General features: G+C 45.1%; 1 protein-coding gene across 1 annotated transcript; it reads right to left on the reverse strand.

Annotated features, from left to right (window-relative positions):
- Positions 1 to 22184: 22184 nt before the first annotated feature.
- On the reverse strand, positions 22185 to 38427 carry LOC131950159 (homeotic protein proboscipedia). The gene is made up of 3 exons (XM_059312207.1): positions 38170 to 38427; positions 32574 to 33718; positions 22185 to 24580 (listed from the first exon to the last, which is right to left on the reverse strand). Exons 2-3 carry the CDS (start codon positions 33034 to 33036, stop codon positions 22185 to 22187), a joined length of 2859 nt encoding a protein of 952 aa, XP_059168190.1. The 5' UTR covers positions 33037 to 33718; positions 38170 to 38427.
- Positions 38428 to 72089: the final 33662 nt, after the last annotated feature.

The raw sequence follows: 72089 nt of genomic DNA on the forward strand, positions 1-72089 counted from the left end.
GTTTTATGTTGATCGTTGGGGTGCATGGCCACTTGGTGGTAGCCACTAGCCAAATCCAAGGTAGAAAAAAATCTTGCTCCCCCCAACGCATCAAGACATTCATCAATACGAGGCAAGGGGAATGCATCCCTTCTTGTGATATTGTTCAATTTCCGGTAATCACAACACAGTCTTATCTCCCCTGACTTCTTTTTTACCACTACTATCGGTGCCGCATACGGGCTCGTGCTGGTTGTAATAATTCCCTTTTTTAGTAGATCGTTCAGGTGTGCTTTCACCTCCGAGTAGTGACTCGGTGGTAATCTTCGATAAGGTTGCGCCACCGGCTTGTCTTGTAGTAAGGGTATCTGGTGTTTGATTACTTCCGTGTAACCCAAATCACCCTCGTACGAGGCAAATATATCCCTGTACTTATTCAACAATTCATTTAGTTTTGGGTCCTCAGTTTCCGGGAATGTATATGATCGGCCATCCTCTTTCTTCACCTCGGCCGTCACATTGACCGACCTAATTGTTACTTCATTACTGCTGGTATTGCTCAGTTCGATGCACTGTGCCGACCTTGGTACCTCGACGTTCTGTGGTACTCCTACCAGAGTATTAGGCGGTATAAAAATTTCCTCATCCAAAACATTTGCCACTAATCCTTGAACTAGTCCATTTTCCGCTGATGTGTATGTCCGCAGTAACACGACGCCTGCCCTCAGTGCGGCGCCACATGGTTCTATCATCACATCACCATTCACGCTTCTATCACCAATTTGTAATGTGATTGCCTTGACCGTGTTTGCCGGGACTGATATCTTTCCTCTGGTCTTGGCAAACCTGGCCAACTTGGATCCCCGACCTGGTGTGGTCGATCCGACAATATTTGGAAGAAATTCTGGCAACTGGCCAAGAATATTCATGCCCAACAGGCAAGGTATATTTGACACATTTGTCTCTAGGTTGTGTTTCGTAACGAACACCCCAACCTGCTTCAACCTATGTCCTGCCACCACGACATCCGCCAGAAAATAACCACAGTATGGAATGGTTAGTCCATTAGCTGCCGTCAGGCGCATGCATGTGTCAGACCTCAACCTATGGTCTTTTCCTTTCATCCATTTGGTGTAAAAATTTTCCGTGATTGTCGTCACCTGGGAGCCTGTATCCACCATTGCCTTCACCGCGATGTCCCCAATCGTAATCACCATTTCTGGACAGACTCCCATCATTTTGCTTCTTGGGCCATACCCTCGCCCCTCTGTAGCCTGGCCCTGCCTTACAGAGGACGACCGTTTCCCTGGCAGTACCGTGCCATATGTCCGGGTTGTGAACAAGACAAACAAATTGGTCGACCGTCGGCCGTCCATTGGAGTGATGGCTTGGCAGGACGCGGCCGTCCAACCCGTCCCTGTTTTGTCCCGTTCTTTTCCTGATTCTCAGCTGTTGACCTGCTTTCTAACCTCTCCAAACGTTGGTCAACCTTATCTAGGTGGGCCAACAGTTGAGCCATCATGGTCTCCATCGTGTCGGCCCCTGTGGGTGGGGATTGTCTCTGCTCAGGCACCGAGACTTTGTCCACCGAACAGTTCGATTGGTCCTCATCCTCGGACCTGCGGATCGCTGAGTTCCTGACCTGAAGGAAGGTCAACTGCGGGTCTTTGTGGACCTCCTCTTTCAACTCTCTTCTTAGGATCGGGGTTGCCAGCCCCTCAATGAAATGGTCCCTCAGTAGGCGCACATGAATGTCAGGTGTTTTGACCTTTACCGAATCAAAGGCCCTGTTCATCCGGTGTGAGTACTCCATCACACTCTCCGCCAACCTCTGCCTTAAGCCTACGAACCCTGCCAGCAGTTGCGATCCCGACCGTCTCTCCCCAAAGGTCTCCATAATCAGATCCAGCACCTTATCCGGATCTGATTGGATGGTTTTATCGTGGCATTTGACCTCTGCCCTGACCGTCTCTCCTATACTGCCCATCAGCAGTCTTAATCTTTCCTCTGGTGGCATGCCTCTCGAGGCCCAGGCCGCTTTGACCTCTTCACTGAACCTGTTGGTTAAAGTTGGATCCCCGTCCCCGTAAAATTTGTTAATGTGGGACTCTCTGGGTAGGACCACTATATGGGTCTGCTTCTCGTCCAGAGTAGACATTTTATCCCGTAAGTAAAACAAAAGAGTTCTTTCTTACCGTGTGTGTATGAAAAAATTTTCCTCAATTTTCACAGTTCCTGAATGTCCGAATTCACATACACACAAAACACAGTTATGCACAAGGTTGACTATGGGTGCCTCAACCGGCAAGTCTAGTTGAATTCATCCTGATCGCAGCGCCAAATGTGACCTTCCCCGAGTCTATCCTGCCCGACAACGCCAATTGTAACGAGTTGAACCACTCATGCTACACAACATCGACTACAGTAGAAAGACTCGAAGATGCAGGTTCGCTATTGATCCTTTTATTACATGAATCAAGAAATGCTTCAATATAACACAATGAATCAACAGGAATGTTTCACAATAATAGTCTGAATCAACTGACCCCTAACAGTCCTCACTAGGCTTCATATAACTGAATCCACATGTCTATTGTCCTTCTTAACACAATATAACCAACTTGATATGTCACACAGACTGACTGATCTAAAGCGAGCGATGAAGAGGGAAGAGAACGAGTTCAGCCGTCCCCTCCTATTTATCCCTTGTATCCGTACTCGTCTTTGTACTTGTATTCCTCCGTAATCGATACTTGTACTCGATGTCTCCGACCACTAGTTGCGCAGTTCTAACGTACAGTCCGTGAAATAACATCTGCATCCTATCAATCAAAGTTGACAGGCTGTCTGAATCCCCTCGTACCGTTTCCCAAAATAGCACGCGTTGGCTTTGAGATTGTTATCAGTCCGATCCAATAAGCCACCTGCTATGTTGCATCAGACTGTAATACTGCGTCTCGGCTTATCGTTCGTTATCAGATTTGTAACTAGTGGCTAGGCCTACCCTAGTCACATATATATATATATATATATATATATATATATATATATATATATATATATATATATATATATACATATTGGGGGGTGGGCTAAAAACATAGGATAACTCTGTTCTGGCCTGATCAGGTTTTGAAAAAATGTCTGTTTTTTTCCAATTAAACCAAATTACAACAATATGTCATATATGTGTGTGCATTAGTCTGTGTTGAAAAATCCCTTTTTTTTTAATGCCGTAGTACTGCCCATACTATTATCGGTCAAAAGAATGTAAAACGTGATAGCTTTGTATGTGTAATGGTTTCTCCTGTTATGTTTATACTAGCTGCATCCCGTGCTCCGCCACGGTAAATCTTTTTAAAATGTACCAACTTTGGAACAGAAAAAACAAACAAAAACACAAACACAAACAAAACACAACCACAACCACAACACAACCACAACCACAACCACAACACAACCACAACCACAACACAACCACAACACAACCACAACCACAACTACAACACACGGTAAATCTTTTTTAAATGTACCAAGTTTTGAACAGAACAAAACTAAATACAACACAAACGAACCCCCCCCCCCCCCGCAAATTTTTTCCAACCCACATTGGCGCCCCCTAAGGTCGGCGCTCTGGGACATATGCCCCCCCCCCTTGCTACGCATCTGCTATAAAACCCCTAGCTTGTCCGCAAACTGAAAGATAGAATAATAATTAGTAAACAAAACGTTCAGTGTATAAAATAAATTAAAGGCAGTATTTAGAATATCCGTGTTTTACCTACCATATTGCACTTTATAAATTCATGCATTTTTTTCAGTACTTTTTAAAAATTACAATAAAGTTTCATGACTAAAACCATTGCGCACCTAATGAACGTGATGACTTAATATAATAATGGAGAATAGTTGATTAAAAATTATAATTAGTAAACAGTACATTCAGTGAATAAAATCAATAAAATATAGCCTTTTATCAATCAATGCTAAGTATAATATTCCAACAATAATGTACTCTTACACGTCTGCATAATTTGCATTCACATTTTGCTAATTATATTATTCCAACAATTATTCCGTCTTGCAGATTTTGCATTCACATTTTTAGCGTGAGTTCAATTTATTTTTAAAATACCTCCCTTGGCAAAAGTACTAAACAGTTTAATTAGATTTTTCTAACCTACTGTTATTATTTTATTAAAATGTATCCACTTTTTCTAGGAATATTAACGAAAACTATATTTGACATTGATCCTTTTAATATGTTTTAGCAATGTGCGTGTATTTAATATTCTCTTTACGTTATGCAAAATTGTACAAACAGTGGAAATTATAAAATAGCTCTATGCCGCTATATAAACAAACCCTACTCTATTACTTATAATAAGACACTGCGGTGCACTGAATAGCACAGCATGGTGCGTAGTTTACTTTTATAGTCCCAAAATCTATAGCGATGACGGACGGAAGGAAGGAAGGAAGGACAGACACAGCCCGCTTATATTATAGATTTATGTTTTTTTGTATTTATATTATTAATTTTAAATCTATTTTCTTTTTATACTTATGCCATTCTTTAGTATGTATTTAAAAAAAATAATCAAGTGAAGTAATTGCTTTTTAATTTGTTTAGTACAAATCTATTATGGGAGCTTATGAGCACCCGTATTTAACTATTTTAAAAAAAGGAAATAAGTCATGGAAGTGTTTTGAACGTTTGCTTATCTTTTACACTACAGCTCAAGCATATATCACTAATATAGATTGTTATTTATAAAAATGGGGAGGGGGGGGGTCTGGCTTTTTGTGACGATGTTGACGGAGGGGAGGGTGGGGGGAGGGGAAATCATCCAAAAAAGCGTGACGTCATTATTTTTTTATTTTTTAAACTATAAATAATTGATTATGATCGGCTGTGGGCCCCCCACCCCCCACATTGCGGGGTCTGGCTGCACTGTAGTTCCGCCCCTGGTTAGTGCTATGTTACTGCTATGTCGTTATTATGCAATTTTTTTTTAAAATGCTGTTATTAAATTGTTGTTTTATTTGTTTATTTTAAAACGGCCAATGTGAAAAAAGGCCTTCGTGCCTACTATAGTTACCGGAATTAAATAAATGAATAATACCATGTTAGAATTTTTTAAAACTTGATTTTATTTTTCCTATTAAAAATCCTAATTTATAAAAGGCCATGTGCGCTCTTCTCTCTCTCTCTCTCTTTCTCTGTCCGCAAAAAATTTTCGCCGGACATCACGTCAGAATCGGCAGCGGTATATGGAGAACTTTTTACGGACTTTTGTTGAAAATAATATGTTAGATGTTTTAAATGTATAACCACAATTTTACTTAAAGAAGAAAAATAAAAATTAAAGGCGTATTCGAATGTAGAGAAACAGTATTATTTATGCAACCGGAAAAGCATTAATATATGTGAAAAAGAACGCATAAAACTGTGACGTCACTATTGCTTATACATTAACTAATGACGTCATCTGCCGTGTTAAGAATGAAAAGAAATGAACTATTTCATTCAAATTTGATTTAGATCTACGTACACTATGAAATGTATACAATACAATTTTTCCGGCCTAAACTCATAAAATTTATTTTATGTATTTGGATTCTAGATCTAGAGATTCTAGATCTAGACTAAATCTAAATCTAAATCTACGCAATAACTAGATCTAGACGTAGACGCTAAGATCTAGATTTAGACTCTAACTTCTCTAAAATCAATTCCAAAAATAAATGTCTATATTAGGACTAAACTATTTCAAGACTTATTTATTTTATACAAAATCTTTGTTTGGAACTGGCTAATTTGGGATAAAAAATTAATTTGAAAGAATAGGCATATTCGCGTAAGTTAAGATTTTAAAATACGTGTTTCATTCTCCGTATTTTATAAGGTGCCTAAATAGCGGAGATGTTAGTGTACATTAAACCACGCAGGTGGTGCGGGTTCGAGACACAGCAAGTCAACTTGGTTAATGTATTCTTTTTTATTATGCTCGGGCTAAATTTAAAAAAAAAATTCTTTTAGGAATCTAGATCTAGATCTAGATTGTCGGGTGTCCGATAGGGCACTTCCCGGCGCCGCAGGCGCTTCAAATTTGGCATGATCTTGCCTTGGTGCGACAGAACACGGGGGCCGGTTGGCCGAAAAGTCTACGATGTGGGGGTCAAAACTGACCTCGACTGACCGGTACCTTATATGAGCTATAAATCGAAAAAAAATGTCCACGGAGGAACCTCTTCATAACTCTTGAGGTCGTAGACCGACCTTCGGGCGAATTAATTAAGCATTCAAATTCTCAATGTTTTCGAAAGCCTAAGCGAAGCTGGGCAGCATGCCTAGTGTTATATAAATGCGCACATGACGCTGGTATATATGTAACTGTATTTCTGCCCCTCTTTGTATGCTGTGCCAATATGTCTACCGTTTTATGTGTGTCGCGCATGTATGTTTGTATCTGTATGTGTGGTGTGCCTGTATGTATAGCTGGTCAAAATGTCTAAAAATGTCTTCTGCCAGGTAGGTAACTCGGTATCTTTAGAAAATAAATAAAAACTGAATTACCGGCCTTTGAACACCAAAAGTTATCTAACAGTACTGACACAAGTAGTGTAGTGTAGTGTAGTGTAGTGTAGTGCAGTGTAGTGTAGAGTAGTGTAGTGTAGTGTAGTGTAGTATAGTGTAGTGTAGTGTAGTGTAGTGTAGTGTAGTGTAGTGTAGTGTAGTGTAGTGTGGTGTGGTGTGGTGTGGTGTGGTGTGGTGTGGTGTGGTGTGGTGTGGTGTGGTGTGGTGCGGTGCGGTGTGGTGTGAAGTTAAATTAAACACGTAAAGTTATATTAAACATGTGAAGTTAAATTAAACACGTAAAGTTATATTAAATGGATTTCGAAGTTAAGATCAGCAAGGGATGTAATCTGATGAAACCAAGAGATATAACTCGAATAATTATTTCGTAGGCAAAATGGATCTTAAACATGGTCTCTGGGCCAATGGTTTATTTCTGGGCCAATGGTTTATTTCTGAGCCAATGGTTTATTTCTGAGCCAATGGTTTATTTCTGGGCCAATGGTTTATTTCAGGGCCAATGGTTTATTTCTGGGCCAATGGTTTATTTCTGGGCCAATGGTTTATTTCTGAGCCAATGGTTTATTTCTGGGCCATTCGAGAAATTAATGATGTTACAATAAAAAGTGCAAACAATTTTACTTTAGAACTGTCAAACAATTAAACTTTTAGAAATGTCAAACAATTAAACTTTAAAAATGTCAAACAATTAAACTTTTAGAAATGTCAAACAATTAAACTTTAAAAATGTCAAACAATTAAACTTTAGAAATGTCAAACAATTAAACTTTAGAACTGTCAAACAATTAAACTTTAGAAATGTCAAACAATTAAACTTTAGAAATGTCAAACAATTAAACTTTAGAAATGTCAAGCAATTAAACTTTAGAAATGTCAAACAATTAAACTTTAGAAATGTCAAACAATTAAACTTTAGAAATGTCAAACAATTAAACTTTAGAAATGTCAAACAATTAAACTTTAGAAATGTCAAACAATTAAACTTTAGAAATGTCAAACAATTAAACTTTAGAAATGTCAAACAATTAAACTTTAGAAATGTCAAACAATTAAACTTTAGAAACGTCAAACAATTAAACTTTAGAAATGTCAAACAATTAAACTTTAGAAATGTCAAACAATTAAACTTTAAAAATGTCAAACAATTAAACTTTAAACATGTCAAACAATTAAACTTTAGAAATGTCAAACAATTAAACTTTAGAAATGTCAAACAATTAAACTTTAGAAATGTCAAACAATTAAACTTTAGAAATGTCAAACAATTAAACTTTAGAAATGTCAAACAATTAAACTTTAAAAATGTCAAACAAATAAACTTTAAAAATGTCAAACAATTAAACTTTAGAAATGTCAAACAATTAAACTTTAGAAATGTCAAACAATTAAACTTTAGAAATGTCAAACAATTAAACTTTAAAAATGTCAAACAAATAAACTTTAAAAATGTCAAACAATTAAACTTTCGAAATGCCAAACAATTAAACTTTAGAAATGTCAAACAATTAAACTTTAGAAATGCCAAACAATTAAACTTTAAAAATGTCAAACAATTAAACTTTAGAAATGTCAAACAATTAAAATTTCCTATTTAAAATCCGGCAGACAATAACACGTAAAATAATTTACATTTTAAAAGGTAGGTAATCAGGGAAAAACAGTAGTTTAAAGATATTATTCAAGTTGTAGCCCTTGTCGTAGAACATTTGTCCCGCTTTAATAATGAGAAAGAATTTGAACCCATTCACTGATAGGGCCGGACCTCCTAGGGATTTTCCTCGATCTAATGTCAAATAAAATATTTGAAGAAAGTATGAAATGATGTAAGTCTTCATTGTAGCATTGGCTAATTGAAACAGTTTGGGTGTACACTTTCTGATATTCTTTAAAGGTCATCTTAAAATCTCGCTCCACATAATCCTAATATATAAAAGCCCATGTGGGCACTTTCTCTCTCTCTCCATCTCTCTCTCTCTCTCTCTCTCTCTCTCTCTCTCTCTCTCTCTCTCTCCGTAACATTTTTAAGGCTATGTGTTCAGTATGTTCAGCGATATATGGAGAACTTAAAGATACGGTGTTTTGTTGAAAATAATATGTTCAATGTTTTAAATGATAAACTGAAATCTATTAAAAAAATGAAAATAAAAATAAAGGCATATTCGAATGTAGAAAGACAATTAGAATGATGCAATCGGAAAAGTGTTTATAGTTGTGACAAGAACACAATAAACAATGACGTTACATGTCACATGTTTAAACTACGGAAAGTACACGAACAAATGGCGTCATCTTCCAATTTTAGAATATAAAGTGATGGGGTTAATGTGGTAGTGATGGGGTTAATACAGAAGTGATGGGGTTAATTTTGTGGTAGTGATGGCGTTAGTGTTGTGGTAGTGATGGGGTTAATCTGGTATTGATTAGGTTAATATTGTGGTAGTTATTGGGTTAATGTGGTAGTGATGGGGTCCATGTTGTATTAATGGGGTTAATATTGTAGTAATGATAGGGTTATTGTGGTAGTGATGGGGTTAATGTGGTAGTGATGGGGTAAATGTGGTAGTGATGGGGTAAATGTTTTGGTAGTTATGGGGTTAATGTAGTAGTGATAGGGTTAATGTGGAAGTGATGGGGTTAATCTTGTTGTAGTGATGGGGTTAATGTTTTGATAGTTAATAGAATAATATAATTTCTTTAGTAACACGTCTGTAGGTTTTAGAAGCATACTAAACTTTCCCATCATCCCTTGGATAACTGTGGGTTTCAGGGGTCATCCATAAATGACATCACGTCTGTCACTTATCATCACAAAATAACCAGACCCCACATTCAAAAAGACGTTTTTTATCTTTTAAAAACACCGATTTCGGCTGAGCATTGGTCTGACCACACTATCCCTTCATATACTCACATCACATGTGACCTACTCAACTCTACTTTACCTGCCCAGTGTCCCGCAAAGTCTCAGACAACATGTTTTTATCGTTTAAAAAAACGATTCCGGCCCAACATGTCTCTGACCACACTATCCATTCATATGCTTAGGACAAAGAAACAGATAAACTCTACTTCACCTGCCCTGTATCCCGCCAAGTTCAACTTTATCATTCACATATAAAAAAATAACTTTTTTTTTAAAACATTGTCGTGATGTGTCTAGAACCGTGCCGCCCGCATGAAAGCCTATTACACTAACAACTTAGCTCTCTAGACTCGTGACGTCTCTGATGTTTTTTTTGTGCTATATAATAATACTTTGAATCTCCTTATGCAACTTGATTTACGCGCATAGGCCCTATCTCTTGATCTAGATCTAAGTCTAGTAACTTTCAAATTACATTTTATCTTAAATTAGCCAATACCATACCTAAACAAATAAAGATTATATAAAATAATAAAGGTCTGAAATAGTTTAGTATATAGAAACTAATTATCGTCTGAATCTAGATAGAATTATCTATATTCTACGACTGGTTTACTTAAGTCTAGGTTTTGCGTAGCTCTTGCTAGATCTAGATTAGACCTATTCTAGATCTAGATAGATAAATCACACAGATTTATATCAAGTATTTAAAAGCTTTTATTTAACTCACTTCCTCTGTCTGTCGTCAGTCGACAGTCTGTCGTCAGTCTAGATCGAAACGTAGGAGTGAAAATTCGGACAGTTCTACTTGACCGATACGATTCACAATTGGCACGTGTGTCAAGACATGAAGACAATGCAATCTGAAACTAAATTTGACTTAATTGGATGCCTAATTAATTTTTTTATGAATTAATTAAAATTTGGACCGAATAAGTAGGCATGTTAATCCAACCACACCACACGCGTCATCACTTTCAATAGCTGCGCCATCAGGTTTAATAGCTGCGCCATCACGTTCAGCAGGCGCGCAATGGTTTTTAGTCATGTAACACTATTGTAAATAAAACATGTAAAGTAGGCTACTGAAAAAAAAAATCATAAAAAACGTTTTAATAACAAGCTTTTATGTAATGATGCACTAAAAAGTAGAAAATAAATTATACACTACTATTTAAATTACTATAAAGAAAAGCGTGGGTCACTTTAGTAGTTTAGTACCTATTGGATACCTTTACTAATATTTGAGAAGAGACCCACGCTTTTCTTTATAGTAATTTAAATAGTAGTGTATAATTTATTTTCTACTTTTTAGTGCATCATTACATAAAAGCTTGTTATTAAAACGTTTTTTATGAATTTTTTTAACTAATTAATCTTTGGTTTGACCTAGATTCTAGATCTAGATCTATAAATAACTTTCTTGGACAGATTGTAGAGCTAGAGAAATTTATTGTAAAACTAAATGAAAAAGACAGTTGGAAATTGATATTAGTGTTGGAACGTAATAAAAACAGAAAACGAATGTATTGTTAAAGTTATAGCCGACAGAAAATTAGCTTTATAACGCGTTAAAGATCTGAATAAGATACGAAATCTTGTATAGGAGCCGCCATTTATTGTACTAAAAAGTAAACAAATCATGTGACGTTACTATTCACTCAAAGTAAAGTCGTTTTTCTAAACTTTTAAAATTAATGTGGTTAATCTACCAATGAATAAATCAATAAATTAATTAACGCCTTTAAATACATTTGTGATTAACAGTCTGTCTGAAAACAAAAATTGTTCTCTACCTACATACTATTATGCAGCTTTATACATAGAGCAGATTCTCTCCATTAGCTAATCAGACAAACAAACAAAAAATAAATAAATATTCAAACATGTAAACAAACTTGAGTTTTAGTCGTATAAAGATGAGTAACACATTAATAGCACGTCAGTAGCCCCTCGATAGAAACCTCTTCTTCACAGACCCCCCCCCCCCCCCACCCCGCATGTCGGAGCTGACTATGCCAGCGGTCGTGTAGCCCCCCCCCCCCCCCCTCCTCCCCACCCCGTGTAGCCGAGTCGTACACCTGAATGTTTGTGTGACGGCTCTCACTCGTTCAATGGATCTGTCAGGACAGGGGAGGAAACTGGGGAATATTGAATGGGGCTCAAGAAAAAAGGTTTGGTCGGTGCTGTCCCCTGTCTATGGAGCCGGGCGGCCCGGCTTTAGACCGTGTGTATTGCTGCTTGCTGACACCTTGTCAACACCTCCACGTAGGGGGAAGGGGCGAAGGGGGAAGTCTAAACACTGCCCGAATGTCTAGTATCAAGTCTAACCACTGCCCGAATGTCTAGTATCAGCTGGTCCAATCTCTTACTGCCAATTGAACGAGGGTGTGTGTTATTTGAAACAAAATTATTTTGGATTGTTCGGCAAATTATACTGGACTGATGCCCGCTTAGAGGTCATCCATTTATGACGTCCACACAATTTGGAATTTTAGATCCCCCTCCCCCCCCCCCCCATTGTGGACGTCCACAAAAATTTAGTAGACGTCTCAAAACATATTAACTGATATTTGATAATGTAATATAGGGATTTGATGTTTTCTGTGCCTTCCATTGTTAGGCCTAAATAATATTTGGGAGTAAACTTTTCCAGGATGTCCGTAAGTCTACGCCGTGTAAACTTATCGCGTGAATGTGCTAAGACTATTTAAAATTGTACTTTATTGAAAGAGTTATCGCGCATGGACGCTGTATACCCTGCCTCTCGATTTTAAAGGCTTTCGTTACCCAATCTTTTTTTTTTATAAAGAGTCAGAGATTTGCTGGCTGTCATAATGTTTTTTTAAATTGTAGAATCTTTAGACCGAAGTTTTTACTGTCATTTGTGGCTGTCTAGCTAACAACGATTAGACGTGTTCGCAGAGGCGTAGCGACCCTTCCCGGCGCCCGGGAACAAACTTTTCGATTTGCACCCCCCACCTCAAGATTTTGATTTGCTGCCCCCCCCCCCCCTCAAACTTTCGATTTGCACCCCCCCCCCCCCCTTGAGATTCCCATTTGCACCCCCGACCCTCAAACTTTCGATGTACACCCCCCTCAACCTTTCAATTTATTTTTCCAACCCATTTTGGCGCCCCCTAAGGTCGGCGCCCGGGGACATTTGTCCCCCCCGCCCCCCCCCCCCCTCGCTACGCTACTGCGTGTTCGGTACATTCGGTTAATTAACGTGTCTTCATTATATTACTTTTACTATATTTTACTCTACATGTGTTTCCATAACAGCCTCTCATCCATTTTGAGGTCGCGCTGACCGTTCGACCTACACACCTGACCAAGCGAGCACATTATACACGCGCTGATATTTAAATATCTAATTGCAACGTGGTTGTTTTGAGATTTTTACTTGAAATAAATGACTAGATCTACATCATCTTTGGCTTTGACACAAAAACATGATGTAGGCCTACTATGATATGGTTGCAATTGTTTGAAATGTTTAAAAATAAACTTGAAATTCCATGAATTGTTTTAAAAATTGCCGCCGTCACTGCCCCATCCCCTCCCGCTTGTAAAAAAAAGTCGATTATTTTTTCAGGCGGGCGGTATACAGCTACATTTTTGATAAATTTACCACGAGAACTGCTGAATTATTGTATAATCAACATTTTATGTGAAATTTTAGATTTATTTTTTAAATTATCAAATGTAAGTATTGTGTGGTTTAATTCCGCATGTGGATGTCCACAGTGACCCGACCCCCCCCCCCCCTCCCCCAGTCCACACGCGTCCAGAAAAGCCGATTTTTCTTCAGAGCCCCCCCCCCCCCCCCCCCCTCATTGTGGACGTCATAAATGGATGACCCCTTTACATTGATAAAACAAATTCTATAACTAAAGGGTATTTTCACCTAATTATAATTGATCAGGCTTAACGCATAATCCTTAATCAGTCACGGGTCAAGATTTTGAGAATGCAATTTCACCCACTCGTAGACCAGGTGATAAGTGATTGTAGCATCATTAGAATGTCTAATTAGAATGTCTAATTAGAATGTCTAATTAGATGTCCCGTTGATTTTAGAAAATAAAGCAAATACAAAAGTTCTCGTGATAGAAATCTACGCATCAATCCTACGATGTTTCGTCCACCTCAATGGGTTAGGGTTTGGTTAGGGTTAGGGTTAGGGTTTGGGTTAGGGTTAGGGTTAGGGTTACGTATCGGATCTAACACTCCTACGATGTTTCGTCCACCTCAATGGGTTAGGGTTTGGGTTAGGGTTAGGGTTTCGTCCACCTCAATGGGTTAGGGTTTGGGTTAGGGTTAGGGTTTCGTCCACCTCAATGGGTTAGGGTTAGGGTTTCGTCCACCTCAATGGGTTAGGGTTTGGTTAGGGTTAGGGTTTGGGTTAGGGTTAGGGTTAGGGTTACGTATCGGATCTAACACTCCTACGATGTTTCGTCCACCTCAATGGGTTAGGGTTTGGGTTTCGTCCACCTCAATGGGTTAGGGTTTGGGTTAGGGTTAGGGTTTCGTCCACCTCAATGGGTTAGGGTTTGGTTAGGGTTAGGGTTTGGGTTAGGGTTAGGGTTACGTATCGGATCTAACACTCCTACGATGTTTCGTCCACCTCAATGGGTTAGGGTTTGGGTTTCGTCCACCTCAATGGGTTAGGGTTTGGGTTAGGGTTAGGGTTTCGTCCACCTCAATGGGTTAGGGTTTGGGTTAGGGTTAGGGTTTCGTCCACCTCAATGGGTTAGGGTTAGGGTTTCGTCCACCTCAATGGGTTAGGGTTTGGGTTAGGGTTTCGTCCACCTCAATGGGTTAGGGTTTGGGTTAGGGTTAGGGTTTCGTCCACCTCAATGGGTTAGGGTTTGGTTAGGGTTAGGGTTTGGGTTAGGGTTAGGGTTACGTATCGGATCTAACACTCCTACGATGTTTCGTCCACCTCAGTGCAAAGTGAACAGAAACCAGCCTAACCTACCTCGGCCTGACCGTCCATAGGGCAAGTGAAGTAGAGTTGATCTTTTTCTGTGACCTCTGGATGTAAAGGTCACGCCGCCTTTCCCTAGAGTGTGCCAGGTACAAATAAGAACTGAGTGGACTCAAAGATGTTAAACAGACTCCAACGCGGATTCGATATCAAAACTCTCGGGTTATCAGTCGTTTGCTATTCCACTGAACCACAAAGTCCCACTAATTATAAAACTTTTTATAAGAAATTCTTTCTATCTAGCTAAAAACTGCTACGGTATCATTATTTTAGAAACCGGAAATAGACTAAAATACCACTAACGTGTATCGAAAGTCACTTTAAAATTAAAACAATTATTCCATAGCACCTGCTCCCATCCTATATATTCTCCTCTACCTGCTCCCATCCTATATATTCCAAAGTTCCTGCTCCCATCCTATATATTCTCCTGTACCTGCTCCTATCCTATATATTCCAATGTTCCTGCTCAAATCCTATATATTATCCTGTTCCTGCTCCCATCCTATATATTCTCCTGTACCTGCTCCCATCCTATATATTTTAATGTTCCTGCTCAAATCCTATATATTATCCTGTTCCTGCTCCCATCCTATATATTTTAATGTTCCTGCTCAAATCCTATATATTATCCTGTTCCTGCTCCCATCCTATATATTCCAATGTTCCTGCTCAAATCCTATATATTATCCGGTTCCTGCTCCCATCCTACATATTCTCCTGTACCTGCTCCCATCCTATATATTCTCCTGTTCCTGCTCCCATCCTATATATTCCAATGTTCCTGCTCCCATCCTATATACTCTGTATTTGCTCCTATCCTATATATTCCAATGTTCCTGCTCCCATCCTATATATTCTCCTGTTCCTGCTCCCATCCTATATATTCTCCTGTTCCTGCTCCCATCCTATATATTCTCCTGTTCCTGCTCCCATCCTATATATTCCAATGTTCCTGCTCCCATCCTATATACTCTGTATTTGCTCCTATCCTATATATTCCAATGTTCCTGCTCCCATCCTATATATTCTCCTGTTCCTGCTCCCATCCTATATATTCCAATGTTCCTGCTCCCATCCTATATACTCTGTATTTGCTCCTATCCTATATATTCCAATGTTCCTGCTCCCATCTTATATATTCTCCTGTTCATGCTCCCATCCTATATATTCCAATGTTCCTGCTCCCATCCTATATATTCTCCGGTTCCTGCTCCCATCCTATATATTCCAAAGTTCCTGCTCCCATCCTATATATTCCAATGTTCCTGCTCCCATCCTATATATTCCAATGTTCCTGCTCCCATCCTATATATTCCAAAGTTCCTGCTCCCATCCTATATATTCCAATGTTCCTGCTCCCATCTTATATATTCTCCGGTTCCTGCTCCCATCCTATATATTCCAATGTTCCTGCTCCCATCTTATATATTCTCCTGTTCATGCTCCCATCCTATATATTCCAATGTTCCTGCTCCCATCCTATATATTCTCCTGTTCCTGCTCCCATCCTATATATTCCAATGTTCCTGCTCCCATCTTATATATTCTCCGGTTCCTGCTCCCATCCTATATATTCTCCTGTTCATGCTCCCATCCTATATATTCCAATGTTCCTGCTCCCATCCTATATATTCTCCTGTTCCTGCTCCCATCCTATATATTCCAATGTTCCTGCTCCCATCCTATATATTCTCCTGTACCTGCTCCCATTATATATATTCTCTTGTTCCTGCTCCCATCCTATATATTCTCCTGTTCCTGCTCCCATCCTATATATTCTTCTGTACCTGCTCCCATCCTATATATTCTCCTGTTCCTGCTCCCATCCTATATATTCTCCTGTTCCTGCTCCCTTCCTATATATTCTCCTGTTCCTGCTCCCATCCTATATATTCTCCTGTTCCTGCTCCCATCCTATATATTCTCCTGTTCCTGCTCCCATCCTATATATTCTCCTGTTCCTGCTCCCATCCTATATATTCTCCTGTTCCTGCTCCCATCCTATATATTCTCCTGTTCCTGCTCCCATCCTATATATTCTCCTGTTCCTGCTCCCATCCTATATATTCTCCTGTTCCTGCTCCCTTCCTATATATTCTCCTGTTCCTGCTCCCATCCTATATATTCTCCTGTTCCTGCTCCCATCCTATATATTCTCCTGTTCCTGCTCCCATCCTATATATTCCAAAGTTCCTGCTCCTATCCTATATATTCCAATGTTCCTGCTCCCATCCTATATACTCTGTATTTGCTCCTATCCTATATATTCCAATGTTCCTGCTCCCATCCTATATATTCTCCTGTTCCTGCTCCCTTCCTATATATTCTCCTGTTCCTGCTCCCATCCTATATATTCTCCTGTTCCTGCTCCCATCCTATATATTCTTCTGTAACTGCTCCTATCCTATATATTCTCCTGTTCCTGCCCCTATCCTATATTCTCCTGTTCCTGCTCCCATCCTATATATTCTCCTGTTCCTGCTCCCATCCTATATATTCCAATGTTCCTGCTCCCATCCTATATACTCTGTATTTGCTCCTATCCTATATATTCCAATGTTCCTGCTCCCATCCTATATATTCTCCTGTTCCTGCTCCCATCCTATATATTCTCCTGTTCCTGCTCCCATCCTATATATTCCAATGTTCCTGCTCCCATTCTATATATTCTCCTGTTCCTGCTCCCATCCTATATATTCTCCTGTTCCTGCTCCTATCCTATATATTCCAATGTTCCTGCTCCTATCCTATATATTCTCCTGTACCTGCTCCCATCCTATATATTCCAAAGTTCCTGCTCCCATCCTATATATTCTCCTGTTCCTGCTCCCATTAAATATATTCTCCTGTTCCTGCTCCCATTATATATATTCTCTTGTTCCTGCTCCCTTCCTATATATTCTCCTGTACCTGCTCCCATCCTATATATTCTCCTGTACCTGCTCCCATCCTATATATTCTCCTGTTCCTGCTCCCATCCTATATATTCTCCTGTTCCTGCTCCCATTCTATATATCTTATGTTCCTGCTCCCACCCTATATATTCTCCTGTACCTGCTCCCATCCTATATTCTCATGTACCTGCTCCTATCCTATTTATTCCAATCTTCCTGCTCCCATCCTATACATTCTCCTGTTCCTGCTCCCATTATATACATTCTCCTGTTCCTGCTCCCATCCTATATATTCTCCTGTTCCTGCTCCCATTAAATATATTCTCCTGTTCCCATTATATATATTCTCTTGTTCCTGCTCCCTTTCTATATATTCTCCTGTACCTGCTCCCATCCTATATATTCTCCTGTACCTGCTCCCATCCTATACATTCTCCTGTTCCTGCTCCCATTATATACATTCTCCTGTTCCTGCTCCCATTATATATATTCTCTTGTTCCTGCTCCCATTAAATATATTCTCCTGTTCCTGCTCCCATTATATATATTCTCCTGTTCCTGCTCCCATCCTATATATTCTCCTGTTCCTGCTCCCATTATATATATTCTCTTGTTCCTGCTCCCATCCTATATATTCTCCTGTTCCTGCTCCCATTATATATATTCTCTTGTTCCTGCTCCCATCCTATATATTCTCCTGTACCTGCTCCCATTATATATATTCTCTTGTTCCTGCTCCCATCCTATATATTCTCCTGTACCTGCTCCCATTATATATATTCTCCTGTTCCTGCTCCCATCCTATATATTCTCTTGTACCTGCTCCCAATTATATATATTCTCCTGTTCCTGCTCCCATCCTATATATTCTCCTGTTCCTGCTCCCATTATATATATTCTCCTGTTCCTGCTCCCATCCTATATATTCTCTTGTTCCTGCTCCCTTCCTATATATTCTTCTGTACCTGCTCCCATTCTATATATTCTCCTGTTCCTGCTCCCATTATATATATTCTCTTGTTCCTGCTCCCTTCCTATATATTCTTCTGTACCTGCTCCCATCCTATATATTCTCCTGTTCCTGCTCCCATCCTATATATTCTCCTGTACCTGCTCCCATCCTATACATTCTCCTGTTCCTGCTCCCATCCTATATATTCTCCTGTTCCTGCTCCCATTATATATATTCTCTTGTTCCTGCTCCCATCCTATATATTCTCCTGTACCTGCTCCCATTATATATATTCTCTTGTTCCTGCTCCCATCCTATATATTCTCCTGTACCTGCTCCCATTATATATATTCTCCTGTTCCTGCTCCCATCCTATATATTCTCTTGTACCTGCTCCCAATTATATATATTCTCCTGTTCCTGCTCCCATCCTATATATTCTCCTGTTCCTGCTCCCATTATATATATTCTCTTGTTCCTGCTCCCTTCCTATATATTCTTCTGTACCTTGCCCCATTCTATATATTCTCCTGTTCCTGCTCCCATTATATATATTCTCTTGTTCCTGCTCCCTTCCTATATATTCTTCTGTACCTGCTCCCATCCTATATATTCTCCTGTACCTGCTCCCATCCTATATATTCTCCTGTTCCTGCTCCCATTATATATATTCTCTTGTTCCTGCTCCCTTCCTATATATTCTCCTGTTCCTGCTCCCATTAAATATATTCTCCTGTTCCTGCTCCCATTATATATATTCTCTTGTTCCTGCTCCCTTCCTATATATTCTCCTGTTCCTGCTCCCATCCTATATATTCTCCTGTTCCTGCTCCCATCCTATATATTCTCCTGTTCCTGCTCCCATCCTATATATTCTCCTCTACCTGCTCCCATCCTATATATTCTCCTGTTCCTGCTCCCATCCTATATATTCTCCTCTACCTGCTCCCATCCTATATATTCTCCTGTTCCTGCTCCCATCCTATATATTCTCCTCTACCTGCTCCCATCCTATATATTCTCCTCTACCTGCTCCCATCCTATATATTCTCCTGTTCCTGCTCCCATCCTATATATTCTCCTCTACCTGCTCCCATCCTATATATTCTCCTGTACCTGCTCCCATCCTATATATTCTCCTGTTCCTGCTCCCATCCTATATATTCTCCTGTTCCTGCTCCCATCCTATATATTCTCCTGTTCCTGCTCCCATCCTATATATTCTCCTGTTCCTGCTCCCATCCTATATATTCTCCTGTTCCTGCTCCCATCCTATATATTCTCCTGTTCCTGCTCCCATCCTATATATTCCAAAGTTCCTGCTCCCATCCTATATATTCCAATGTTCCTGCTCCCATCCTATATATTCTCCTGTTCCTGCTCCCATCCTATATATTCTCCTGTTCCTGCTCCCATCCTATATATTCTCCTGTTCCTGCTCCCATCCTATATATTCTCCTGTTCCTGCTCCCATCCTATATATTCTCCTGTTCCTGCTCCCATCCTATATATTCTCCTGTTCCTGCTCCCATCCTATATATTCTCCTGTTCCTGCTCCCATCCTATATATTCCAAAGTTCCTGCTCCCATCCTATATATTCCAATGTTCCTGCTCCCATCCTATATATTCTCCTGTTCCTGCTCCCATCCTATATATTCTCCTCTACCTGCTCCCATCCTATATATTCTCCTCTACCTGCTCCCATCCTATATATTCTCCTGTTCCTGCTCCCATCCTATATATTCTCCTGTTCCTGCTCCCATCCTATATATTCTCCTGTTCCTGCTCCCTTCCTATATATTCTCCTGTTCCTGCTCCCATCCTATATATTCTCCTGTTCCTGCTCCCATCCTATATATTCTCCTGTTCCTGCTCCCATCCTATATATTCTCCTGTTCCTGCTCCCATCCTATATATTCCAAAGTTCCTGCTCCCATCCTATATATTCTCCTGTTCCTGCTCCCATCCTATATATTCCAAAGTTCCTGCTCCCATCCTATATATTCCAATGTTCCTGCTCCCATCCTATATATTCTCCTGTTCCTGCTCCCATTATCTGCCTTTCCTCCTCACTCCACGTTGACCGGTCGAGGACATGACTGACATCCGGGGGGGGGGGGGGGGAGAGCTGGCATTGAGTGTGGGAGGATCAAACTTGACCCCAGGGAGGATCAAACTTGACCCCTTCGCGGCGTCTGCTGGTGTCAATAGCCAGGGAGCCACAATTACACCTGAACCCTGAGCCTTGCTGGCAGCAAATGGACATTTGATTGGTTGACTGTCAATCAAGCCTGGATTGGTCTCGCTGGCCGTTCAGCTTATATCACATCCAACCCCTACCCCCAAACCACCCCTACCCCCAAACCACCCCTACCCCCAAACGACCCCTAGCCCACAGATCAAGTAATCAACTACAGAAAAAAAAATTCTAATTTCATTTTTTTTTCTACATGACGAGCCAGGCATTTTTGTAAACAAACGGAGGTTTGATATTTACTGGAGCCCGGCTTGCTGAAAACATCAAAAAACAAAATTTTGTCGGCCATCACTTTTTTTTTGGTTGATTTTATTTTAAAACTGGCGACAGGCTAACACGTGACCTGCCGGAGTTTTTTTCGGAAGCTGTTTCTAGAACCCACGGCATCGGATTATTTAAACTTGGGCAATAAAATTGATGATAGAATAGATGAAAACATTGAGGACAGAAGGATGAAAACGTTGATGATAGAATAGATGAAAACATTGAGTACAGAAGGATAAAAACATTGATGATAGAATAGATGAAAACATTGAGGAAAGAATAGATGAAAACATTGATGATAGAATAGATGAAAACATTGAGGACAGAAGGATGAAAACATTGAGGAAATAATGAAAACGGATGCGATGTGAGGCAATTAGTTTTTTAATATTTTTTAACCGAATAAAATTAATTAATGACCGCATCATCCAAACATCATATACACAACATCTCTACATCACGTACACAACATCTCTACATCACGTACACAACATCTCTACATCACGTACACAACATCTCTACATCACGTACACAACATCTCTACATCACGTACACAACATCTCTACATCACGTACACAACATCTCTACATCATATTCACAACATCTCTACATCACGTACTCAACATCTCTACATCATGTACACAACATCTCTACATCATGTACACAACATCTCTACATCATATTCACAACATCTCTACATCATGTACACAACATCTCTACATCACGTACACAACATCTCTACATCACGTACACAACATCTCTACATCACGTACACAACATCTCTACATCACGTACACAACATCTCTACATCACGTACACAACATCTCTACATCACGTACACAACATCTCTACATCACATTCACAACATCTCTACATCACGTACACAACATCTCTACATCATGTACACAACATCTCTAAATCATGTACACAACATCTCTACATCATATTCACAACATCTCTACATCATGTACACAACATCTCTACATCACGTACACAACATCTCTACATCACGTACACAACATCTCTACATCACGTACACAACATCTCTACATCACGTACACAACATCTCTACATCACGTACACAACATCTCTACATCACGTACACAACATCTCTACATCACATACACAACATCTCTACATCACGTACACAACATCTCTACATCATATAAACAACATCTCTACAGAACATGACAATCAAATACATCAGACTCTTACATACATCAGACTCTGACATACATCAGACTCTTACATACATCAGACTCTTACACTAGATTACATCCCAGATGTCTCACATATTTTATGTCAACTTTTAAATTGGCAAAAATGTCTGACCACGTGACTAAAGACTGACCACGTGACTAAAGACTGACCACGTGACTAAAGACTGACCACGTGCTGAAAGTCCGACCTCTCGGCCGTCTGTTGATACTGCGAGAAAGTTTCCTGATACAAAGTCCGGGAGGCGGGGTTTGTATTGGGGGGGCCGGGGTGGGTATTGGGGGGGCCAGGGTGGGTATTGGGGTAGGAGCCGTAGTAAGCTACACAGGCCTGTGTCTGGTCGTTGTGTGGAGGCTGGTGTGTGTTGTAGGCTGAGGTTGTGGCCGACTCAGCTCTCTGATCATTACCAAACTGTTTGTAGTAGTCGCCTCTGACGTCACATCCTGTCCCTAGTTGTGAGTAATAACCGTCTTTGACGTCATATCCTGTCTCGAATAAATCTGAATTGAAAGGCTTAGAAGCCTGCCAGCCGTAGCTAGAGCAGAAACTGGAAGCATTAAGTCCGTCGCTCGAGCATCCTCCCCTTGGGTACAAGTCCATGTCAGTCAAACTTTGTTTTTCTGACAGGTGAGTTGACTTGGCAGTCACGTCAGACTTGGCAGTCCCATTTGACTTGCCGTTCACGACTGAAGTGTCGCGGTACGTGTCGGCACCCTTCAGGTGCGCCAACATCCGGCCGTTGTTGGCGCGTTGGTCCTGGTTTGTGTAGAGCTCTCGGGGGGCGCCGGGCGAGCCAATGTTCGCCTCCATACAGTCGCTGGTGTTCGACTGTGGGAAAGCAAGAGTCTGTCTTGTATTCAAGTCAACGGGGTATTCATACGGCTCGTTTAAACTCTCATTTTTCATCCCTCGCGTGTTGTTGTTGTCATGGTAACCGTGGGCGCTGTCCGACATTGTTAACGGCTGGCGCGCGTGAGAGAAACTGTCGGTCACGTGACGGGGTAGGTGAGCACCGCTGGAGTGGCTGGGAGTGAGGGGTGTCGCGACAAACCCGTGCACGTGCATGGGGATCGTGGGGGACCTGTCAGATCGTTGGCCATACAGGCTGCTGTACCCCTCCACACTGTTCACATGTTGAAACGAATTGAAACCTGAATTGAATGTATTCGCATTATCACCATGACAACCATAGCTGCTGTCGCTATGACAACCATAGCTGTCGTAAAGGTGAGTGTAGAGTGCATGCCCCGACTGGTTGCTGCTGTAAGCTGCCGGGTTGTGCGGGTTGTGCGGGTTGTTCGTGTACTCATACGAAGAGAAATCGGCCCAGTTTGGAGACATACGCCCATAGGAAGAGGGCGCGTCGTAACACGTGGGGTGGGGTGAGGACAGGAAGCGACTCTGTTGTGGTCTAGAGGTCGCCGTGACCGCATCGAAATCTTTCCGGGTTTGAAGGTTAAGGTCAGTGTTGTGTGAGTAGAACTGATCTAAAGTTTGTAAATCGCACAATTGTTCTGGATCAGTCTGCTGACACTGCAATGATCGTGGGGACTGGAAGCTCTGATGGACCAATCTGTTACTCTCTGGGTGGGCAATGGTCACCTGACCTACTGGGTGGGCAGTGGTCACCTGACCTAGTGGGTGGGCAGTGGTCACCTGACCTACTGGAGCTTTTCTTTTCTTATGTGGGGCCGACATTTGCTCGGTCTTGATGTACAGTGGAGTTGTCTTGATGCTGTCAATGTTCCGTGAGGGCGCCTGTGTAGAGGGCGCCTGTGTAGAGGGCGCCTGTGTAGAGGGCGCCTGTGTAGAGGGCGCCTGTGTAGAGGGCGCCTGTGTAGAGGGCGCCTGTGTAGAGGGCGCCTGTGTAGAGGGTGTAGGGCTGGAGGTACTGTGTAGACTCCCGGGAGAGCACAGACCGGAGTCGTGAGACGAGGCACTGCTGTATATCTGAGGTGAGCCCGGCTCTAGGCCCGGCTCTAGGCCCGGCTCCAGGCTCAAGTCACCCACGCTTCTTGCCAGTTTGCGTTTTCTACTTCCGGTGAGGGTAGGATAAGATTTTGGAGTTTTCATTTCTAAAAAGTTATCAACAACAGAGACGATTCTTTTTTCATCGTCAGAGTCTAACCGACACAAGTCTGTCTTGACATTTTGACCTTCTGGTGGGCAAGTCACGACACTCTCAGCAGTGTCGTCATCGTCCTTGCAAACGTCCTTGACCCCTGCCACGTCGCTGAAGCTGTCGTCTGCTTCCTCCTCTCTGTCGCTGTCTATGGCGCCGCCCTTGCCACGGGTGCCGTGTGACTGACGCTTGTACTTCATGCGGCGGTTCTGGAACCACACCTTGACCTGCCGTTCTGTCAGGTCAAGGGAGGCGGCGATCTCGATCCTCCGGGGGCGACACAAATATTTGTTGAAGTGGAACTCCTTCTCCAGCTCCAGGAGCTGGGTGTTGGTGTACGCTGTACGCAGTCTCCGGCTGCCGGCTGAACTGCTGCCGGCTGAACTGCTGCCGTGATGACCGGAAGTGTTTACTGTCTCTTCGGAAATAAAACCTAAAAACAGAGAACATCAAAATAAATTGTTAAACTAAATATATCAACTAATATACAGACTAGTATTTTACCTAACTAGGCATACTGCCTAGCTTCGCATAGGTTTTCAAAAAACATTTGAGAATTTGAAAAATTAATTATTTTGTAATTGGCTGTTTTGTGGAGTGCTTATGTTTAAACAGTAATTTTATTTAGCAGAGATGATAGAATATTCGCAAACAGCACTCGAAAGGGCATTAGAACTACAAAGGCTTCCTTGATATACTACATTAATTTCTACAAGTTTATTTCTCCAATTTTATTAGGATACATAGATCTACTTATTTTATGTAATCAAATTCTTACTTAAACGAATGCTAAACTTAATCATTTGCTTTTCTTTAAAATAGTAAAACGTCGATTGAAAAATAATTGCTTTAAAAAGTTACCTCCCATCTACATAGACCAAAATGACGAAGTCTTTGTTTACTTTTTACAAGCTTTTATTAAACTCACTTCCTCTTTCTGTCGTCAGTCGACAGTCTGTCGTCAGTCTAGATCGAAACGTAGGAGTGAAAATTCGGACAGTTCTACTTGACCGATACGATTCACAGTTGGCACGTGGGTCAAGACATGAAGACAATGCAATCTGAAACTAAATTTGACTTAATTGGATGCCTAATTAATTTTTTATGCATAAATTAAAATTTGGACCGAATTAGTAGGAATGTCTATCCAACCACACTTTCAATAGCTGCGCCATCAGGTTTAATAGCTGCGCCATCACGTTCAATAGACGCGCAATGGTTTTTAGTCATGTAACACTATTGTAAATAAAACATGTAAAGTACTGAAAAAAAACTCATAAAAAACGTTTTAATAACAAGCTTTTATGTAATGATGCACTAAAAAGTAGAAAATAAATTATACACTACTATTTAAATTACTATAAAGAAAATCGTGGGTCACTTTAGTACTTTAGTACCTATTGGATAACTTTACTAATATTTGAGAAGAGACCCACGCTTTTCTTTATAGTAATTTAATTTTTTTTTTACTTTCTCGTTTACGGAGTATACATAAGTAATGTAATCGTGCAAATAATCGAAATCTAGATTTTCACATAGTTTTGCAATTTAGTCCGTTTGTCTGTGTGTGTACGTGTGTTATTACTCGAATACCGTTACAGCTACGTTGATGAAATTTCATACAATATCAGTAGCGTAGCGAGGGGGGGGGGGTGGGGCGGGGACATATGTCCCCGGGTGCCGACCTTAGGGGGCGCCAAAATGGGTTGGAAAAATAAATTGAAAGGTTGAGGGGGGTGCAAATCGAAATCTTGAGGGGGGGGGGGTGGTGCAAATCGTGCATTATGTGTATAATAGTTCGGAATATTAGTACTTTGTAAATTCATGTGCGTTTTTTTTTTTTGAGAAATCGGAAATAGGGTTACTACTTCCGGTCAACGGAAATTACTCAAAATTTGAAAGAAGGCAGAGAATTAGATCTTTTACTTTTATGTGAAATTTCTTTTATCTATCTGAAACAGTACTCTAGCTGTAGCGGTACTCAAGTTATCGTGTTCACAGACATACACACACATATAAACACATACACGGACTCAGGGAGATGTAAAACGTCGAAATTTATTAAAATATCGATTTAAAATTTGTGCATGATTACAATACTTCCTCTATACTTCGTATACGAGAAAGTAAAAATAAAAGCGTGGGAAAGCTTCTTAAATTCTATTAAAGGTATTTAATGCATAATACAGCGATCCACGCTTTTATTTTTAGTTAATTAAACAACGAATTAAATCACATTTTAGATTAGTATGTATTGTTATTGAGTCTTAACCTACGTGAAATGTGATACGGCCCTGTAGCAGTGATGATTTTAGGACATTGGATAGACCAACTCAGGACATCCTCAATACCCTAGTGAGGTCCTCGATACCCTCGTTAGGTCCTTAATTCATTCATTAGGTCCTTAAACGTATTCTTTTGCCTCTTTCCCTATCACGATTTCTGTACGCATACAAACCGGTGGTAATTAGGTCAGCGGGAAAAAAAGTCATAGGAAATAAAGTCACAGAAAAAGTCACACTTTTTGCTAGGAAAACAAGTCACGGGAAAGTCACAGAAAATTTTTTATCGGAAAAAGTCACAGAAAATTTTTTACAATACTGTTCAAAGAAATACTTTGATTTAGTTGTTGAGAGTTGTAAAAGTTTGGGTGTATGTTGAGAATTGTAAAAGTTTGAGTGTTGTTTTCTGACCTAATTATAAACTTTAAAAGCATTTTGATTTCTAATATAGATATGTAAAGGCCAACACGTTTAATTGTAACTGTCAAAATCAACCAGATCAATAATTTCTTCATTATTCAATATAATACATTATAATTCATTATTACTATTCGTTTTTATAAAAAAAAAATGCTGTCTACAATCAGAATTAATTATAATTTTATTATAAATGCTAAAATCACACAGAATAAGGAAAGTTGATATAGAATCGTAAAAAATTCTAAATAAATTATACAGAACAAAATAGAACAGATTACAGTATTAAAACAATTATATGGGGACTAGAATCATGATTAAATTACACATTGGCATTTTTATGTTGTTTTTTACTTTCTCGTATATACGAAGTACAGAGAAAGTATTGTAATCGTGCACGAAAATAACATGAAATTTTGACAGTTTTCACCGTTTTACTCCTCAGTTCTTCATCACATCCGGAGTATAGAGGACTTATTTTAATCAGGCAAAAATTATAAATACAAATATATAAACATTTTGGCGTTTTATGCGTTATCGAGTCGTAAAAACTGGACTTAGCAATTCTGTCCGTATGTCTGTGTGTGTGTGTGTGTGTGTGTGTCTGTGTGTAAACACAATAGCTTGAGTACCGTTACAGTTAGGTTGATGAAATGTCATATATAAGTATTTTATCAAAATCGTAGATCCTGATCAACTTTTGAGCGATTTCCAATAACCGCAAGTGGTACTTTTTCTAGTTTGAATTTTTAAAAAGCCTGTAACTTGAGTACTATTTCAGATAGATAAATGAAATTTCACATGTAAGTAAAAGATCTAATTCTCTACCTTCTGTCAAATTTTGAGTAATTTCTGTTGATTGAAAGTACTAATTTACGCTATTTCCGATTTTTCAAAAAAAAAAACAAAAAAAAAACAATGTAAATTTATAAAGTACTAATAATATTCCGCACTATTATGCACGTTTTATTTGGCGTTCACGGGTGTGCAATTCTTTTTTTCTACGAGATTTTATTCTATTTTAAAAAGTTTAAGTATTTAAAATGGATTAAAATTTATGTCTGTAACCCGAGTTCCCATCCTCTGTTGTTTTATAAAAGAATATTCGAGAAAGTTTAGGGGAGATCACTCCCGGTTTATTTTAAAATTAAGTAGTAATTAGACGTTTTGTATTATGTATAAGTAAACCATCTTAAATCAATGAAAGTAGGCTACAAGTAACAAAGAAGTATTACCAGTGTAAATCTGTATCAGTTCTCACAACAGTTTGACCAGTTTCAAAAGCTATGATTCTGACTGTGTAAAATAAACAACTTGGAGGCAGTTATATTCTTACCCACAGTGTTTTTATATTGTTTTAACTAAATTTACCCGAGATATTAAAGTATGTCGTTAAGTACATATGTTCGTGCTGATAGTCTTGACCCATACTATTGTTCGTGAGCATGTGTGAGAATGTTTATTTTTCTGTACATTTATTCAGCTTCCTCCCTCCCCCCCCCTTATAGGGACCTGCAAGGGACCTGCAGTTTCCTTTCCTGCTAATATTAACATAACAAAGATAATCGTATTCTACGGGGCACACTTTAGGTAAACAATAACCCAAAGATAATAGGCCTCCCGTATAAAACAGTATGGCTGAATTTAGCCAGACAACTCAAGCAAAGACTAGACTTGTGAGTTAAGATAGAATTTAGCCAGACGACAACTCAAGCAAAGACTAGACTTGTGAGTTAAGATAGAATTTAGCCAGACGACAACTCAAGCAAAGACTAGACTTGTGAGTTAAGATAGAATTCAGCCAGACAACTCAAGCAAAAACTAGACTTGTGAGTTAAGATAGAATTTAGCCAGACAACTCAAGCAAAAACTACACTTGTGAGTTAAGATAGAATTTAGCCAGACAACTCAAGCAAAGACTAGACTTGTGAGTTAAGATAGAATTCAGCCAGACAACTCAAGCAAAAACTAGACTTGTGAGTTAAGATAGAATTTAGCCAGACAACTCAAGCAAAGACTAGACTTGTGAGTTAAGATAGAATTCAGCCAGACAACTCAAGCAAAAACTAGACTTGTGAGTTAAGATCGAATTTAGCCAGACAACTCAAGCAAAGACTAGACTTGTGAGTTAAGATAGAATTTAGCCAGACAACTCAAGCAAAAACTAGACTTGTGAGTTAAGATCAATCTGTATGTGGTTGACGTTCTATACACAGCAGGGATAACACAAACCACAGATGTACATGCGCTTAAGTGGACAATGTGGCAAAAAGTGCCTCGCACATGCCTGGCGCTGAGTTAGGTGCCGATAAGTTAGTCAATAAGTAGGCTGTACATATACTTGTGATAAGTAAGCCAAAAAGTAGGCTGTACATATACTTGTGATAAGTAAGCCAAAAAGTAGGCTGAACATATACTTGTGATAAGTAAGTCAAGAAGTAGGCTGTACATATACTTGTGATAAGTAAGTCAAGAAGTAGGCTGTACATATATTTGTGATAAGTAAGCCAAAAAGTAGGCTGAACATATACTTGTGATAAGTAAGTCAAGAAGTAGGCTGTAGGCCTACATATACTTGTGATAAGTAAGCCAAGAAGTAGGCTGTACATATACTTGTGATAAGTAAGCCAAAAAGTAGGCTGAACATATACTTGTGATAAGTAAGTCAAGAAGTAGGCTGTACATATACTTGTGATAAGTAAGTCAAGAAGTAGGCTGTAGGCCTACATATACTTGTGATAAGTAAGCCAAGAAGTAGGCTGTACATATACTTGTGATAAGTAAGCCAAAAAGTAGGCTGTACATATACTTGTGATAAGTAAGCCAAGAAGTAGGCTGAACATATACTTGTGATAAGTAAGTCAAGAAGTAGGCTGTACATATACTTGTGATAAGTAAGCCAAGAAGTAGGCTGAACATATACTTGTGATAAGTAAGTCAAGAAGTAGGCTGTACATATACTTGTGATAAGTAAGTCAAGAAGTAGGCTGAACATATACTTGTGATAAGTAAGTCAAGAAGTAGGCTGTACATATACTTGTGATAAGTAAGCCAAGAAGTAGGCTGAACATATACTTGTGATAAGTAAGTCAAGAAGTAGGCTGTACATATACTTGTGATAAGTAAGCCAAGAAGTAGGCTGTACATATACTTGTGATAAGTAAGCCAAGAAGTAGGCTGTACATATACTTGTGATAAGTAAGCCAAGAAGTAGGCTGTCCACGTTGAGTTTTTGTGTCTGATACTTTTTTAGTTTTGTTGTCATTTGTAACCATTCAAAAGAATCCGGTACGTGCGTTAGCTTTATCAGAGATAGAGTAGCGCCCGTTATAATACGAGAAAGTAAAAATATTTGAAAAAATTCATAAAAAACGTTTTAATAACAAGCTTTTATGTAATGATGCACTAAAAAGTAGAAGATAAATTATACACTACTATTTAAATTACCATAAAGAAAAGCGTGGGTCTCTTCTCAAATATTAGTAAAGGTATCCAATAGGTACTAAAGTGACCCACGCTTTTCTTTATAGTAATTTAAATAGTAGTGTATAATTTATTTTCTACTTTTTATTGCATCATTACATAAAAGCTTGTTATTAAAACGTTTTTTATGAATTTTTTTTCAGTACTTTACATGTTTTATTTACAATAGTGTTACATGACTAAAAACCATTGCGCGCCTACTGAACGTGAAGGCGCAGCTATTAAACCTGATGGCGCAGCTATTGAAAGTGATGACGCGTGTGGTGTGGTTGGATTGACATGCCTACTGATTCGGTCCAAATTTTAATTAATTCATAAAAAATTAATTAGGCACCCAATTAAATCAAATTTAGTTTCAGATTGCATTGTCTTCATGTCTTGACCCACGTGCCAAATGTGAATCGTATCGGTCAAGTACAACTGTCTGAATTTTCACTCCTGCGTTTCTATCTAGACTGACGACAGACTGACGACTGACGGCAGAGGAAGTGAGTTAAATAAAAGCTTGTAAAAATTAAAAACAATTTTTATGGAGCTAAGGCAGAGGTTAGGGTTAGGTTTAGGGTTAGGGTTAGTTTAAGGGTTAGGGTTAGGGTTAGTTTAAGCTTAAACCTTCCCGGTACTCAAGTCCATCAGTGTGGCGAAAAGGAAATCGGAAAAATATCAATCGGCCAACTAGGCAAAATGTCACTCGGCCAACTAGGCAAAATGTCACTCGGCCAACTAGGCAAAATGTCAATCGGCCAACTAGGCAAAATGTCACTCGGCCAACTAGGCAAAATGTCACTCGGCCAACTAGGCAAAATGTCAATCGGCCAACTAGGCAAAATATCAATCGGCCAACTAGGCAAAATGTCATTCGGCCAACTAGGCAAAATATCAATCGGCCAACTAGGCAAAATGTCACTCGGCCAACTAGGCAAAATGTCACTCGGCCAACTAGGCAAAATGTCACTCGGCCAACTAGGCAAAATGTCACTCGGCCAACTAGGCAAAATGTCACTCTGCGCCAGAGATATCTTCAGAACACACCGTCCCATTGACACAATCAGTAGTACATCAGCACTACATCAGTACTACATCAGCACTACATTAGTACTACATCAGCACTACATCAGTACTACATCAGTACTACATCAGTACTACATCAGTACTACATCAGCACTACATCAGTACTACATCAGCACTACATCAGCACTACATCAGCACTACATCAGCACTACATCAGCACTACATTAGTACTACATCAGCACTACATCAGTACTACATCAGCACTACATCAGTACTTCATCAGCACTACATCAGTACTTTCAATAGGGAACGTGTGGGATTGCTGATATTGGAGAAAAGACGCATTGTCTTAATTGAAATCCTGGCCGTCCCGGTCAGGCTCTGCACTGGCTTTTGTTTATCTCTAAAACATCGGGAATGGTGTGTTTATTTAGCATCATATCACCGGCGCTGTCCGGGTTTTGGAAATGTATTAAATGTCCAAGCAAAAATGACCAAGAAAATGTAAGACCCTAACCAACCACAAGCGAACATAGACGTAAAGCATTTCACCATCTCGCATTTATACATCTAAAATAAACACACAAAAAAACAACCAATCCCCCTCCCTGCACTTCTACCTATTAAAAATTAACCACATAAGCAAAAACATAAACATAAAAAAAACCTAACACAAACCCTCAACACAAACCCTAACCAGAACCACAAACCCTCACCAGAACCACAAACCCTCACCAGAACCACAAACCCTAACCAGAACCACACACCCTAACCAGAACCACAAACCCTAACCAGAACCACAAACCCTAACCCTCACCAGAACCACAAACCCTAACCAGAACCACAAACCCTAACCCTCACCAGAACCACAAACCCTCACCAGAACCACAAACCCTCACCAGAACCACAAACCCTAACCAGAACCACAAACCCTAACCCTAACCAGAACCACAAACCCTAACCCTAACCAGAACCACAAACCCTCACCAGAACCACAAACCCTCACCAGAACCACAAACCCTAACCGTAACCAGAACCACAAACCCTAACCCTCACCAGAACCACAAACCCTAACCCTCACCATCACCACAAACCCTAACCCTAAACAGAACCACAAACCCTAACCAGAACCACAAGCCCTCACCAGAACCACACACCCTATGAGGTTGAACTAAGGGAAGAAATACATACAAGTTTGGTATCCAGCAGTTGGTGTCAAACAAGATGGCTGACCTTGATGCTCGTTCTTGCCGCTCTCGGAAATGTGTTGGTTGTCTGCCCAATTAAAACACGCATCAGAAGTTGCGGGAATATCAACACTACCCACAGTTTGAAGGGAGGGGCCGCTGGCGTACCCTATGGGCGAGTGAACTCTCTGATACAGTGACGGGGCGCCTGAATTCTGGTTGATGGCGCCCTCCCCCGGGGTGTATGGGCTGGGGGCAGATAGGCGACCTGATCTGGTGGGTTTGATGACGTCACGTGGGACATCCTGGCTGATCCCGGCACGGCCCAGGGAGGGGCGGGGAGACGACCGCTCCGTGGTGACGTTCAGAGAGTACATGCCGTGATCGACCGTGGTCGAACCATTTTCTCTGGAGGTCAAGTGGTAAGGTGACGTCATAAATCCACTGAGGGTTGATCCCCTGGGAAGACCGAGTAGGGGTCGGGGTGGTATGGCTGACGACATCATCATTCACAGCGATTTAGGTCAAGGAAACTTGTCGTCATGCCTACATTTAGGTCAAGGAGACTTGTCGTCAAGCCTCAATTTAGGTCAAGGAGACTTGTCGTCATGCCTCAATTTAGGTCAAGAACATTCAGAAGGCAAGAGCAAATGTCTGTCTTTACAAGAGCAAATGTCTGTCTTTACAAGAGCAAATGTCTGTCTTTACAAGAGCAAATGTCTGTCTTCACGTTCTGCTGAGAGAACCATCAATTTTTCCTCTCGAATGTAACAGCATGTCTTAACGATCTGTCTTAATGGTGTGAGCGTGACGTAGAAGCTTCTGAGCTTGGTACTTGACCAGCGCAGGTGTGGGTTACTGTGGGCAGGTGTGGGTTACTGTGGGCAGGTGTGGGTTACTGTGGGCAGGTGTGGGTTACTGTGGGCAGGTGTGGGTTACTGTGGGCAGGTGTGGGTTACTGTGGGCAGGTGTGGGTTACTGTGGGCAGGTGTGGGTTACTGTGGGCAGGTGTGGGTTACTGTGGGCAGGTGTGGGTTACTGTCCTAAAGTCCCGACCACATTGTTGCCGCCACACACTCTCAGACATGAATGCCGGCCAGTGGAACCATCAAAAGCGTGTCACAACTAAGGGGAGCTGAATCCAGAGCTTGAGAAGTGAAGGAAGAAATAAAACAAGTTGTCTCTCTTGGCCTGCAGAATAGTAGATAGATTTGTTTAGATTTGTTTAACTGTGCAATGTTGGTAAGGGTGACACATTGACATATTGGTGATGATAGAACAGACACACAAAACACGGCACATACACATACACAACAAACACAAACACGTATCTTACAGACACACAAAACACACACACGAAAACGTGCTGCTGACATAGATCATAACTTATGACATCGATCATGACTTATGACATCGATCATGACTTATGACATCGATCATGACTTATGACATCGATCATGACTTATGAAATCGATCATGACTTATGACATCGATCATGACTTATGACATCGATCATGACTTATGACAGAAGGAAGTTCACCATCCTTTACATGCGCTGTTCAAGTCTACTGTCGGCTGTCTGACAAAGGAACATGTATTGGGGAACCAACAGTCATAGGAACATGTATTCGGGAACCAACAGTCATAGGAACAAACAGTTTGGTGAATAGCCACAAACTAGACTGGACAGGTGAATTTTACGATTCGAACGGTGTTGTTGCTGGGGAAGTGGGTGTAGGGGCGGAGGGAGGGGGGTGGAGATCAAACGTCGAATGGAGCCAGCAGCCAAATGTATTGACAGGGCCGACAAGCCATGGATGATGGATGATGGATGAGCCCGTGTCACGACCTAGCCCGTGTAACTGACTACTTCAAGCAGGTTCGTTAAAAACAGACTGGTGGGGTGGTGACGTCAGACTGCTGGGCTGGTCACGTCAGACTGGATGGTATGATGGGTTAGTACTAGGATGGTATGATGGGTTAAGGTTAGCACTAGGATATCCCCCACTCCTCCAACCATTCTATTTGTAAGTTCTGAAAGTTGTCCCCCTTATTCTTTTCTGAAAGTTGTCCCCCTTATTCTGTTCTGAAAGTTGTCCCTCTTATTTTGTCCTGAAAGTTGTCCCCCTTATTCTTTTCTGAAAGTTGTCCCCCTTATTCTTTTCTGAAAGTTGTCCCCCTTATTCTGTCCTGAAAGTTGTCACATTTTATTCTGTTCTGAAAGTTGTCCCTCTTATTTTGTTCTGAAAGTTGTCCCCCTTATTCTGTTCTGAAAGTTGTCCCCCTTATTCTGTTCTGAAAGTTGTCCCCCTTATTCTGTCGTTTTGCGCATGCCTGAACATGAACTCAAAAAAATTTCACGCACCAGCGCACATGCATGAAAACGTGTAACTTCCATTCCTCACATCCCCCCCTCACATCCCCCCTCACATCCCCCCCCTCACATCCCCCCTCTCACATCCCCCCCTCACATCCCCCCCCTCACATCCCCCCCTCACATCCCCCCCTCACCACTTGGTTGGTTTATGTTTCCTGCAGGACTACACCGTCGTGACTAGAATGGTAGGTTGGTAGGTAGGTTGGTAGGTAGGTTGGTAGGTAGGTTGGTAGGTAGGTTGGTAGGTAGGTTGGTAGGTAGGTTGGTAGGTAGGTTGGTAGGTTATGTAGGTTGGTAGGTTATGTAGGTTGGTAGGTTATGTAGGTTGGTAGGTTGGTTGGTAGGTTGGTAGGTTATGTAGGTTGGTAGGTAGGTTGGTTGGTAGGTTGGTAGGTTATGTAGGTTATGTAGGTTGGTAGGTTGGTAGGTAGGTTGGTAGGTTGGTTGGTAGGTTGGTAGGTTATGTAGGTTGGTAGGTAGGTTGGTTGGTAGGTTGGTAGGTTATGTAGGTTATGTAGGTAGGTTGGTAGGTTGGTAGGTAGGTTGGTAGGTTATGTAGGTTATGTAGGTTGGTGGGTTGGTAGGTAGGTTTTGTAGGTTGGTAGGTAGGTTTTGTAGGTTGGTAGGTTATGTAGGTTATGTAGGTTGGTAGGTTGGTTGGTAGGTTGGTAGGTTGGTTGGTAGGTTGGTAGGTTGGTAGGTTATGTAGGTTATGTAGGTTGGTAGGTTGGTTTTGTAGGTTGGTAGGTTGGTTTTGTAGGTTGGTAGGTTGGTTGGTTGGTTTTGTAGGTTGGTTGGTAGGTAGGTAGGTTGGTTGGTTGGTTGGTTTTGTAGGTTGGGAGGTTGGTTTTTGTAGGTTGGTAGGTTGGTTGGTTGGTTGGTTTTTAGGTTGGTTGGTAGGTTGGTTGGTTGGTAGGTTGGTCGGTTGGTTGGATGAATGTTTGATTGGATGGATGTTAGGTTGGCTGAAAGGTTGGTTGGTAGGTTGGTTTTGTAGGTTGGTTGGTTTTGTAGGTTGGTTGGTTTTGAAGGTTGGTTGGTAGGTTTGATGGTAGGTAGGTTGGTAGGTTTGTTGGTAGGTAGATTGGTAGGTTGGTAGGTAGGTTTGTTGGTAGGTTTGTAGGTAGGTTGGTTTGTAGGTTGGTTGGGTGGGAGGTTGGTTGGCTGAGAGGTTGGTTGGCTGAGAGGTTGGTTGGTAGGTTGGTTGGTTGGTTTTGTAGGTTGGTAGGTAGGTTGGTAGGTAGGTTGGTAGGTAGGTTGGTAGGTAGGTTGGTAGGTTGGTAGGTAGGTTGGTAGGTAGGTTGGTAGGTAGGTTGGTAGGTAGGTTGGTAGGTAGGTTGGTAGGTAGGTTGGTTGGTTATGTAGGTTGGTAGGTTGGTAGGTAGGTTGGTAGGTTATGTAGGTTATGTAGGTTGGTAGGTTGGTAGGTTATGTAGGTTATGTAGGTTGGTAGGTTGGTAGGAAGGTTGGTAGGTTATGTAGGTTATGTAGGTTGGTAGGTAGGTTGGTAGGTTGGTAGGTTGGTAGGTAGGTAGGTAGGTTATGTAGGTTATGTAGGTTGGAAGGTAGGTTGGTAGGTTATGTAGGTTATGTAGGTTGGTAGGTTGGTAGGTAGGTTGGTAGGTTGGTTGGTAGGTTGGTAGGTTGGTTGGTTATGTAGGTTATGTAGGTTGGTAGGTTGGTTTTGTAGGTTGGTAGGTTGGTAGGTTGGTTGGTTGGTAGGTTGGTAGGTTATGTAGGTTATGTAGGTTGGTAGGTAGGTAGGTTGGTAGGTTGGTAGGTTATGTAGGTTATGTAGGTTGGTAGGTTGGTAGGTAGGTTGGTAGGTTGGTTGGTAGGTTGGTAGGTTATGTAGGTTATGTAGGTTGGTAGGTAGGTTGGTAGGTTGGTAGGTTATGTAGGTTATGTAGGTTGGTAGGTAGGTTGGTAGGTTGGTAGGTAGGTAGGTTGGTAGGTTGGTAGGTTATGTAGGTTATGTAGGTTATGTAGGTTGGTAGGTTGGTAGGTAGGTTTTGTAGGTTGGTAGGTAGGTTTTGTAGGTTGGTAGGTTATGTAGGTTATGTAGGTTGGTAGGTTGGTTGGTAGGTTGGTATGTTGGTAGGTTGGTAGGTTATGTAGGTTATGTTGGTTGGTAGGTTGGTTTTGTAGGTTGGTAGGTTGGTTTTGTAGGTTGGTAGGTTGGTTGGTTGGTTTTGTAGGTAGGTTGGTTGGTAGATAGGTTGGTTGGTTGGTTGTTTGGTTGGTTTTGTAGGTTGGGAGGTTGGTTTTGTAGGTTGGTAGGTTGGTTGGTTGGTTGGTTGGTAGGTTTTTAGGTTGGTTGGTAGGTTGGTTGCTTGGTAGGTTGGTCGGTTGGTTGGATGGATGTTTGATTGGATGGATGTTTGGTTGGCTGAAAGGTTGGTTGGTAGGTTGGTTTTGTAGGTTGGTTGGTTTTGTAGGTTGGTTGGTTTTGTAGGTTGGTTGGTAGGTTTGATGGTAGGTAGGTTGGTAGGTTTGTTGGTAGGTTGGTAGGTAGATTGGTAGGTTGGTAGGTAGGTTTGTAGGTAGGTTGGTTTGTAGGTTGGTTGGGTGGGAGGTTGGTTGGCTGAGAGGTTGGTTGGTAGGTTGGTTGGTTGGTTTTGTAGGTTGGTTGGTAGGTTGGTTGCTTGGTTGGTTGGGTGGTAGGTTGGTTGGATGGATGGATGGATGTTTGGTTGGCTGAAAGGTTGGTTGGATGGACGGTTGGATTGTTGGTTGGTTGGATGGTTAATTGGTTTTTCGGTTGGTTAATTGGTTGGTTAATTGGTTGGATGGTTCATTGGATGGTTAATTGGTTGTTTGGATGGTTAATTGGTTAGATGGTTAATTGTTAATTTGTTGGTTGGTTGGACGGTTTCATGGTTGGTTTGATGACTGTGGAATCGATATTGAATTGTTGGAAGGTTGTTGGAAGGTTGTTGGAAGGTTGTTGGAAGGTTGTTGGATTAAAGACACCACATTTTGTTGGTGTTGGATTGATTATAGGGTAGGGGGGGGGGGGTGGTCAGTTTTAGACTAGAAAATTTGAGCCTAAAACTGTAAGGCCCTGCACTCAGTGGTGTCAATCTACGCCTACTGATCAAGTCAGGAAAATCTACGAAAGCTGATCTCGACTCAGATTTAACGAATGAATTTATAATTAGAATATTTAATTAATTACTAAAGGGAAATGTGTGGCTTGAATCTCCATCTAATTATTAATTAGTCGAATTTACATGTCATGCTTTTATTTAAAAAATTGACCTACTTTTGTCCAATTCTATCCTTTGTCAACACGCACTGTCTTCAAGGTCTGGATAAAGTTTTATATCAAAACACAATCTCACAACTTGACAGAATATATCACAAATTGACAGAATATCTCACAAATTGACAGAATATCTCACAAATTGACAGAATATATCACAAATTGACAGAATATCTCACAACTTGACTGAAAATCTCACAACATGACTGAAAATCTCACAACTTGACTGAAAATCTCACAACTTGACCAGATCTAGAGCACAAGTCACTGCCTGCTGCTCTGATCGGGCCAGCAGAAGTAAACACAAGCCGCTAGCTGAGAGGGCGGTTAGACAGCGCGAGGGCCGTCTAGCGGATGACGCGAGAACTGTCAGAGCCAATCAGAACAGCTGACAGCTCGCGAGCTTCGATGGATTGTTCCGAGTGGGCGTGTCAGTTGCCAACCGCGCGTGAAGCGGCTGTCAAGGTTTACTGTTCATCAGCTTGTCACAACCTTCAGTCAATTTTCTGACAGTTTAAGGGGGAGGGGGGGGGGATGGTCTACATTGGTGCGATCCCTGGTCCCCTCAGTATCCAGCAGCACCCGAGACTCAACTACACGTTCATCTATTGTTGCCACTGTTGGCCCCACTCTACACTAGCTGATGGCCCCACTCTACACTAGCTGATGGCCAAAGCAGTTGATGGCCCCACTCTACACTAGCTGATGGCCCCATTCTACACTAGCTGATGGCCAAATTAGTTGATGGCCTAAGTCTACACTAGCTGATGGCCCCACTCTACACTAGCTCATGGCCCCACTCCACACTAGCTCATGGCCCCACTTCACACTAGCTGATGGCCCCACTCTACACTAGCTGATGGCCCCACTCTACACTAGCTGATGGCCCCACTCCACACTAGCTGGTGGCCCCACTCTACACTAGCTCATGGCCCCACTCTACACTAGCTGATGGCCCCACTCTACACTAGCTGATGGCCCCACTCTACACTAGCTGATGGCCCCACTCCACACTAGCTGGTGGCCCCACTCTACACTAGCTGATGGCCAAATTAGTTGATGGCCTAAGTCTACACTAGCTGATGGCCCCACTCTACACTAGCTGATGGCCCCACTCCACACTAGCTGGTGGCCCCACTCTACACTAGCTCATGGCCCCACTCTACACTAGCTGATGGCCCCACTCTACACTAGCTGATGGCCCCACTCTACACTAGCTGATGGCCCCACTCCACACTAGCTGGTGGCCCCACTCTACACTAGCTGATGGCCAAATTAGTTGATGGCCTAAGTCTACACTAGCTGATGGCCCCACTCTACACTAGCTGATGGCCCCACTCTACACTAGCTGATGGCCAAAGCAGTTGATGGCCCCACTCTACACTAGCTGATGGCCAAATTAGTTGATGGCCCAATTCTACACTAGCTGATGGCCCCACTCTACACTAGCTGATGGCCCCACTCCACACTAGCTGATGGCCCCACTCCACACTAGCTGATGGCCCCACTCTACACTAGCAGATGGCCCCACTCTACACTAGCTGGTGGCCCCACTCTACACTAGCTGATGGCCAAATTAGTTGATGGCCCAATTCTACACTAGCTGATGGCCCCACTCTACACTAGCTGATGGCCAAAGCAGTTGATGGCCCCACTCTACACTAGCTGATGGCCCCACTCTACACTAGCTGATGGCCCCACTCTACACTAGCTGATGGCCCCACTCTACACTAGCTGATGGCCCCACTCCACACTAGCTGATGGCCCCACTCTACACTAGCAGATGGCCCCACTCTACACTAGCTGATGGCCCCACTCCACACTAGCTGATGGCCCCACTCTACACTAGCTGATGGTCCCACTCTACACTAGCTGATGGCAGTTTTGCTCCGCTCGTCTCCCCCTCCCCCTCCACCCCCCCCACTCCTCCACCCCCCCCCCCCCCCCACCCCCCCTCCACCCGTTGATTTGGACTTCTCACACCTTTTAGTTTACCTGTACAGAAAGCTTGCCGACTTTGATGTGAACCCCTGGGGATGGCGCGGCTCACTTCAAGCGGAAATCCGTGAGCAAAACACTTGAACGTGCCGGCAGACCGGCAGACCGGCAGACCGGCAGACCGGCAGACCGTGAGTTCTTGTGGCGAATGCTGGGTGAACAAACTACGCTAGCTTAGACCGGTTCGATCAATGACAAACTTTTCCTAATCCACTCCTCATTTGTCCTAATCCACTCCTCACTTGTCTTAATCCACTCCTCACTTGTCCTCCCTTGTCCTCACTTGTCCTAGTCCACTCCTCACTTGTCCTCACTTTACCTAATCCACTCCTCACTTGTCCTCCCTTGTCCTCACTTGTCCTAGTCCACTCCTCACTTGTCCTCACTTTTCCTAATCCACTCCTCACTTGTCCTCACTTTACCTAATCCACTCCTCACTTGTCCTCCCTTGTCCTCACTTGTCCTAGTCCACTCCTCACTTGTCCTCACTTTTCCTAATCCACTCCTCACTTGTCCTCACTTGTCCTAATCCACTCCTCACTTGTCCTCACTTTTCCTAATCCACTCCTCACTTGTCCTCACTTTTCCTAATCCACTCCTCACTTGTCCTCACTTGTCCTAATCCACTCCTCACTTGTCCTCACTTGTCCTAATCCACTCCTCACTTGTCCTCACTTTTCCTAATCCACTCCTCACTTGTCCTCACTTTTCCTAATCCACTCCTCACTTGTCCTCACTTGTCCTAATCCACTCCTCATTTGTCCTAATCCACTCCTCACTTGTCTTAATCCACTCCTCACTTGTCCTCCCTTGTCCTCACTTGTCCTAGTCCACTCCTCACTTGTCCTCACTTTTCCTAATCCACTCCTCACTTGTCCTAATCCACTCCTCACTTGTCCTTATCCACTCCTCACTTGTCCTCACTTGTCCTAATCCACTCCTCACTTGTCCTCACTTTTCCTAATCCACTCCTCACTTGTCCTCACTTTTCCTAATCCACTCCTCACTTGTCCTTACTTGTCCTAATCCACTCCTCACTTGTCCTAATCCACTCCTCACTTGTCCTAATCCACTCCTCACTTGTCCTCACTTGTCCTCACTTGTCCTAATCCACTGCTCACTTGTCCTAATCCACTCCTCACTTGTCCTCCCTTGTCCTAATCCACTCCTCACTTGTCCTTACTTGTCCTAATCCACTCCTCACTTGTCCTAATCCACTCCTCACTTGTCCTCACTTTTCCTAATCCACTCCTCACTTGTCCTTACTTGTCCTAATCCACTCCTCACTTGTCCTCACTTTTCCTAATCCACTCCTCACTTGTCCTTACTTGTCCTAATCCACTCCTCACTTGTCCTAATCCACTCCTCACTTGTCCTAATCCACTCCTCACTTGTCCTCACTTGTCCTCACTTGTCCTAATCCACTGCTCACTTGTCCTAATCCACTCCTCACTTGTCCTCCCTTGTCCTAATCCACTCCTCACTTGTCCTCCCTTGTCCTAATCCACTCCTCACTTGTCCTCACTTGTCCTCACTTGTCCTCACTTGTCCTAATCCACTCCTCACTCTTCCTAATCCACTCCTCACTTGTCCTAATCCACTCCTCACTTGTCCTCACTTGTCCTAATCCACTTCTCACTTGTCCTAATCCACTTCTCACTTGTCCTAATCCACTCCTCACTTGTCCTCCCTTGTCCTAATCCACTCCTCACTTGTCCTCCCTTGTCCTAATCCACTCCTCACTTGTCCTCCCTTGTCCTAATCCACTCCTCACTTGTCCTAATCCACTCCGCCCTTGTCCTAATCCACTCCTCACTTGTCCTAGTCCACTCCTCACTTGTCCTAATCCACTCCTCACTTGTCCTTATCCACTCCTCACTTGTCCTAATCCACTCCTCACTTGTCCTAATCCACTCCTCACTTGTCCTCACTTGTCCTAATCCACTCCTCACTCTTCCTAATCCACTCCTCACTTGTCCTAATCCACTCCTCACTTGTCCTCACTTGTCCTAATCCACTTCTCACTTGTCCTAATCCACTTCTCACTTGTCCTAATCCACTCCTCACTTGTCCTCCCTTGTCCTAATCCACTCCTCACTTGTCCTCCCTTGTCCTAATCCACTCCTCACTTGTCCTCCCTTGTCCTAATCCACTCCTCACTTGTCCTAATCCACTCCGCCCTTGTCCTAATCCACTCCTCACTTGTCCTTATCCACTCCTCACTTGTCCTAATCCACTCCTCACTTGTCCTAATCCACTCCTCACTTGTCCTAATCCACTCCTCACTTGTCCTCACTTGTCCTAATCCACTCACCGTTTAGGGAAATATCGTTAGAAATGATGTGCTGGAAATTGTGTACCAGAAATAGTGTACAACTAATTGTGTACAACTAATTGTGTACAACTAATTGTGTACCGTTAATTGATCAGCTAAGCACACAATGAACTGACAGCTGTAGAATTATGCAGATTTGAGCTCAGCTTGATGTGGGCTGCCGGTGTTGTATCAAAAAGCTGTGCCCACGTTGACGAATAGAAAAAATGTAAAACTGTGGGATTCAATTTGCTCAACTCATTGATGCGATCAGCAAACAAAGGAAACATTTCCATTCAGATCTGCAAGATGTCACGTGCTTGATGGGGCTACAGATACTCTAGTCCAGTAGATATATCCAGCCTCCCCCCAGTAGATATATCCAGCCCCCCCCCCTAGTAGATAGATACAACCCCACCCAGTAGATAGATACAACCCCCCCCAGTAGATATATCCATCCCCCCCCCAGTAGATATATCCATCCCCCCCCAGTAGATATATCCAGGCCCCCCCCCAGTAGATATATCCAGCCCCCCCCCCCAGTAGATATATCCATCCACCCAGTAGATATATCCAGCCCCCCCCGTAGAAATATCCAGCCCCCCCCTCCCAGTAGATATATCCAGCCCCCCCCCCCAGTAGATATATACAGCCCCCCCAGTAGATATATCCAGCCCCCCCCCCCAGTAGATATATACAGCCCCCCCAGTAGATATATCCATCCACCCAGTAGATATATCCAGCCCCCCCCCCAGTAGATATATCCATCCACCCAGTAGATATATCCATCCACCCAGTAGATATATCCATCCACCCAGTAGATATATCCAGCCCCCCCCCAGTAGATATATCCATCCACCCAGTAGATATATCCATCCACCCAGTAGATATATCCATCCACCCAGTAGATATATCCATCCACCCAGTAGATATATCCAGCCCCCCCCCCCCCGTAGAAATATCCAGCTCCCCCACCCAGTAGATATATCCAGCCCCCCCCCCTCCCAGTAGATATATCCAGCCCCCCCCCCCCGTAGAAATATCCAGCCCCCCCCCAGTAGATATATCTACCCCCCCCCCCAGTAGATATATCCAGCTCCCCCACCCAGTGGATATATCCAGCCCCCCCCCCCCTAGTAGATAGATACAACCCCACAAAGTAGATAGATAGAACCCCACCGAGTAGATAGATACAAGGGCGTAGCGAGGGGGGGGGGGGGCGGGGGGTGCGGACCGCACAGGGTGACACCATTTAGGGGGGTGACACCAAGGCAAAAAATAGCAAAATATATGCAGAAAAACTCGAGGGAGGTGCAAATCGAAAGTTTGAGGGGGGGGGGGGGGGTGCAAATCGAAAATTTGAAAGTTTGTCCCTGGGAAGGGTCTCTATGCCTCTGGGGGGGGGGGGGGAGTGACACCATTAAGTGACAGCCGACCTCGCTACGCCACTGGATAGATACAACCCCACCCAGTAGATATATCCAGCCCCCCCCCCCAGTAGATTGATACAGTCCCCCCCCCCAGTCCCAGGTATATATATATATATATATATATATATATATATATATATATATATATATATATATATATATATATATATATATATATAATACAGCCCTCTCCCTCCCCAGCCCCTGATTGGTAGAAGGCCGGATCTAGAGGCAGTAGAGTCCAGAGCCCTTGCCCCAATAGAGTGGAACAAGTGGGTCACTTCTATTGAGATTCACTTCACGTAAATAGATTGCCCGTCCAAAGGATACATTCAATAAGAATACAACAGCAATCAAAATTATAATAATCACATCATTACATATTATTACATATTATTACTATGAGATGAAAGCTATTAAAATTCAAATGCTGTTTTATAGGGGTGAGATGAGAAGCTTCAAGACCGCCGGGAAATCCTATTCTCATCACGAGGGTAGGACAGGGAAATTCCATTTGCTAAAATTAGACAAAAATTAGCAATCGTAACCGGAATTTAAACGCACAGGATAGCACCGACTGAGCCATGCACAGATCGTGTCTTGTGCTATCTGGAGTTGCGCGCTCACACCAGCCAATCATTCCTCGCCTAGCGCCACGAGACTTTTAGCGCGCGCTTCCCCTGGGCCTGAGAAAAATGTTACTTTAATTCTGCCGGTTCAACAGTGACCAGGAATCATGGAAATTTAGGTTCTAGAGATGACCTTGAAGTTGAGTAAGGTCAGTTTAGGTTTAGCCAGAATAAAAGAACGAAATGTAACACTCGATAACAACAATCTTATGCCACAATCTTTTGTCACAATCTTAAACAACAATCACCCCTTTTCACTAATCATAGCCACTCTAAAATCACACACCACACTACAATCACAACATAATCACCATATAACAATACACAAATCTCCACACAATCATACACAACCATCAAACAATCATACACAATCACGCTTGAAGTTTTCTCTCGTCAACTTTTTACTTTCTCATATACAGAGTACAGAGATGGTATTGTAATCGTGCACACAATTAAATAAGGTGGTATCCATTTTCGGTTAGGTAAACGAACTTCAAATAAACGTGAAAGGGTGTATGCACAATTTTCTTTCACCTTTTGATTAATTTCCGATAACCGGAAGTCGTTAAGCAGATGAAATTTGACAGATAAATATAAGAAATATAATAAAATCCGGCGCCCTGGTCGAACAGCTCGGCGCCCTGGTCGAGCAGCTTGATGTAAACTCGGCGCCCTGGTCGAGCAGCTTGATGTAAACTCGGCGCCCTGGTGGAGCAGCTTGATGTAAACTCGGCGCCCTGGTCGAGCAGCTTGATGTAAACTCGGCGCCCTGGTCGAGCAGCTTGATGTAAACTCGGCGCCCTGGTCGAGCAGCTTGATGTAAACTCGGCGCCCTGGTGGAGCAGCTTGATGTAAACTCGGCGCCCTGGTGGAGCAGCATGATGTAAACTCGGCGCCCTGGTCGAGCAGCTTGATGTAAACTCGGCGCCCTGGTGGAGCAGCTTGATGTAAACTCGGCGCCCTGATGGAGAAGCTTGATGTAAACAGATCAATGACGTCACAACCCCTCGTCCGAGTGACACGAGGGGTTGTGACGTCATTGACCTCGTCTGGTGCCGTTTGTTTGACGCGTCCATCACGTGACGTCAGCTGCTTGACCGTTAGGATCTGACACGTCGACATGACGCACTTTGAGGCGTCTGATGATGTCATACCAACAGCTAACTGTAGCGCAGGGGTGGGGGAGGAAGTGGGGTGGGGTGGATGGTAGGACGCAGATGGTAGGACGTAGATGGTAGGACGCAGATGGTAGGACGTAGATGGTAGGACGTAGATGGTAGGACGTAGATGGTAGGACGTAGATGGTAGGACGCAGATGGTAGGACGTAGATGGTAGGACGTAGATGGTAGGACGTAGATGGTAGGACGTAGATGGTAGGACGTAGATGGTAGGACGTAGATGGTAGGACACAGATGGTAGGACCCAGATGGTAGGACGTAGATGGTAGGACGTAGATGGTAGGACGCAGATGTTTGAGGCTTAAAGTTTGACTTGAAACCATCACAGCACAGTGTGTGTGATGTTGTGTGAGGGGGGGGGGGTCTGATCTACGTAGTGGAACAAACAGCCTGATCAACAAACAGCTAAGCTGTAAGTAAAAACAATCAAGCAGGTAAACAACCAAACAAACAAAGACAACAAACAAAGACAACAAACAAAGACATCAAAGACAACAAACAAACAAACATACAACCAAAGACAACAAACAAACAAACATACAAACAAAGACACCAAACAAAGACATCAAAGACAACAAACAAACAAACATACAACCAAAGACAACAAACAAACAAACATACAAACAAAGACACCAAACAAACAAACAAACAAACAAAACAACAAAGACAACAAACAAAGACATCAAAGACAACAAACAAACAAACATACAAACAAAGACACCAAACAAACAAACAAACAAACAAAACAACAAAGACAACAAACAAACAAACATACAAACAAACAATGGGATACAAACCTGACACAACTGACACTCCCCCCACCCCCCTCCCCTCACGGTCTGGCCGTTGACTTCCAATCAGATTTCAAAATGACCTTGACCTTGACAAGCTCACGCCCACTTCAGAGAGGACCCCCCTCCCCACAGGCTTGAATTACTTCCCTTATTTCCTGCTCCACTCTAGTTATGTCCCCTGGGACCAGCAGCCGACGAGGAGGTTTGAACCCTGGACCTTTCGCTTACTCCAAGTGTCCATTCAAAACTTCAATTGACCTCATCGGACAACCCTTTGAGCAACAACCCTTTGAGCAACAACCCTTTAAACAACAACCCTTCAAGAAACAACCCAAGAAAGGCTTTCAAATGTATATCATGCCCCCCCCCCCCCCCGTACAGCCTGGAGAGATGGCCAACGCTATAAATAGATCGCATCTTTCAGTACACTCGTGCTATTTCCGTCAGCGGTTGCCCAACTTGTTGGAGCGCCGCTAACGAAAGAAAAAGATGAAACTTGTACATTTGTATTGACATGAGATAAGTTGGCACTCAATACCGTTAACCCTGGCCCTTGCCTATGGCGACCAGTGTATCTATATGTGGCCCCAGTAAAATTGTGGCCACTTTGTCTAGATGTGGCCCCAGTAAAATTGTGGCCACTTTGTCTAGATGTGGCCCCAGTAAAATTGTGGCCAGTGTATCTAGATGTGGCCCCAGTAAAATTGTGGCCACTTTGTCTAGATGTGGCCCCAGTAAAATTGTGGCCAGTGTATCTAGATGTGGCCCCAGTAAAATTGTGGCCACTTTGTCTAGATGTGGCCAGTGTGACACAAAGCTAATGACCATTGAAAAATGTGTTAAAATAGATAGCTGATATTTTTTGTTTACAACCACAAAAGTGACAGTTAATCACCACGAATCACCACCAGTCACCACGAGTCACCACCAGTCACCACCAGTCACCACCAGTCACCACCAGTCACCACCAGTCACCACGAGTCACCACGAGTCACCACGAGTCACCATGAGTCACCACTAGTCACCACGAGTCACCACTAGTCACCACGAGTCACCACCAGTCACCACCAGTCACCACCAGTCACCACCAGTCACCACCAGTCACCACCAGTCACCACCAGTCACCACGAGTCATGCATCTTTTGATCCTGGGCCTGGCGGCTGTGTCAAGCGAGGGTTGGACAATTGGCTCGAGTGTTCAAGTGATCCAAGAACAACACTTATATATAGAACAACATGACATTTGTGTAGACACAGTTATGAATTGGGCCTCAACACGTTTAGATGACGTCAGCGGCCGAACATTTCAAGCCGTTGTAAGCATGACGTCACTTCCGTAGCCCATGCTCCAAAATTTAAAGCAGCTCACAACTATCCCTAGTGACCTTGAACTTATGACCCCCCACCCTCATACCCACAACTCCGTGTCAACGTGACCTTGATGTCTGAGGTGACAGAGTGTGTGGAGCTAGATGACATCAGGCGTCAGGTGTGTGGGGCTTTCAGAGTGTGTGGGACTACATGACAAGAGCATCTGAAGATAGATTTCAGGAGAATTGTCATGAGGTCAACATTGTCATGAGGTCAACATCTTGTCTGAAAGAAGACTAGCGCACAATGTGATGACGTCACGGCCAACCTTTTCCTTGACTTCCGGTCAACAAACAGGTGACGTCACGGAAGCAGATGAATAGGACGTGGTCAACAGGAGGCTCAGGTAAATCACGTGATGGGCGTGTCCAACAGTGGAGAACCGTCTCTTGTGACGTCAACGCCCCCCCCCCCCCTCACACATACACACACAGATTTCACATGCCCTAAGGTAGGGTAACTGATTGTCCTTTTTATTTAACAGACGGGGGCACGCGTAGAGCATATAGCTATGGGGCCCATCAGACCATATAGCCAGCCCACCTGACCATATAGCCAGCCCACCTGACCATGTAGCCAGCCCACCTGTCCATATAGCCCACCTGTCCATGTAGCCCACCTGACCATATAGCCAGCCCACCTGACAATATAGCCAGCCCACCTGACCATATAGCCAGCCCACCTGACCATATAGCCAGCCCACCTGTCCATATAGCCCACCTGTCCATGTAGCCCACCTGACCATATAGCCAGCCCACCTGACCATATAGCCAGCCCACCTGACCATATAGCCAGCCCACCTGACCATATAGCCAGCCCACCTGTCCATATAGCCCACCTGTCCATGTAGCCCACCTGACCATATAGCCAGCCCACCTGACCATAGAGCCAGCCCACCTGTCCATGTAGCCCACCTGACCATATAGCCAGCCCACCTGACCATATAGCCAGCCCACCTGACCATATAACCAGCCCACCTGACCATATAGCCAGCCCACCTGTCCATATAGCCCACCTGTCCATGTAGCCCACCTGACCATATAGCCAGCCCACCTGACCATGTAGCCAGCCCACCTGACCATATAGCCAGCCCACCTGACCATGTAGCCAGCCCACCTGACCATATAGCCAGCCCAACTGACCATATAGCCAGCCCACCTGACCATGTAGCCAGCCCACCTGACCATATAGCCAGCCCACCTGTCCATATAGCCCACCTGTCCATGTAGCCCACCTGACCATATAGCCAGCCCACCTGACCATAGAGCCAGCCCACCTGTCCATGTAGCCCACCTGACCATATAGCCAGCCCACCTGACCATATAGCCAGCCCACCTGACCATGTAGCCCACCTGTCCATATAGCCCACCTGACCATATAGCCAGCCCACCTGACCATATAGCCAGCCCACCTGACCATATAGCCAGCCCACCTGTCCATATAGCCCACCTGTCCATGTAGCCCACCTGACCATATAGCCAGCCCACCTGACCATGTAGCCAGCCCACCTGTCCATGTAGCCCACCTGACCATATAGCCAGCCCACCTGACCATGTAGCCAGCCCACCTGACCATAGAGCCAGCCCACCTGTCCATGTAGCCCACCTGACCATATAACCAGCCCACCTGACCATATAGCCAGCCCACCTGACCATATAGCCAGCCCACATGTCCATATAGCCCACCTGACCCTATAGCCAGCCCACCTGTCCATGTAGCCCACCTGACCTTATAGCCAGCCCACCTGTCCATGTAGCCCACCTGACCATATAGCCAGCCCACCTGACCATGTAGCCCACCTGACCATATAGCCAGCCCACCTGACCATGTAGCCCACCTGTCCATGTAGCCAGCCCACCTGACCATATAGCCAGCCCACCTGACCATGTAGCCCACCTGACCATGTAGCCCACCTGTCCATGTAGCCCACCTGACCATATAGCCAGCCCAACTGACCCTATAGCCAGCCCACCTGACCTTATAGCCAGCCCACCTGTCCATGTAGCCCACCTGACCCTATAGCCAGCCCACCTGACCATATAGCCAGCCCACCTGACCATATAGCCAGCCCACCTGACCATATAGCCAGCCCACCTGACCATGTAGCCCACCTGTCCATGTAGCCCACCTGTCTATGTAGCCCACCTGACCCTATAGCCAGCCCACCTGTCCATGTAGCCCACCTGACCCTATAGCCAGCCCACCTGACCATATAGCCAGCCCACCTGACCATATAGCCAGCCCACCTGACCATATAGCCAGCCCACCTGACCATATAGCCAGCCCACCTGACCATGTAGCCCACCTGTCCATGTAGCCCACCTGTCCATGTAGCCCACCTGACCCTATAGCCAGCCCACCTGACCATGTAGCCCACCTGTCCATGTAGCCCACCTGTCCATGTAGCCCACCTGATCCTATAGCCAGCCCACCTGACCATATAGCCAGCCCACCTGACCATATAGCCAGCCCACCTGACCATATAGCCCACCTGACCATGTAGCCCACCTGACCTTATAGCCAGCCCACCTGACCATATAGCCAGCCCACCTGACCATGTAGCCCACCTGACCATGTAGCCCACCTGACCATATAGCCAGCCCACCTGACCATATAGCCAGCCCACCTGACCATATAGCCAGCCCACCTGACCATATAGCCAGCCCACCTGACCATATAGCCCACCTGACCATGTAGCCCACCTGACCTTATAGCCAGCCCACCTGACCATATAGCCAGCCCAACTGACCATATAGCCAGCCCACCTGACCTTATAGCCAGCCCACCTGACCCTATAGCCAGCCCACCTGACCTTATAGCCAGCCCACCTGTCCATGTAGCCCACCTGTCCATGTAGCCCACCTGTCCATGTAGCCCACCTGTCCATGTAGCCCACCTGACCATGTAGCCCACCTGACCATATAGCCAGCCCACCTGAACATATAGCCAGCCCAACTGACCATATAGCCAGCCCACCTGACCTTATAGCCAGCCCACCTGTCCATGTAGCCCACCTGTCCATGTAGCCCACCTGTCCATGTAGCCCACCTGTCCATGTAGCCCACCTGACCCTATAGCCAGCCCACCTGTCCATGTAGCCCACCTGTCCATGTAGCCCACCTGTCCATGTAGCCCACCTGTCCATGTAGCCCACCTGACCCTATAGCCAGCCCACCTGACCATATAGCCAGCCCACCTGACCATATAGCCAGCCCACCTGACCATATAGCCAGCCCACCTGACCATATAGCCAGCCCACCTGACCATGTAGCCCACCTGTCCATGTAGCCCACCTGTCCATGTAGCCCACCTGACCCTATAGCCAGCCCACCTGACCATGTAGCCCACCTGTCCATGTAGCCCACCTGTCCATGTAGCCCACCTGACCCTATAGCCAGCCCAACTGACCATATAGCCAGCCCACCTGACCTTATAGCCAGCCCACCTGTCCATGTAGCCCACCTGTCCATGTAGCCCACCTGTCCATGTAGCCCACCTGTCCATGTAGCCCACCTGACCATGTAGCCCACCTGACCCTATAGCCAGCCCACCTGACCATATAGACAGCCCACCTGACCATGTAGCCAGCCCACCTGACCATATAGCCAGCCCAACTGACCATATAGCCAGCCCACCTGACCTTATAGCCAGCCCACCTGTCCATGTAGCCCACCTGTCTATGTAGCCCACCTGTCCATGTAGCCCACCTGTCCATATAACCAGCCCACCTGACCATAGAGCCAGCCCACCTGTCTATGTAGCCCACCTGTCCATGTAGCCCACCTGTCTATGTAGCCCACCTGTCCATGTAGCCCACCTGTCCATATAACCAGCCCACCTGACCATATAGACAGCCCACCTGTCTATGTAGCCCACCTGACCAAATAGCCAGCCCACCTGACCAAATAGACAGCCCACCTGACCATATAACCAGCCCACCTGACCATATAGCCAGCCCACCTGACCATATAGCCAGCCCACCTGACCATATAGCCCACCTGACCATGTAGCCCACCTGTCTATGTAGCCCACCTGACCAAATAGCCAGCCCACCTGACCAAAGAGACAGCCCACCTGACCATATAACCAGCCCACCTGTCCATATAGCCAGCCCACCTGTCCATATAGCCAGCCCACATGTCCATGTAGCCCACCTGACCATATAGCCAGCCCACCTGACCATATAACCAGCCCACCTGACCATATAGCCAGCCCACCTGTCCATATAGCCAGCCCACATGTCCATGTAGCCCACCTGACCATATAGCCAGCCCACCTGACCATATAGCCAGCCCACCTGACCCTATAGCCAGCCCACCTGACCATATAGCCAGCCCACCTGACCATATAGCCAGCCCACCTGACCATATAGCCAGCCCACCTGACCATATAGCCAGCCCACCTGACCCTATAGCCAGCCCACCTGACCATATAGCCAGCCCACCTGACCATATAGCCAGCCCACCTGACCATATAGCCAGCCCACCTGACCCTATAGCCAGCCCACCTGTCCATGTAGCCCACATGTCCATGTAGCCCACCTGACCATATAGCCAGCCCACCTGACCATATAACCAGCCCACCTGACCCTATAGCCAGCCCACCTGTCCATGTAGCCCACATGTCCATGTAGCCCACCTGACCCTATAGCCAGCCCACCTGTCCATGTAGCCCACCTGTCCATGTAGCCCACCTGTCTATGTAGCCCACCTGACCATATAGCCAGCCCACCTGACCATATAACCAGCCCACCTGACCCTATAGCCAGCCCACCTGTCCATGTAGCCCACATGTCCATGTAGCCCACCTGACCATATAGCCAGCCCACCTGACCATATAACCAGCCCACCTGACCCTATAGCCAGCCCACCTGTCCATGTAGCCCACCTGTCCATGTAGCCCACCTGTCTATGTAGCCCACCTGTCTATGTAGCCCACCTGACCATATAGCCAGCCCACCTGACCATATAACCAGCCCACCTGACCATATAGCCAGCCCACCTGTCCATATAGCCAGCCCACATGTCCATGTAGCCCACCTGACCATATAGCCAGCCCACCTGACCATATAGCCAGCCCACCTGACCATATAGCCAGCCCACCTGACCATATAGCCAGCCCACCTGACCATATAGCCAGCCCACCTGACCATATAGCCAGCCCACCTGACCATGTAGCCCACCTGTCCATATAGCCCACCTGACCATATAGCCAGCCCACCTGACCATATAGCCAGCCCACCTGACCATATAGCCAGCCCACCTGACCATGTAGCCCACCTGTCCATGTAGCCCACCTGTCTATGTAGCCCACCTGTCCATGTAGCCCACCTGTCTATGTAGCCCACCTGACCATATAGCCAGCCCACCTGACCATGTAGCCCACCTGTCCATGTAGCCCACCTGACCATATAGCCAGCCCACCTGACCATATAGCCAGCCCACCTGACCATGTAGCCCACATGTCTATGTAGCCCACATGTCCATTTAGTTACTCCACTCACTCTTTAATTACACGTACATCTGAAAGTTGACAATATTTTTGTCGTTTTTATTGAAATGTCAACAAAATGTCAATATCTACGTGAAACGGCAACATAATGTCTATGTTTACCTGCCTATATAGTCGTGTGGATAAAACTGGTGTGTGTGACGGTGTATGTAGACGCCGGCCCAGCAAAACACTCCACACAATATGTTCGCTACATGTCAACACACAGCGCCCAGGGAAAGATAACTCCTGGCCAAACAAACACCGCCGATTGCCAGAAAATAGGATCAAACCGAGAAGGCAAACAGAAAGAAATTTTGTTACCAAAATACGCTTTTTTTTGTACGTGTTTGTGACGTCAGACTAGGTTTAGGGTTGGGACGTAAGAAACAGACACAACCCACAAGCAGACGATATTCAAAACACGTGTGCGCGCGCTGATGTAAACCACGACACTTAGGCAGACTCTCACCATCGCAGGGGAAGCAACCAGCTCCCCACACCGGGCTAACTCCTGTAAACATCCCTCGCCTGGACCCAGCTCTCTCCCCTTCTTCATAAATAATTTCTGCTCCAGTGTCGACGGATGGACGAGGTGAAGCAAACAAGCCGTCTACTGGGGCATAACAACTGGCCGTCTACTGGGGCATAACAACTGGCCGTCTACTGGGGCATAACAACTGGCCGTCTACTGGGGCATAACAACTGGCCGTCTAGTGGGGCATAACAACTGGCCGTCTACTGGGGCATAACAACTGGCCGTCTACTGGGGCATAACAACTGGCCGTCTACTGGGGCATAACAACTGGCCGTCTACTGGGGCATAACAACTGGCCGTCTACTGGGGCATAACAACTGGCCGTCTACTGGGGCATAACAACTGGCCGTCTACTGGGGCATAACAACTGGCCGTCTACTGGGGCATAACAACTGGCCGTCTACTGGGGCATAACAACTGGCCGTCTATTGGGGCATAACAATTGACCGTCTACTGGGGCATAACAACTGGCCGTCTAGTGGTGCATAACAACTGGCCGTCTAATGGGGCATAACAACTGACCGTCTAGTGAGGCATAACAACTGGCCGTCTAGTGGGGCATAACAACTGGCCGTCTACTGGGGCATAACAACTGGCCGTCTAGTGGTGCATAACAACTGGCCGTCTAATGGGGCATAACAACTGACCGTCTAGTGAGGCATAACAACTGGCCGTCTAGTGGGGCATAACAACTGGCCGTCCAGTGGGGCATTACAACTGGCCGTCTAGTGGGGCATAACAACTGGCCGTCTATTGGGGCATAACAATTGACCGTCTACTGGGGCATAACAACTGGCCGTCTAATGGGGCATAACAACTGACCGTCTAATGGGGCATAACAACTGGCCGTCTAGTGGGGCATAACAACTGGCCGTCTAGTGGGGCATAACAACTGGCCGTCTACTGGGGCATAACAACTGGCCGTCTAGTGGGGCATAACAACTGGCCGTCTAGTGGGGCATAACAACTGGCCGTCTACTGGGGCATAACAACTGACCGTCTAGTGGGGCATAACAACTGGCCGTGTAGTGGGGCATAACAATTGGCCGTCTACTGGGACATAACAACTGGCCGTCTAGTGGGGCATAACAACTGGCTGTCTAGTGGGGCATAGCAACTGGCCGTCTAGTGGGGCATAACAACTGGCCGTGTAGTGGGGCATAACAACTGGCCGTCTAGTGGGGCATAAGAACTGGCCGTCTAGTGGGGCATAACAACTGGCCGTCTAGTGGGGCATAACAATTGGCCGTCTACTGGGGCTTAACAACTGGCCGTGTAGTGGGGCATAACAACTGGCCGTCTAGTGGGGCATAACAACTGGCCGTCTCGTGGGGCATAACAACTGGCCGTCTAGTGGGGCATAGCAACTGGCCGTCTAGTGGGGCATAACAACTGGCCGTGTAGTGGGGCATAACAACTGGCCGTCTAGTGGGGCATAAGAACTGGCCGTCTAGTGGGGCATAACAACTGGCCGTCTAGTGGGGCATAACAACTGGCCGTCTAGTGGGGCATAACAACTGGCCGTCTAGTGGGGCATAACAACTGGCCGTCTAGTGGGGCATAACAACTGGCCGTCTAGTGAGGTTAGCAAATTTGCCTGATATCCCCTGTAGGTTGAGATCAAATGGACTAACCCAAATGGTCCAATGAGAAATATTTGCTTTTTTACTTTCTCGTATACGGAGTAAAGAGGCAGTATAGAGGCAGTATAGAGGCAGTATAGAGGCAGTATAGAGGCAGTATTGTAGTCGTGCAAACAACTTTTCGGCGATTTTCGATAACAAGAAGTGGAACTTATTCTACTTTTGGTATTTCAAAAGCCTATAACTGGAGTACTGTTTCAGATAGATCTAATTCTCTGCCTTCTGTCCAATTTTGAGTAATTTCCGTTGACTGGAAGTAGTAATTTACGCAATTTCCGATTTCTCAAATAACGCATGTGAATTTACAAAGTACTAATAATATTCCGCACTATTATACACAAATTGTTTATCGTTCAATCGGTGCGCAATTCCTTTTTCCCACGTTTTCTTTAACTTGCTTTCGTCTCTGTTTGTTTGTCTTTCCAATCAAATCTTGCGATCGAAATTTCTGGCACTTCCCAGTTAGCTAGCGCGCTGAAATTTTCAGGGAATCTTTGTTTTGGATGACATTAGAATATTCAATTGTTATTATTACTAAATTGATCCATGGAAACATTTTATTGAGCATTTTAGACCGCTATATAATCTATATATATAATTCTCCTCTGCGAGCCATTAGAAAACAAGCTGCAAGCGCCTCCTTACAGTCCCCTCTCTTTCTCTCTATCACTATCACTACCACCCTACCCCACCCCCACATGGTCTGCTGAGCTGTGGTCACGTTAATGTTTACAAACCGTACAGCCAGGTTTAGTGACGGCTATTAGGGGCAGATAATTTAGTTTGAACCGACTTTAAACTTACAGGAGGTAACTAAGAGGAGGCTGCTTTCACGGGGGGGGGGGGGAGGGGGGGTGTAGGGTCGGAGTTATGGGAAAGGAGGGGGGTTAGTGTTTTAAAGCAAATATTTTCAGTGGCAGCATTGGTACTGTCGAATTCACAAATTATTAATTTCTGAAAAGTAGACAATAAATCAACTAAATAGCGGCGTATGATACGCCGCGGGTCGGCTCGTTGTAGTAAAAACGTGGGGGAAAAGAGACATAACCCAGTAACTGTAATTTGTGTACAAACAACCGTAACAACTGGTGGCCGGTATAGTGGAGACGATATGGTCGAGTGGTTGGGCACACGATTGCTATCCCACTCGACACGGGTTCAAATCTATGTGTTCTATTCACACAACGTGTTTTTTTACGAGCTGTCTTTTTACGAGTTGTCTTTATGCGAGTTGTCTTTTTACGAGTTGTCTTCGTTTACCCAAAAAAAAGTGAAAAGATAAAATCGATAGCAAGATTTTAATGCAAACAAACAAACAAAGACTAAAAAGTAGAAAATAATAATCATTAAAAAAGTTTTAAAAAACCCACGTTTTCTGATTGAACTAAAAAGTAGAAAATAAATACTATACATCACAATAATGCAAGCGATTACTCTACTATAAGCGATGAAAAACGTGGGGCGCCGTGATTTTCTTACAGTTTCTAATACTGTTGACTCTCTACAAGCTCCCTAATAAAAGTCAATAGTATTATCTAATCAATAGTAATATAACTTTTACTTCGGCGCCCCACGTTTTTCATCGCTTATAGTAGAGTGATCGCTTGCATTATTGTGATGTATAGCATTTATTTTCTACTTTTTAGTTCAATCAGAAAACGTGGGTTTTTTAAAACTTTTTTAATGATTATTATTTTCATTAAGATTCTATTCTGTTCTAAAAAGTTTAAGAAATTAAAAACTGATTAAAAAAATATGTCTATGTCTCGAGCTATCATCCCCAGTTGTGTTATATAAGAATATTCGAGAAAGTTTAGGAGAGATCACTCCCGGTTCATTTTTAATAGTAGTGTTAGAGTCGTAGTTTTAGAGTCGTAGTGTTAGAGTCGTAGTCAGGGGCGGAACTACAGTGCCGCTAGACCCCGCAATGCGGCTGGGGGGGGGGGGGTGGCACGTCATTTAGGGGCCCACAGCCGACCATAATCCATTTTTTTATAGCCAACTTAATTAATTTTCATGCATGTTTAACTTGATGGCTGTTTTGTAAAATGAATACTGTAGCTGCGGTTGGATTATCTTTATTCTATAGACACCAGCCCAGGCTCTTTGTTTTAAAACCATTGTGAAAGCTGAGTCCTCTTTCTTCTACAATTAAACAGACGCTGTTGTCGGCAAAATTCTTTTAAATAGAAGATGCAATATATTAAGACGACTTTTGCTTCTTTATAGCGTTGGTTAGGGGCCCACAATCCATTGTGATTTTACAATGTAAAACTTTTTTGTATAGATCTAGGTAAAATTACTATTCTGCACTATCCTGTATTCTACAAATAATCAGAAAGAATATAATAATAATTTCGGTTGTATGTACGTTTACTTATTTTTGTTTTGGGGTCATCAATAAATGACGTCACGCTTTTTTGACGATTTCTACTTCCCCCCTCCCCTCCGTTACAAAAAGCCATACCCCCCCCTATTTTTTAAATAACAAAAAGATCTACTAGAGTACTGATGTTATACAGTAGATAACACATGTTGTGATGTTATACAGAAGCTAACACATGCTGTTGTGATGTTATACAGAAGCTAACACATGCTGTTGTGATGTTATACAGTAGCTAACACATGCTGTTGTGATGTTATACAGAAGCTAACACATGCTGTTGTGATGTTATACAGAAGCTAACACATGCTGTTGTGATGTTATACAGAAGCTAACACATGCTGTTGTGATGTTATACAGAAGCTAACACATGATGTTGTGATGTTATACAGTAGCTAACACATGTTGTTGTGATGTTATACAGTAGCTAACACATGCTGTTGTGATGTTATACAGTAGCTAACACATGCTGTTGCGTAAAAAAAATGTGCATGAGCTTTAGTGTTAAAGACAGCAAACGTCTTCCATGACTAATTTCCCTTTTTAAAAAATTAAAAATAGGGGTGCTCATAAGCTCCTATTAATAGATTTGTACTAAACAAATTAAAAAGCAATTACTTCTCTTAATTATTTTTTTTAAATACATACTAAAGAATGGCATAATAGAAAAAGGAAATGTAATTAATATTAGTAATATAAATAAAAAAAAATACAAAAAATAAACACAACACAAGAAACCATTACACATACAAAGCTTTCAAGTTTTATATTCTTTTGACCGCATAGAGGATAAGTAGTATTACGGTAAAAATTAAATAAGGCAGAGATTTCCAAAACAGACTAATGCACTCACTCACATGATATATTGATGTCATTTTGTTTTAATGAGTATCCCATGTTCGTATTTCGTGTCCCAAATATATATATATATATATATATATATATATATATATATATATATATATATATATATATATATATATATATATATATATATATATATATATATATATATATATATATATATATATATATATATATATATATATATATATATATATATATATATATATATATATATATATATATATATATATATATATATATGTATGCCCTACAGTTTGCCGCCCTACACTCTACTGTCCTACACTCTACTGTCCTACACTCTACTGTCCTACACTCTACTGCCCTAAACTCTACTGTCCTACACTCTACTGCCCTACACTCTACTGCCCTACACTCTACTGTCCTACACTCTACTGTCCTAAACTCTACTGTCCTACACTCTGCTTCCCCGGGATGTCTGGTTTATTTATACTGCGCGTGGCCCGTAGCGTAAGGTCACGGATGATTGACATCCGCTGGTAAACAAATGATGCTGTGGCGGCCCGTGAGTCAACACAGATGCTAATGAATTCTAATGAAAAAAACCCAATCAAAACGCCCAGCCTGGAGAAAGAAAAAAACGTTCAAAATATGATTTTTTTTTAACCAGCGATAAGATAAAAATGTGTGTCACACAGCCATGATAAGATAAAATGTCACACAGCCATGATAAGATAAAATGTCACACAGCCATGATCAGATAAAATGTCACACAGCCATGATCAGATACAGTGTGTGTCACACAGCCAGGTAAATCACTAGTTGTCATTTTGTTGTCCAGTCACAACATCTTGATACCCAGACAATCGGATTTTATAAGGCAGCTTTTTTACCCCCCCCCCCCCCAACACAAGGATAAAGTGTGAACATGAGAAGAGCTAGAAACGCGAAACAAGATGGATGATAGACTTGCAATACAAGGAAACCCGGCTCTGTGGGCTGGAATAAAACAAATATACACAAACTTATAATGATAAGCCTTTTAAAAGCACTGAAAATCCAATTTCTCTTGTACATTTAAAACCTTACTAAACGTTTTTACATACTTTTTACTTTCTCGTAAACAAAGTATAGAGAAAGTATTGTAATCGTGCAAAAAAAAAAACACACGAGATTTTGCAAATCTCGACGTATTACACCTTCCTGAATCGGAAAAACATAGTTTTATGATGGTGTGTGTGATGGTGTGTGTGATGGTGTGATGGTGTGATGGTGTGTGCGATGGTGTGTTTGATGGTGTGATGGTGTGTGTGATGGTGTGTGTGATGGTGTGAGACTGGGCTGGAAACTAATTAGTGAAAGAATATATATATATATATATATATATATATATATATATATATATATATATATATATATATATATATATATATATATATATATGTGTGTGTGTGTGTATAAGTGCGTGTGTGACTAATTCTACCTTGGCCGCTGTGCTTAGCTGTGGTTAGCTGTGGTTAGCTGTGGTTAGCTGTGGTTGGCTGTGGTTGGCTGTGGTTGGCTGTGGTTAGCTGTGGTTGGCTGTGGTTGGCTGTGGTTAGCTGTGGTTAGCTGTGGTTAGCTGTGGTTAGCTGTGGTTAGCTGTGGTTAGCTGTGGTTAGCTGTGGTTAGCTGTGGTTGGCTGTGGTTAGCTGTGGTTAGCTGTGGTTGGCTGTGGTTAGCTGTGGTTAGCTGTGGTTAGCTGTGGTTAGCTGTGGTTAGCTGTGGTTAGCTGTGGTTAGCTGACCACAGCCCATGGGTGACCCGGGGCAACCACTTGACGTCATCACGGACGCTAGGCTTATGACGTCATAGCACGCCAGGAGAGCCGTTTAAATTTACGACCATCCAGGGGCCATCTAGGGGAAGATGATCTCGTGACGTCATCTTTTCATCGGACCCCGGTCAATTTCTACTCGAGCCGACAGTTCAAAGGTCGCCTGCCCCTAAGGTGGCCCCGGCGGCGCTCAGGGCGGGGGGGGGGGGGGAAGACTGTAAGGCATTGTTAGGTTGGGTTTAGCTCCGTCTAGCTGTTAGGTTGGGTTTAGCTCCGTCTAGCTGTTAGGTTGGGTTTAGCTCAGTCTAGCTGTTAGGTTGGGTTTAGCTCCGTCTGGCTGTTAGGTTGGGTTTAGCTCCGTCTAGCTGTTAGGTCGGGTTTGTCTCCGTCTAGCTGTTAGGTTGGGTTTAGCTCCGTCTAGCTGTTAGGTTGGGTTCAGCTCCGTCTAGCTGTTAGGTTGGGTTTGTCTCCGTCTAGCTGTTAGGTTGGGTTTAGCTCCGTCTAGCTGTTAGGTTGGGTTCAGCTCCGTCTAGCTTTTAGGTTGGGTTTAGCTTCATCTAGCTGTTAGGTTGGGTTTAGCTCCGTCTAGCTGTTAGGTTGGGTTTAGCTCCGTCTAGCTGTTAGGTTGGGTTCAGCTCCGTCTAGCTGTTAGGTTGGGTTTGTCTCCGTCTAGCTGTTAGGTTGGGTTTAGCTCCGTCTAGCTGTTAGGTTGGGTTCAGCTCCGTCTAGCTTTTAGGTTGGGTTTAGCTTCATCTAGCTGTTAGGTTGGGTTTAGCTCCGTCTAGCTGTTAGGTTGGGTTTAGCTCCGTCTAGCTGTTAGGTTGGGTTCAGCTCCGTCTAGCTGTTAGGTTGGGTTTGTCTCCGTCTAGCTGTTAGGTTGGGTTTAGCTCCGTCTAGCTGTTAGGTTGGGTTCAGCTCCGTCTAGCTTTTAGGTTGGGTTTAGCTTCATCTAGCTGTTAGGTTGGGTTTAGCTCCGTCTAGCTGTTAGGTTGGGTTTAGCTAGGTCTAGCTGTTAGGTTGGGTTTAGCTCAGTCTAGCTGTTAGGTTGGGTTTAGCTCCGTCTGGCTGTTAGGTTGGGTTTAGCTCCGTCTAGCTGTTAGGTCGGGTTTGTCTCCGTCTAGCTGTTAGGTTGGGTTTAGCTCCGTCTAGCTGTTAGGTTGGGTTCAGCTCCGTCTAGCTGTTAGGTTGGGTTTGTCTCCGTCTAGCTGTTAGGTTGGGTTTAGCTCCGTCTAGCTGTTAGGTTGGGTTCAGCTCCGTCTAGCTGTTAGGATGGGTTTAGCTTCGTCTAGCTGTTAGGTTGGGTTTAGCTTCATCTAGCTGTTAGGTTGGGTTCAGCTCCGTCTAGCTGTTAGGTTGGGTTTAGCTCAGTCTAGCTGTTAGGTTGGGTTTAGCTCTGTCTAGCTGTTAGGTTGGGTTTGTCTCCGTCTAGCTGTTAGGTTGGGTTTAGCTCCGTCTAGCTGTTAGGTTGGGTTCAGCTCCGTCTAGCTGTTAGGATGGGTTTAGCTTTGTCTAGCTGTCAGGTTGGGTTTAGCTTCATCTAGCTGTTAGGATGGGTTTAGCTCCGTCTAGCTGTTAGGTTGGGTTTAGCTCCGTCTAGCTGTTAGGTTGGGTTTAGCTCTGTCTAGCTGTTAGGTTGGATTCAGCTCCGTCTAGCTGTTAGGATGGGTTTAGCTTCGTCTAGCTTTTAGGTTGGGTTTAGCTTCATCTAGCTGTTAGGTTGGGTTTAGCTCCGTCCAGCTGTTAGGTTGGGTTTAGCTCCTTCTAGCTGTTAGGTTGGGTTTAGCTCCGTCTAGCTGTTAGGTTGGGTTCAGCTCCGTCTAGCTTTTAGGTTGGGTTTAGCTTCATCTAGCTGTTAGGTTGGGTTTAGCTCCGTCTAGCTGTTAGGTTGGGTTTAGCTAGGTCTAGCTGTTAGGTTGGGTTTAGCTCAGTCTAGCTGTTAGGTTGGGTTTAGCTCCGTCTGGCTGTTAGGTTGGGTTTAGCTCCGTCTAGCTGTTAGGTCGGGTTTGTCTCCGTCTAGCTGTTAGGTTGGGTTTAGCTCCGTCTAGCTGTTAGGTTGGGTTCAGCTCCGTCTAGCTGTTAGGATGGGTTTAGCTTTGTCTAGCTGTCAGGTTGGGTTTAGCTTCATCTAGCTGTTAGGATGGGTTTAGCTCCGTCTAGCTGTTAGGTTGGGTTTAGCTCCGTCTAGCTGTTAGGTTGGGTTTAGCTCTGTCTAGCTGTTAGGTTGGATTCAGCTCCGTCTAGCTGTTAGGATGGGTTTAGCTTCGTCTAGCTTTTAGGTTGGGTTTAGCTTCATCTAGCTGTTAGGTTGGGTTTAGCTCCGTCCAGCTGTTAGGTTGGGTTTAGCTCCGTCTAGCTGTTAGGTTGGGTTTAGCTCTGTCTAGCTGTTAGGTTGGGTTTAGCTCGGTCTAGCTGTTAGGTTGGGTTTAGCTCCGTCTAGCTGTTAGGTTGGGTTCAGCTCCTTCTAGCTGTTAGGATGGGTTTAGCTTCGTCTAGCTGTTAGGTTGGGTTTAGCTTCATCTAGCTGTTAGGTTGGGTTTGTCTCAGTCTAGCTGTTAGTTTGGGTTTAGCCCCGTCTATCTGTATGGTCGGGTTTAGCTACATCTAGTTGTTAGGTTGGGTTAAGTTCCGTCTAGCTGTTGGTTGGGTTTAGCTCCGTCTAGCTGTTAGGTTGGGTTTAGCTCCGTCAATGTGTTGGTTGGGTTTAGCTCCGTCTAGTTGTGAGGTTGGGTTTAGCTCCGTCAATGTGTTGGTTGGGTTTAGCTCCGTCTAGCTGTTAGGTTGGGCTTAGCTCCGTCTAGCTGTTAGGTTGGGTTTAGCTCCGTCTAGTTGTTAGGTTAGGTTTAGCTCCGTCTGGCTGTTAGGTTGGGTTTAGCTCTGTCTAGCTGTTAGGTTGGGTTTAGCTCCGTCTAGCTGTTAAATTGGGTTTGTCTCAGTCTAGCTGTTAGTTTGGGTTTAGCCCCGTCTATCTGTATGGTCGGGTTTAGCTACATCTAGTTGTTAGGTTGGGTTTAGCTCCGTCTAGCTGTTTGTTGGGTTTTGCTCAGTCTAGCTGTTAGGTTGGGTTTAGCTCCGTCAATGTGTTGGTTGGGTTTAGCTCCGTCTAGTTGTTAGGTTGGGTTTAGCTCCGTCAATGTGTTGGTTGGTTATAGCTTCGTCTAGCTGTTAGGTTGGGTTTAGCTCCGTCTAGCTGTTAGGTTGGGTTTAGCTCCGTCTAGCTGTTAGGTTGGGTTTAGCTCCGTCTAGTTGTTAGGTTCGGTTTAGCTCCGTCTAGTTGTTAGGTTGGGTTTAGCTCCGTCTAGCTGTTAGGTTGGGTTTAGCTCCGTCAATATGTTGGTTGGGTTTAGCTCCATCTAGTTGTTAGGTTGGGTTTAGCTCCGTCTAGCTGTTAGGTTGGGTTTAGCTCCGTCAATGTGTTGGTTGGGTTTAGCTCTGTCTAGTTGTAAGGTTGGGTTAAGCTCCGTAAATGTGTTGGTTGGGTTTAGCTCCGTCTAGCTGTTAAGTTGGGTTTAGCTCCGTCTAGCTGTTAGGTTGGGTTTAGCTCCGTCTAGCTGTTAGGTTAGATTTAGCTCCGTCAATGTGTTGTTTGGGTTTAGCTCCGTCTAGCTGTTAGGTTGGGTTTAGCTCCGTCTAGCTGTTAGGTTGGGTTTAGCTCCGTCAATGTTTTGGTTGGGTTTAGCTCCGTCTAGTTGTTAGGTTGGGTTTAGCTCCGTCAATGTGTTGGTTGGGTTTAGCTCCGTCAATATGTTGGTTGGGTTTAGCTCCATCTAGTTGTTAGGTTGGGTTTAGCTCCGTCTAGCTGTTAGGTTGGGTTTAGCTCCGTCAATGTGTTGGTTGGGTTTAGCTCTGTCTAGTTGTAAGGTTGGGTTAAGCTCCGTCAGTGTGTTGGTTGGGTTTAGCTCCGTCTAGCTATTAGGTTGGGTTTAGCTCCGTCTAGTTGTTAGGTTGGGTTTAGCTCCGTAAATGTGTTGGTTGGGTTTAGCTCCGTCTAGCTGTTAAGTTGGGTTTAGCTCCGTCTAGCTGTTAGGTTGGGTTTAGCTCCGTCTAGCTGTTAGGATGGGTTTAGCTTTGTCTAGCTGTCAGGTTGGGTTTAGCTTCATCTAGCTGTTAGGATGGGTTTAGCTCCGTCTAGCTGTTAGGTTGGGTTTAGCTCCGTCTAGCTGTTAGGTTGGGTTTAGCTCTGTCTAGCTGTTAGGTGTGAGGGGTTGGGTGTGAGGGGGTGGGTGTGAGGGGGTGGGTGTGAGGGGGTGGGTGTGAGGGGGTGGGTGTGAGGGGGTGAGTGTGAGGGGGTGAGTGTGAGAGGAGTGGGTGTGAGGGGGATGGGTGTGAGGGGGTGGGTGTGAGAGGAGACAAAGCGTGGTTTGAGGGGATGGGTGTGAGGGGGTGGGTGTGAGGGGGGTGGGTGTGAGGGGTCGGGTGTGAGGGGGTGAGTGTGAGGGGGTGGGTGTGAGGGGGATGGGTGTGAGGGGGTGGGTGTGAGAGGAGACAGAGCGCGGTGTGAGGGGGTGGGTGTGAGTGGGTGGGTGTGAGGGGGTGGGTGTGAGGGGGTGGGTGTGAAGGGGGTGGGTGTGAGGGGGCTGGGTGTGAGTGGGGTGGGTGTGAGGGGGTGAGTGTGAGAGGAGACAGAGCGCGGTGTGAGGGGGTGGGTGTGAGGGGGTGGGTGTGAGGGGGGTGGGTGTGAGGGGTGGATGTGAAGGGGGTAGGTGTGAGAGGAGACAGCGCGGTGTGAAGGGGGTGGGTGTGAGGGGGTGGGTGTGAGGGGGTGGGTGTGAGGGGTCGGGTGTGAGTGGGTGAGTGTGAGAGGGGTGGGTGTGAGAGGGGTCAGAGCGTGGTGTGAGGGGGTGGGTGTGAGAGGGGTGGGTGTGAGAGGGGTCAGAGCGTGGTGTGAGGGGGTGGGTGTGAGGGGGTGGGTGTGAGGGGGTAGGTGTGAGGGGGTGGGTGTGAGGGGGTGGGTGTGAGGGGTCGGGTGTGAGGGGGTGAGTGTGAGGGGGTGGGTGTGAGGGGGATGGGTGTGAGGGGGTGGGTGTGAGAGGAGACAGAGCGCAGTGTGAGGGGGTGGGTGTGAGGGGGTGGGTGTGAGGGGGGTGGGTGTGAGGGGTGGGTGTGAAGGGGGTAGGTGTGAGAGGAGACAGAGCGCGGTGTGAGGGGGTGGGTGTGAGTGGGGTGGGTGTGAGAGGGGTCAGAGCGTGGTGTAAGGGGGTGGGTGTGAGGGGGGTGGGTGTGAGGGGGGTGGGTGTGAGGGGGGTTGGTGTGAGGGATGTGGGTGTGAGGGGGGTGGGTGTGAGGGATGTGGGTGTGAAAGTAGTCAGAGCGTGGTGTGAGGGGGTGAGTGTGAGGGGGTGGGTGTGAGAGGAGACAGAGCGTGGTTTGAGGGGGTGGGTGTGAGGAAGTGGGTGTGAGGGGATGGGTGTGAGGGGGGTGGGTGTAAGGGGATGGGTGTAAAAGGGTGGATGTGACGAGAGACAGAGCGTGGTGTGAGGGGGTGGGTGTGAGAGGGGTGGGTGTGAGAGGGGTCAGAGCGTGGTGTGAGGGGGTGGGTGTGAGGGGGTGGGTGTGAGGGGGTGGGTGTGAGGGGGTGGGTGTGAGGGGGTGGGTGTGAGAGGGGTCAGAGCGTGGTGTGAGGGGGTGGGTGTGAGGGGGTGGGTGTGAGGGGGTGGGTGTGAGGGGGTGGGTGTGAGAGGGGTGGGTGTGAGAGGGGTCAGAGCGTGGTGTGAGGGGGTGGGTGTGAGGGGGTGGGTGTGTGGGGGTGGGTGTGAGGGGGTGGGTGTGAGGGGAGTGGGTGTGAGGGGGGTGGGTGTGAGGGGGTGGGTGTGCGGGGGTGGGTGTGAGGGGGTGGGTGTGAGGGGGTGGGTGTGAGAGGGGTCAGAGCGTGGTGTAAGGGGGTGAGTGTGAGGGGGGTGGGTGTGAGGGGGGTGGGTGTGAGGGGGGTGGGTGTGAGGGGGGTGGGTGTGAGGGGGGTGGGTGTGAGGGGGGTGGGTGTGAGGGGGTGGGTGTGAGGGGGTGGGTGTGAGGGGGTGGGTATGAGGGGGTGGCAGTGAGGGGGTGGCAGTGAGGGGGTGGGTGTGAGGGGGTGGGTGTGAGGGGGTGGGTGTGAGGGGGTGGGTGTGAGGGGGTGGGTGTGAGGGGGTGGGTGTGAGGTGGTGGGTGTGAGGGGGTGGGTGTGAGGGGGTGGGTGTGAGGGGGTGGGTGTGAGGGGGTGGGTGTGAGAGGGGTGGGTGTGAGAGGGGTCAGAGCGTGGTGTGAGGGGGTGGGTGTGAGGGGGTGGGTGTGAGGGGGTGAGTGTGAGGGGGTGGGTGTGAGGGGGATGGGTGTGAGAGGGGTCAGAGCGTGGTGTGAGGGGGTGGGTGTGAGGGGGTGGGTGTGAGGGGGTGGGTGTGAGGGGGTGGGTGTGAGGGGTCGGGTGTGAGGGGGTGAGTGTGAGAGGGGTGGGTGTGAGAGGGGTCAGAGCGTGGTGTGGGGGGTGGGTGTGAGAGGGGTGGGTGTGAGAGGGGTCAGAGCGTGGTGTGAGGGGGTGGGTGTGAGGGGGTGGGTGTGAGGGGGTGGGTGTGAGGGGGTGGGTGTGAGGGGGTGGGTGTGAGGGGTCGGGTGTGAGGGGGTGAGTGTGAGGGGGTGGGTGTGAGGGGGATGGGTGTGAGGGGGTGGGTGTGAGAGGAGACAGAGCGCGGTGTGAGGGGGTGGGTGTGAGGGGGTGGGTGTGAGGGGGGTGGGTGTGAGGGGTGGGTGTGAGGGGGCTGGGTGTGAGGGGGTGGGTGTGAGGGGGCTGGGTGTGAGTGGGGTGGGTGTGAGGGGGTGAGTTTGAGAGGAGACAGAGCGTGGTGTGAGGGGGTGGGTGTGAGGGGGGTGGGTGTGAGGGGGGTGGGTGTGAGGGGTGGGTGTGAAGGGGGTAGGTGTGAGAGGAGACAGAGCGTGGTGTGAGGGGGTGGGTGTGAGTGGGGTGGGTGCGAGAGGGGTCAGAGCGTGGTGTAAGGGGGTGGGTGTGAGGGGGGTGTGTGTGAGGGGGGTGGGTGTGAGGGGGGTTGGTGTGAGGGATGTGGGTGTGAAAGTAGTCAGAGCGTGGTGTGAGGGGGTGGGTGTGAGGGGGTGGGTGTGAGAGGAGACAGAGCGTGGTTTGAGGGGGTGGGTGTGAGGAAGTGGGTGTGAGGGGATGGGTGTGAGGGGGGTGGGTGTGAGGGGATGGGTGTAAAAGGGTGGATATGACGAGAGACAGAGCGAGGTGTGAGGGGGTGGGTGTGAGAGGGGTGGGTGTGAGAGGGGTCAGAGCGTGGTGTGAGGGGGTGGGTGTGAGGGGGTGGGTGTGAGGGGGTGGGTGTGAGGGGGTGGGTGTGAGGGGGTGGGTGTGAGGGGGTGGGTGTAAGGTGGTGGGTGTGAGGGGGTGGGTGTGAGGGGGTGGGTGTGAGGGGGTGGGTGTGAGAGGGGTGGGTGTGAGAGGGGTCAGAGCGTGGTGTGAGGGGGTGGGTGTGAGGGGGTGGGTGTGAGGGGGTGGGTGTGAGGGGGTGGGTGTGAGGGGAGTAGGTGTGAGGGGGTGGGTTTGAGGGGGTGGGTGTGAGGGGGTGGGTGTGAGGGGGTGGGTGTGAGGGGGTGGGTGTGAGGGGGTGGGTGTGAGGGGGTGGGTGTGAGGTGGTGGGTGTGAGGGGGTGGGTGTGAGGGGGTGGGTGTGAGGGAGTGGGTGTGAGAGGGGTGGGTGTGAGAGGGGTCAGAGCGTGGTGTGAGGGGGTGGGTGTGAGGGGGTGGGTGTGAGGGGGTGGGTGTGAGGGGAGTGGGTGTTAGGGGGTGGGTGTGAGGGGGTGGGTGTGAGGGGGTGGGTGTGAGGGGGTGGGTGTGAGGGGGTGGGTGTGAGGGGGTGGGTGTGAGGGGGTGGTTGTGAGGGGGTGGGTGTTTGGGGGTGGGTGTGAGGGGGTGGGTGTGAGAGGAGACAGAGCGCGTTGTGAGGGGGTGGGTGTGAGGGGATGGGTGTGAGGGGGGGTGTGAGGGGATTGGGTGTGAGGGAAGTGGCTGTGAGGGGTTGGTGTGGGAATGGGTGTGAGGGGGTGGGTGCGAGGGTGTGGAGTGAGGGTGTGGAGTGAGGGGGTGGGTATGAGGGGTTGGTGTGGGGTGGGTGTGAGGGGTTGGCTGTGAGGGGATTTGGTGTGGGGGTGGGTGTGAGGGGGTGGGTGTGACTCTATTGCGGCTTAAATCAATTTTCCACCACTGGGTCGATAACATTCTGTGTCTAGCTCTCTGTCTTAATGTCTGTGTCTAGCTCTCTGTCTTAATGTCTGTGTCTAGCTCTCTGTCTTAATGTCTGTGTCTAGCTCTCTGTCTTAATGTCTGTGTCTAGCTCTCTGTCTTAATGTCTGTGTCTAGCTCTCTGTCTTAATGTCTGTGTCTAGCTCTCTGTCTTAATGTCTGTGTCTTAAAAATTTCTAGTCTAAAATTATTAAATTAGATAAAAAAAGCAAAATGATACAACCATAAGGACATAAAGAATTGCATGATACAACCATAAGGGCATAAAGAATGGCAATGATGCAACCATAAGGACATAAAGAATGGCAATGATACAACCATAAGGACATAAAGAATGGCATGATACAACCATAAGGACATAAAGAATGGCAATGATACAACCATAAGGACATAAAGAATGGCATGATACAACCATAAGGACATAAAGAATGGCATGATACAACCATAAGGACATAAAGAATGGCAATGATACAACCATCTAGAGAAAAAAAAAACTGGAAAGTCTAGAGAGAAAAACAGGAGAAAAATCTCGAGAGAAAATTGAAGCTAAGTTGACCCGAGCGACTATTCGCACGTGCACAATGGAAGTGAGCGCACGAGAGTTTGCCAGACTCTCACAGCGCCCCGATCGTGTTTCATTAAAGACTAATGTCTCGCGGTGTCAAAGGCATCAATCACAATGACAAGTAATCGATAATTCGATCTGTGCTGTGTTCTATCGCTAGTCTAACGGTCAAAACCTGCTCACAGTGTAGTGACAGTGACAGAGTTGTGACAGACAGTATTGACAGACAGTATTGACAGACATTGACAGACATTGACAGACATTGACAGACAGTATTGACAGACATTGACAGACAGTATTGACAGACATTGACAGACAGTATTGACAGACATTGACAGACAGTATTGACAGACATTGACAGACAGTATTGACAGACAGTATTGACAGACATTGACAGACATTGACAGACAGTATTGACAGACATTGACAGACAGTATTGACAGACATTGACAGACAGTATTGACAGACAGTATTGACAGACATTGACAGACATTGACAGACAGTATTGACAGACATTGACAGACAGTATTGACAGACATTGACAGACATTGACAGACAGTATTGACAGACAGTATTGACAGACAGTATTGACAGACATTGACAGACAGTATTGACAGACATTGACAGACAGTATTGACAGACAGTATTGACAGACAGTATTGACAGACATTGACAGACAGTATTGACAGACATTGACTGACAGTATTGACAGACATTGACAGACAGTATTGACAGATAGTATTGACAGACAGTATTAACAGACATTGACAGACAGACATTGACAGACATTGACAGACAGTATTGACAGACATTGACAGACAGTATTGACAGACATTGACAGACAGTATCGACAGACATTGTCAGACAGTATTGACAGATAGTATTGACAGACAGTATTGACAGACAGTATTGACAGATAGTATTGACAGACATTGACAGACAGTATTGACAGACATTGACAGACATTGACAGACATTGACAGACAGTATTGACAGACAGTATTGACAGACAGTATTGAGAGACATTGACAGACATTGACAGACAGTATTGACAGACATTGACAGACATTGACAGACAGTATTGACAGACATTGACAGACAGTATTGACAGACAGTATTGACAGACATTGACAGACTGTATTGACAGACATTGACAGACAGTATTGACAGACATTGACAGACAGTATTGACAGACAGTATTGACAGACATTGACAGACAGTATTGACAGACAGTATTGACAGACATTGACAGACTGTATTGACAGACATTGACAGACAGTATTGACAGACATTGACAGACAGTATTGACAGACAGTATTGACAGACAGTATTGACGGATGCTTTAGTTTTGAACTAAAATGTGACGTCATTAACAGGTCACTCAAGTTAAACTATTACAATATATACTCTCTCTGTTTAACTGTTGCTTTGCTTTGATTATTTTAATGAAACTAATGAATCAAACAGCTGATTAACATTTTGACACCTGAAGACAAGAGGAAACCCGTCACGTGACCCTAAAGAATTACCGCGGCGTCAGTGGGAACAATGACTCGTGATTTATGACTCGTGTTTTTGTAAGACTCCATTAGACGCCTGCCTCACGGCTTCAGTCCTTTAGGGGTAGAACAATCTAGAACAATCTACTGAATGTTGGCGTCGACCTACACAAGGGTGACATCGCACCTTTTTTCCGGCATACGGCCTGATAACTTCCGGTCGTCACGGCAATCAGCCGGTAGGTTTCATTCTCTGCCGGCACTAGAGGCCGGCACTTGGAAGCCGGCGTGAGGCAGGAAATCGTAAAGTAGCCGGCAGGATTTGAGGGCGGGAGTGAGTAAAGACTCCGGGGGTGGGGAGGGTGGGAGTGAGTAAAGACTCCGGGGGTGGGGAGGGCGGGAGTGAGTAAAGACTCCGGGGGTGGGGAGGGCGGGAGTGAGTAAAGACCGTGGGGGTGGGGAGGGCGGGAGTGAGTAAAGACCGTGGGGGTGGGGAGGGCGGGAGTGAGTAAAGACTCCGGGGGTGGGGAGGGCGGGAGTGAGTAAAGACTCTGGGGTGGGGAGGGTGGGAGTGAGTAAAGACTCCGGGGGTGGGGAGGGCGGGAGTGAGTAATACACCGGGGGTGGGGAGGGTGGGAGTGAGTAAAGACCCTGGGGTGGGGAGGGTGGGAGTGAGTAAAACCCTGGGGTGGGGAGGGTGGGAGTGAGTAAAGACCCTGGGGTGGGGAGGGTGGGAGTGAGTAAAGACTCCGGGGGTGGGGAGGGCGGGAGTGAGTAAAGACTCCGGGGGTGGGGAGGGCGGGAGTTAGTAACGACCCTGGGGTGGGGAGGGCGAGATTTTGGCGGAGTGATTTACTTACGGGTAATTGAGTGAGAATGGAGGTATTACAGTAGGCTCATGAAATGGAGTATTACAGTAGGCTCATCAAATGGAGGTATTACAGATCAATTTTATGTGTGTGTGTGTGTGTGTGTGTGTATGGAGGGGTCGTTTAAAAATATCTGCTCCACATTTCTACTTGCATTACACTTGTACTTGTTTTACACTTGGACTTATTGCAAATTTCTACTTACTGTACATCGGCTTGCTCTACTTCGCCACTAGTGTCTAAAATCGCATCAAAGAATGTCATACACATTGACAATAAAAACATTTGCAATCGATGACTGAATGAAACTAGGACGTGCCATCCCGACACTCAATGATGACACACACACACACAC

This window comes from Physella acuta, unplaced genomic scaffold, assembly GCF_028476545.2.
Source record: "Physella acuta isolate Inbredline_101_S28 unplaced genomic scaffold, ASM2847654v3 ptg000740l, whole genome shotgun sequence".
Classification (NCBI taxonomy): domain Eukaryota; kingdom Metazoa; phylum Mollusca; class Gastropoda; family Physidae; genus Physella; species Physella acuta.

What these genes read in the sequence shown, in the direction of transcription:
- LOC131950159 (XM_059312207.1), bottom strand. Translation starts at nt 33,036, where the DNA reads ATGATGATGTCGTCAGCCATACCACCCCGACCCCTACTCGGTCTTCCC. An exon ending in CGGCAAGAACGAGCATCAAG is followed by an intron (nt 24,581 to 32,573) that starts GTCAGCCATCTT and finishes CTCTGTTTTTAG; the next exon opens with GTTTTATTTCCGAAGAGACA.